The 60,948-nt window shown below is 43.4% G+C and overlaps 1 protein-coding gene across 1 annotated transcript; it reads left to right on the forward strand.

Moving 5' to 3' along the window:
- Positions 1-18,032: 18,032 nt before the first annotated feature.
- LOC120023675 (echinoderm microtubule-associated protein-like 1) lies at positions 18,033-59,788 on the forward strand (the record flags this gene model as incomplete). Its single annotated transcript, XM_038967728.1, has 21 exons — positions 18,033-18,219; positions 27,251-27,383; positions 30,596-30,727; positions 31,014-31,042; positions 34,750-34,879; positions 37,577-37,726; positions 38,674-38,743; positions 38,855-38,965; positions 39,110-39,205; positions 39,409-39,543; positions 39,867-39,966; positions 40,462-40,613; positions 40,999-41,124; positions 41,390-41,521; positions 43,969-44,036; positions 44,237-44,325; positions 45,669-45,766; positions 58,665-58,752; positions 58,882-58,977; positions 59,422-59,552; positions 59,663-59,788. Coding segments are annotated over 21 exons (2,379 nt in total), but the record flags the coding sequence as incomplete, so codon positions are not given.
- Between the last annotated feature and the right edge of the window lie 1,160 nt (positions 59,789-60,948).

Raw genomic sequence — 60,948 nt, forward strand, 5'->3', positions numbered from 1 at the left:
TCAAACACCTGCCTCTAATTGAGAGCCATACCAGGCAACCCCAAAACCAACATAGAAACAGAAAACATAGACTGCCCACCCAAAACTCACGCCCTGACCAATAAACACATACCAAACAACAGAAAACAGGTCAGGAACGTGACATTAAGGGGAAACATTTAAATGTCTTGTAATGGCCTGGTCAAAGTCCAGACCTCAATCTAATTGAGAATCTGTGGTATGACTTAAAGATTGCTGTACACCAGCAGAACTCATCCAACTTGAAGGAGCTGGAGCAGTTTAGCCTTGAAGAATGGGCAAAAATCCCAGTGGCTAGATGTGCCAAGCTTATAGAGACATACCCCAAGAGACGTGTAGCTGTAATTGTTGCAAAAGGTGGCTCTACAAAGTATTGACTTTGGGGGGGTGAATAGTTATGCACGGTCAAGTTTTCTGTTCTTTTTGTCTTATTTCTAGTTTGTTTCACAATAAAAAATATTTTGCATCTTCAAAGTGGTAGGCATGTTGTGTAAATCAAATGATACAAATCCGCAACATATCCATTTTAATTCCAGGTTGTCAGGCAACAAAATAAGAAAAATGCCAAGGGGGTGAATACTTTCGCAAGCCACTGTATATTATCATGTTTGTGGTAGTGTGGGGAATAGGAGTCTGCTGTGGAGGGTTCTGCCTCACACATCTTTTGACTCCTCTGGCTGAGATTGGGGGATTAGCTTAATAGCCTATATACAGTAGCTTTAACAACAGTCTGCCAATCTCCCCTGTGCTTGCTACTGGCTCAGGTTTCTACCGGCTCCTTGTACAGACCTACAGAGTGTTTTGACAGAATGGGGGGGGGGGGGTGGACAATCCATTGTGCTCATGCAAGGTGCACTTTGCATGCTAATAGGGTTTCCTGGCTTTTGGCCTTTTGGCTTTAGCCGCTCTATGGGGGACAGGTGCCAAAATTAAGTGGCTCCAAGGACAGCCTGTCAGCCTCTCTTGGTTTTCATCATCAAACCGATTACCAGTTTGTTGTATCCCTTCAGCCAGACCTTTTAAACACCACATAATGGTTCCCTTATCTATTTCACCTCTCCAGACGCACCAATATTCATCTGTGAGGTAACCTAGCATTGAGTTCCCAGCTTCCTCACGTTGGTCTTGGGAGGTCAAAACCGACCTGTTCCTTATTAAACCCCCAAACCGGCAGGGTGGGAGAGGGGGTGTTCGCTAACGCTTTAACATGTTGACCGCTGTTTGACCTGAGGAAGGATGTGGCAGATGTCAGGAGGATGCTTGGGTAGTCCTCCAAGGACATGTAGTGGGGTCCCAGGAGGGTAGCTGGCCCCTCGATAATCTGGAATCTATACCTCTCTCTCCGTTTTCCTCCTTTCTTCCCTGCTTTCCTCTTTTACACAGGTCATCTCTGATCCACCCTGCACTATTTAAGCCAGGGAATTTGTTAACCAAATGGACAAACTGTATTCTGTCCAGCTCATTGGCTAATACACCTCTATAAGATGACCCACCTCCTCTCAATGACAGCCTGGTTAGTTTAGGTAGGATTTTTTTACCCCTATTATGGTATGGTTTTTTTGGTTGATATTCAATAAACGGAGAGTGTTTGTGCCTAACTTGTAATGGGACAGGGCAGATACAGTGCATTCAGAAAGTATTCAGACCCCTTGACTTTTTCCACATTTTGTTATGTTACTGCCTTATTCTAAAATGTATTAAATCATTTTTTCCCCTCATCAATCTACACATAATACCTCATAATGACAAAGCAAAAACAGATATTTAGACATTTTTGCACATTTAATAAAAATTAAAAACAGAAATACCAACCTGACAAAGCTTGAGAGTATCTGCAGAAAAGAATGGGAGAAACGTTCCAAAAACAGGTTTGCCAAGCTTGTAGTGTCATAGCCAAGAAGACTTGAGGCTGTAATTGCTGCCAAAGGTGCTTCAACAAAGTCACAGATTCTCAATCAGGGAGTGACCATTCAGACACTGAATCTGGAGGTTGCTGAACTTTAGGTGTCATCCTACAAGCCAGTCAATTAATTGTGTCCGTGGCCTTGAGGAAAAAAGGTTAGAGGATAGGTTGAGTGAGTTAAAACCCCTTACACTTGGCCTAAATGGATAGGGCGAAATTCAAATGTTTCTTAAAGAAAAAATATGGAAAGCATAACCATGGTAGCAATTAAAAGAGAACAGTCTGGAGATTATGTGAAAATTATTATTTTTTATTTTATTTTTTTATTTCACCTTTATTTAACCAGGTAGGCTAGTTGAGAACAAGTTCTCATTTGCAACTGCGACCTGGCCAAGATAAAGCATAGCAGTGTGAACAGACAACAACACAGAGTTACACATGGAGTAAACAATAAACAAGTCAATAACATGGTAGAAAAAAAGAGAATCTATATACAATGTGTGCAAAAGGCATGAGGAGGTAGGCAATAAATCGAATAATTACAATTTAGCAGATTAACACTGGAGTGATAAATCATCAGATGATCATGTGCAAGTAGAGCTACTGGTGTGCAAAAGAGCAGAAAAGTAAATAAATAAAAGCAGTATGGGGGGTGAGGTAGGTAAATTGGGTGGGCTATATACCGATGGACTATGTACAGCTGCAGCGATCGGTTAGCTGCTCGGATAGCAGATGTTTAAAGTTGTTGAGGGAGATAAAAGTCTCCAACTTCAGAGATTTTTGCAATTCGTTCTAGTCGCAGGCAGCAGAGAACTGGAAGGAAAGGCGTCCAAATGAGGTTTTGGCTTTAGGGATGATCAGTGAGATACACCTGCTGGAGCGCGTGCTACGGGTGGGTGTAGCCATCGTGACCAGTGAACTGAGATAAGGCGGCACTTTACCTAGCATAGCCTTGTAGATGACCTGGAGCCAGTGGGTCTGACGACGAACATGTAGCGAGGGCCAGCCGACTAGGGCATACAGGTCGCAGTGGTGGGTCGTATAAGGTGCTTTAGTAACAAAACGGATGGCACTGTGATAAACTGCATCCAGTTTGCTGAGTAGAGTATTGGAAGCTATTTTGTAGATGACATCGCCGAAGTCGAGGATCGGTAGCATAGTCAGTTTTACTAGGGTAAGTTTGGCGGCGTGAGTGAAGGAGGCTTTGTTGCAAAATAGAAAGCCGACTCTAGATTTGATTTTGGATTGGAGATGTTTGATATGAGTCTGGAAGGAGAGTTTGCAGTCTAGCCAGACACCTAGGTACTTATAGATGTCCACATATTCTAGGTCGGAACCGTCCAGGGTGGTGATGCTAGTCGGGCGTGCGGGTGCAGGCAGCGAACGGTTGAAAAGCATGCATTTGGTTTTACTAGCATTTAAGAGCAGTTGGAGGCCACGGAAGGAGTGTTGTATGGCATTGAAGCTCGTTTGGAGGTTAGATAGCACAGTGTCCAAGGAAGGGCCAGAAGTATACAGAATGGTGTCGTCTGCGTAGAGGTGGATCAGGGAATCGCCCGCAGCAAGAGCAGCATCATTGATATATACAGAGAAAAGAGTCGGCCCGAGAATTGAACCCTGAGGTACCCCCATAGAGACTGCCAGAGGACCGGACAGCATGCCCTCCGATTTGACACACTGAACTCTGTCTGCAAAGTAGTTGGTGAACCAGGCAAGGCAGTCATTAGAAAAACCGAGGCTACTGAGTCTGCCGATAAGAATATGGTGATTGACAGAGTCGAAAGCCTTGGCCAGGTCGATGAAGACGGCTGCACAGTACTGTCTTTTATCGATGGCGGTTATGATATCGTTTAGTACCTTGAGCGTGGCTGAGGTGCACCCGTGACCGTCTCGGAAACCGGATTGCACAGCGGAGAAGGTACGGTGGGATTCGAGATGGTCAGTGATCTGTTTGTTGACTTGGCTTTCGAAGACCTTAGATAGGCAGGGCAGGATGGATATAGGTCTGTAACAGTTTGGGTCCAGGGTGTCTCCCCCTTTGAAGAGGGGGATGACCGCGGCAGCTTTCCAATCCTTGGGGATCTCAGATGATACGAAGGAGAAGTTGAACAGGCTGGTAATAGGGGGTGCGACAATGGCGGCGGACAGTTTCAGAAATAGGGGGTCCAGATTGTCAAGCCCAGCTGATTTGTATGGGTCCAGGTTTTGCAGCTCTTTCAGAACATCTGCTATCTGGATTTGGGTAAAGGAGAAGCTGGGGAGGCTTGGGCGAGTAGCAGCGGGGGGGGCGGGGCTGTTGGCCAAGGTTGGAGTCGCCAGGAGGAAGGCATGGCCAGCCGTTGAGAAATGCTTGTTGAAGTTTTCGATTATCACGGATTTATCGGTGGTGACCGTGTTACCTAGCCTCAGTGCAGTGGGCAGCTGGGAGGAGGTGCTCTTGTTCTCCATGGACTTTACAGTATCCCAGAACTTTTTGGAGTTAGAGCTACAGGATGCAAATTTCTGCTTGAAAAAGCTGGCCTTTGCTTTCCTGACTGACTGCGTGTATTGGTTCCTGACTTCCCTGAACAGTTGCATATCGCGGGGGCTCTTCGATGCTATTGCAGTTCGCCACAGGATGTTTTTGTGCTGGTCGAGGGCAGTCAGGTCTGGAGTGAACCAAGGGCTATATCTGTTCTTAGTTCTGCATTTTTTGAACGGAGCATGCTTGTCTAATATGGTGAGGCAGTAACTTCAAAGAATGACCAGGCATCCTCAACTGACGGGATGAGGTCAATATCCTTCCAGGGTACCCGGGCCAGGTCGATTAGAAAGGCCTGCTCGCAGAAGTGTTTTAGGGAGCGTTTGACAGTGATGAGGGGTGGTCGTTTGACCGCGGACCCGTAGCGGATACAGGCAATGAGGCAGTGATCGCTGAGATCTTGATTGAAGACAGCAGAGGTGTATTTGGAGGGCAAGTTGGTCAGGATAATGTCTATTAGGGTGCCCATGTTTACGGATTTAGGGTTGTACCTGGTGGGTTCCTTGATGATTTGTGTGAGATTGAGGGCATCTAGCTTAGATTGTAGGACTGCCGGGGATTTAAGCATATCCCAGTTTAGGTCACCTAACAGAACAAACTCTGAAGCTAGATGGGGAGCGATCAATTCACAGATGGTGTCCAGGGCACAGCTGGGAGCTGAGGGGGTCGGTAGCAGGCGGCAACAGTGAGAGACTTATTTCTGGAGAGATTCATTTTTAAAATTAGAAGTTCGAACTGTTTGGGCATAGACCTGGAAAGTATGACAGAACTTTGCAGGCTATCTCTGCAGTAGATTGCAACTCCTCCCCCTTTGGCAGTTCTATCTTGATGGAAAGTGTTATAGTTGGGTATGGAAATCTCAGAATTTTTGGTGGCCTTCCTAAGCCAGGATTCAGACACGGCAAGGACATCAGGGTTGGCAGAGTGTGCTAAAGCGGTGAGTAAGACAAACTTAGGGAGGAGGCTTCTGATGTTGACATGCATGAGGCCAAGGCTTTTTCGATCACAGAAGTCAACAAATGAGGGTGCCTGGGGACATGCAGGGCCTGGGTTTACCTCCACATCACCCGAGGAACAGAGGAGTAGTAGGATGAGGGTGCGGCTAAAGGCTATCAAAACTGGTCGCCTAGAGCGTTGGGGACAAGGAATAAAAGGAGCAGATTTATGGGCATGGTAGAATAGATTCTGGGCATAATGTGCAGACAGGGGTATGGTGGGGCACGGGTACAGCGGAGGCAAGCCCAGGCACTGGGTGATGATAAGAGAGGTTGTATCTCTGGACATGCTGGTCTCAATGGGTGAGGTCACCGCATGTGTGGGAGGTGGGACAAAGGAGGTATCAGAGGTACGGAGAGTGGAACTACGGGGTCCATTGCAAACCAGAACAATGATAACTAGCCTGAACAACAGTATACAAGGCATATTGATATTTGAGAGAGACATACAGTAAGGCATAAAGTGATTGCAGGTCTTGATTGGGAGAGCTAGCTAAAACAACAGGTGAGATAACAGCAGCTAGTCAGCTAACACAGCATCAGCAGGTAAAAATGGCGACGACTAGACAGAGAGGGTCGGATTAACTACACACAGAGCCTGAGTTAAAACACAGAGCCGACAGATAAAACTATCTAAAGGTGAGGACATAACAATTCATCTGACGCAAGATTGAAACAAAATTTTACACTGTTTATTTTATGCGCATTTTACATTTACTGTACTTTGATGCATTTGTTGATAACCTCAAGGGAGGTGATGGTAGTGAATTGGATAATTATCGGCCCATCTCTAAGCTCTCCTGTTTGGCTAAAATTCTAGAGTCATTGGAGAATAGGCAACTACAATCTTTTTTACCTGTTAACAATACTCTTTCTAGTAATCAATCTGGCTTCAGACCTAAACACAATACTATTACGGCCACTGTAAGTGTTGTAAAGGATATTACTAATGCCCTAGATAATAGAAAGTACTGTCCTGCCTTGTTCATAGATTTGTCTAAAGCTTTTGACACTGTAGACCATGCAATACTTTTGGGTAAACTGTCGTCAATAGGACTGGGATTGGATGCCTGTAGTTGGTTTCATGACTATCTAAAGGATAGAAGTCAGGCTGTTAGAGTCGACGGCATCCAGTCGGAGGCATTGGAGTTGGTTAAAGGGGTCCCACAAGGTTCTATACTTGGTCCATTACTGTTCACTCTCTACATAAACAATATTGGTGATGAGATAAGAAAGTGTCAAATTAATTTATATGCTGATGACACTGTCATGAACTCTATCGCTTCAACGGCTGACCAAGCATTATCACTATTGGAGACAAATTTTAAGATATTACAAGGGTCTTTTATACAGCTGAAACTTGTTTTAATGCAAAGAAAACACATTTTATGATTTTTAATAGGTTTAAAAAGTTGGTTGAAAATACACTTGCACTTACGAGCTTAGATGGTTCTCGAATTAATCAGGTCTCTGCATATAAATACTTAGGGATATGGTTGGATGATAAACTGTCTTTTTAAATGCATATTGACGAACTTTGTAAACGGCTAAAAATCAAGCTAGGCTTCCTCTATATAAAAAGGACATGTTTGTCCTCTAAAAATAGAAGACAAATTGTGCAAGCTACTTTTATGTGTGTTATAGATTATGGGGATATTATCTACATGCGTACTACGGCATCAACACTTAAATCGCTGGATGCTACTTATCATTGCACACTTAGCTTTATTACGGGTGCTAGCTACAGAGCTCACCACTGTGTTTTATATCAAAATGTGGGTTGGACTTCGCTGTCTGTGAGATGAGAACAACATGCTCTCGTGTTTGTCTATAAAGCACTTCTGAATAAGCTACCTTCTTATTTATCATCACTCATCAATATTAGAATTAGAATTCCTAAAACCAGGTCTCAAGCATGGATTACACTTGAGGCCCATGCGATTTCCACAGAGTTGGTTATGGCTGCCTTTTCCTGTTACACTCCTTGCCTATGGAATAGCCTGCAGACTAAACTTAAACTTGAGACTCTTGTCCCCCTTGCCCATTTTAAATATTTATTAGAGGATTTTTATTTTTGTATTGCTTGTAACTGATACGGGTAATGCAAGTTCTTGTGCTGTTAGGGGAATAACTTATGTGTAAATGTAATAATCTGCTGCTGTATTTTTTTGTGTTATCTGTGATTGTTTTGTTTGTCTTGTTTAGTTTCTTAATCATTGTACCTAAACTGTATGTGTAAACATGTATACGCAGGGCCCAGCTGTAAAAGAGACCTTGGTCTCAGTCTGTGTTCCTTGTTGAAATAAAGGTATAATAATAATAATAACGAAATCGGAAAATCTCTGTGTACATTCAGTAACATAAGACTATTCTTTCAAAATTTGGGGTAGGTGCAACATACGACAAAATAATGACAAAGGTTTGAGTGAGAGTTTGATGTTTCCAAGTGGTCACACACCTCTCCAAAGTGTGCACAGTTCCTAAGTAATTTCAATGCACTTTTATGACTCAAAGAAGAGTCTTCAACTATAAGATGCTCTTTTGAACTCTCCTAGCTGTGCCGTTGAGGAACTAGAGCAAGCACACTTGTAGTCGTTTTGTTTGGAACACAGCCCTGCTTCCCCTCCTTTACCCAAAAACGGTCCACTATAGATCGCAATCTGTGTCAGGTGGCAATAATTTGAAAGCTTGTTCTATTGCCAACATGACTAGCTAAATTCAAAAATATGATCATACAGTGTTAGGCTTTCACAAGGCAATTCAGAGAAGCGGATCGACATTTGGTGCGCATAGAATGGAGTCATAAGTCCATTCAGATGCGTTGTCTGCGGCCAAGTTTCTTCACAATACAACAGACATAGGCTCTGTATATTACTTGAGTTTATGATATGGAAATGTGAAGTGCGCATTTTGCTTGCTTGTATGTCATCAAAGCGGTATTTATTTGAATCCTCAATGTCTCATCTTTCAAAATACATAGAGTCCTCGTAATTTACAGCATTTCCCTCACTGAGACAACAAAACATTTGCTAAAGTTGCCCACTTATTGGGAGAGATGGGGTCAACTTCTTCTCGCTTGCAGTGCTCAAGTTGTCGTCAGTCAAAACCAATACAAGGCTGTGAAGCGAAGACCCTGAGCTCTGACATCATGTATAGCATGTTACTGTACAGCCACTGCATTCCAATTTAGGCGCATGTCAGTGTCCACATCTGCCATTTCAACCCATATACGGGTACCAGTGTAAACAGTTCCAATTGTAGTCCTCAACACGAGGAGACTTGTGTCAGGGCCCAATTTGACTATTTTACATATGAGATCAAGAGTCTTAAGTTAAACGTACATTTAGAACGCACTTTGTGCTAATCTACTGGGTGTTGCTTCAGTGAAGCCAGGCCTCCAGATGGATTTTGTGTGGAAATGGTGTCTATATTGTGACTCACTGGTCCAGAGAGATGTGATAGTATAAAACCCCTGCTGGATGTCAGTGTTTACAGTCCGGTTTTCTTAGGTCAATTGAGCTGTATTGTTTGGCCTCTCCAGCCTGTTAAAGGGAAATGCAATGAACATCCATCACACAACTAGGATAATAATATTTTCGCCGAGAGAGGCAGCTGCCTAGAAATATAAGAACATTCGGAGACAGGGTTAAAATATAATCTTAGAAAGCAACACAGATGGGTCCTCTGTGGCAATTTAACTTTAATTTCCCTTGCAGTTCTCTCTCAGTTCTCGTTCATTTATCGTTCATTTCTCATCTCAACCTCACCTCAGATGCTGGGGAATAAAATGATAAGCAAAGTGAGTCAGCGAGATGGTGAGAGCATGCAGCCTAGCAGGCAGAGTAAGTGTATTATTAATGAGGTTACACTGGGATACAAAGAGAGTCCCCTTCTGCTTTCATCCACAGCCCTTTTTTATTCCTGTCTCCTCTGCTATACCATTGACAGAAGCTGTGAATTGGACAGGGGGGAGCGGTTAAGGTGCTATGTTGTTGATCATTAATGGCCTCGGGGTCTGGCATTTAAAGAAGCAGGCCGGTGGCCTTTGTCACCCATCACGACATTGGTTATTTTTGGAGAAAGGTAATCAGGGTGAGGAATATAGAGGGAATGTAGAGGATGGTGATGGATGTGTTCTGTAATGGACTCTGACACTTCTTGGGACTGCATCTATCCTTAATGGATTGATATTGACACAGGCACTGAGGGTTAAAACTTCTTATGGCTGCGGGGCAGTATTGAGTAGCTTGGATGAAAAGGTGCCCAGAGTAAACTGCCTGCTCCTCAGTCCCAGTTGCTAATATATGCATATTATTATTCGTATTGGATAGAAAACACTCTGAAGTTTCTAAAACTGGTTGAATGATGTCTGTGAGTATAACAGAACTCATATGGCAGGCAAAAACCTGAGAAAAAATCCAACCAGGAAGTGGGAAATCTGAGGTTTGTAGTTTTTCAACTCATCGCCTATCGAATACACAGTGGGATATGGGTCATTTTGCACTTCCTAAGGCTTCCACTAGATGTCAACAGTCTTTAGAACCTTGTCTGATGCTTCTACTGTGAAGTGGGGCCGAATGAGAGGGGATTGAGTAAGGTCTACCATGACCTGAACATGCGCGTTCATGTGAGAGCGAGCTCTGTTCTATCGCATTTCTGAAGACAAAGGAATTCTCCGGTTGGAACATTATTGAAGATTTATGTTAAAAACATCCTAAAGATTGATTCAATACATCGTTTGACCAGTCAAAAGTTTGGAAATTCAAGGGTTTTTCTTAATTTTTACTATTTTCTAGAATAATAGTGAAGACATCAAAACTATGAAATAACACACATGGAATCATGTAGTAAGCAGTTTATTTATTTAGAATTCAAGGCACACTTAACCAGCATGGCTACCACAGCATTCTGCAGCAATACGCCATCCCATCTGGTTTGCGCTTAGTGGGAATATCATTTGCTTTTCAACAGGACAATGACCCAAAACACACCTCCAGGCTGTGTAAGGGCTATTTGACCAAGAAGGAGAGTGATGGAATGCTGCGTCAGATGACCTGGCCTCCACAATCACCAGACCTCAAACCAATTGAGATGGTTTGGGATGAGTTGGACTGCAGAGTGAAGGAAAAGCAGCTAACAAGTTCTCAGTATATGTGGGAACTCCTTCAAGACTGTTGTAAAAGCATTCCAGGTGAAGCTGGTTGAGAGAATGCCAAGAGTGTGCAAAGCAGTCATCAAGGATAAGAATCTGAAATATAAAATATATTTTGATTTGTTTAACACTTTTGGTTACTACATAATTCCATATGTGTTATTTCATAGTGTTGATGTCTTCACTATTATTCTACAATGTAGAAAATATACAAAATAAAGAAAAACCGTTGAATGAGTAGGTGTGTCCAAACTTTTGACTGGTACTGTATATATATTTTGTATTCATATAAAAAATAAAAAAATCCTACTTCCTGCAGCTATGGCTACAGCGGTGTTTGTCAGACCAGGAGACATCCCGAAAAATCGGTCTTCTCAGGAGAATGTCTGTAGTGTCCGAATGGTTTGGCCTGCAAACTAACATGACCCCTCTATGGAAAGATGAGACTCTCACGAACACTATGGTGTTATTTTGCTCTACGACCCACACAAGCACCACAGGAGTTGTTGCAAGTCGGTACCGCTGATCTGCCAACTTCTGTCTGTAGTGTCCAAACAGTTTCGGCTACACACTAATATGACCCTGCCAACGAAAGGTGAGACTCTCACAAAAACATACATCTCGGTTGTTTTGCTCAAGGACACCCACAAGCTTCACAAGACTCTGAAGACTCTGAAGGTAGCCCGGTGTCAGTTAAAACAAATTATGAAAGTACAGTGGGGCAAAAAAGTATTTAATCAGCCACCAATTGTGCAAGTTCTCCCACTTAAAAAGATGAGAGAGGCCTGTAATTTTTATCATAGGTACACTTCAACTATGACAGACAAAATGAGAAAAAAAATTCCAGAAATTCACATTGTAGGATTTTTTATGAATTTATTTTCAAAATATGGTGGAAAATAAGTATTTGGTCAATAACAAAAGTTTATCTCAATACTTTGTTATATACCCTTTGTTGGCAATGACAGAGGTCAAACGTTTTCTGTAAGTCTTCACAAGGTTTTCACACACTGTTGCTGGTATTTTGGCCCATTCCTCCACGCAGATCTCCTCTAGAGCAGTAATGTTTTGGGGCTGTTGCTGGGCAACACGGACTTTCAACTCCCTCCAAAGATTTTCTATGGGGTTGAGATCTGGAGACTGGCTAGGCCACTCCAGGACCTTGAAATGCTTCTTACGAAGCCACTCCTTCGTTGCCCGGGCGGTGTGTTTGGGATCATTGTCATGCTGAAAGACCCAGCCACGTTTCATCTTCAATGCCCTTGCTGATGGTAGGCTTTTTTACTTTGGTCCCAGCTCTCTGCAGGTCATTCACTAGGTCCCCCCGTGTGGTTCTGGGATTTTTGCTCACCGTTCTTGTGATCATTTTGACCCCACGGGGTGAGATCTTGCGTAGAGCCCCAGATCGAGGGAGATTATCTGTGGTCTTGTATGTCTTCCATTTCCTAATAATTGCTCCCACAGTTGACTTCTTCAAACCAAGCTGCTTACCTATTGCAGATTCAGTCTTCCCAGCCTGGTGCAGTTTTGGTGCAGTTGCTACAATTTTGTTTCTGGTGTCCTTTGACAGCTCTTTGGTCTTGGCCATAGTGGAGTTTAAAGTGTGACTGTTTGAGGTTGTGGACAGGTGTCTTTTATACTAAAAACAAGTTCAAACAGGTGCCATTAATACAAGTAACGAGTGGAGGACAGAGGAGCCTCTTAAAGAAGAAGTTACAGGTCTGTGAGAGCCAGAAATCTTGCTTGTTTGTAGGTGACCAAATACTTATTTTCCACCATATTTTGAAAATAAATTCATAAAAAATCCTACAATGTGAATTTCTGGATTTTTTTTTCTCATTTTGTCTGTCATAGTTGAAGTGTACCTATGATGAAAATTACAGGCCTCTCTCATCTTTTTAAGTGGGAGAACTTGCACAATTGGTGGCTGACTAAATACTTTTTTGCCCCACTGTATATACTGTATAGAAGTACTTTAGTGACAAAAAAGGGTTAAATACGGGTAAACAATTATACAAATTATTTCCTGATGTTTCTTATATCTCTCAGACATAGGACAGACACTTAAAAACATACTTCCTTTTCATTTATTTTTTGACTACCTGTTGCCATAAATGAATATGTTATTCAATGCATTTCTATGATCTAATAGCAGCAAGGCCAAATTCAATGTTTCATCAAATAATACAAAAATCTTTACTTGGGTCTTTACTTGGCTCATCCCTCTCGAGCGACTCCTTGTGGCGGGCCGGGTGCCTGCAGGCTGACCTCGGTCGTCAGGAGAACGGTGTTTCCTCTGACACATTGGGTTGGCTGGCTTCTGGGTCAAGCAGACGGATGTTACGAAGCGCGGTTTGGAGGGTCATGTTTTGGAGGACGCATGACTCGACCTTCGCCTCCCGAGCCCGTTGGGGAGTTGCAGCGATAAAACAAGATCGAAATTGGGGAGAAAAAGGGGGTAACATTTTTGGGGGGTGATAATTTGTGATATTGAATTGTGTTGGTTGTCAACGCAACCAAATGTCAACATTTGAAGGAGATGTTGGATTCACGTCTCCTTCTCAGCAAAAAATGTAAGTTAAAGAATAGGACTAAATCAAATAAAACTTTATTTCAAGTGCATTTAAAGTTCGTTTTTATTTAATTTCAGCCTTTTCTTTAACTTAGATTTTTGTGTTGAGATGGAGACGTGAATCCAACACCTCAATTATTAATTTGAAGACGAACTGACTTAGTCAATGGCACAGATGGAACTCTCCAAGCAGAAGATAAATCTCCTTCAAATGTTGATATTTGGTTGTAATGACAACCAAACACAATTCAATATCACTTTTGAAATAGCCCAATAAATAGCCTATAAACTTGTCATAACAAATGATATGTTGGATTCACATCTCCAACTCTCCATCTCCAACCAAATATTAAAGAATGGTATTAAGCCAGTTGCTACATCTCCTTTAAATGTGGATATTTGGTTGTGTTGTCAACCAAACACCATTCAATATTACTTTTGTAAGACAGTAAATAGCCTAAAATTAAGGCTATTTTACAAAATAATGTAACATTCAACCTTAAAATGAGTAACACAGCCATGGCCACATTGAGGTTACTGTAACTAAACATGTATTCTTATGTAGAGCATCTATAGGTTTACTTAGACATTTTGTGCATTCTTTTCTCATGGGCTGTCTGCTTAATACCTTTTCTCAATAGGGGGGGCGCTGTTTTCACTTTGTAAAAAATCGTTCCCAAATTAAACTGCCTCGTACTCAATTCTTGCTCGTACAATATGCATATTATTATTACTATTGGATAGAAAACACTCTCTAGTTTCTAAAACCGTTTGAATTATATCTGTGAGTAAAACAGAACTCATTTTGCAGCAAACTTCCTGTCAGGAAGTGAGAAATCTGAAATCGGGGGCTCTGTTCCAGGGTCAGCCTATTAATTTGCATGGAATCTATGGGTCTACATGCACTGCGTACACCTTCCCCTAGATGTCAGTAGGCAGTGAGAGTTGGAATGGGGTGTACAGCTCTATCTGAGGCCGAACAAGACCTGTTGGAATGACGTGACCACTCTTTCTTTTATTCTGCATGGCGCGAAAGGGTCACCTGGATTGCGTTCTGAAAAGCTTTCGTTATCGACGTTAGATATCTCCGGCTCTGATTTTATTTGATATATGTGTTAAAAACATCATAAACTAGTTATATTAAACCGACTTATATCAGTTTATATCAGTTTATTCCGATTTTCGGTATTTTCTTTGTTATGCGTTCTGGTGAGTTGGACACTTCTGTGCCGCATGGCCAGCTTTGTTAGCTAAATCGACAGATGAAGACGACATTCTACAACCGAACAACGATTATTCTGGAAAAAGGACACCTTGTACAAGATTCTGATGGAAGCTCATCAAATAGTAGGAACCATTTATGATATTATTTAGTATTTCTGTCGAAAATGTTTAGACTATATTCCGCCCAGATTTCGGGCGCTGTCTCGCTATAACGTAAGCTGTATGTCGTACTAAGGTTATTTTTAAAAATCTAACACAGCGGTTGCATTAAGAACTAGTGTATCTTTCATTTGCTGTCCAACCTGTATTTTTTAGTAAAGTATATGATTAGTTATTTGATTAGATGATGTGAGTGTCAGAAATATATCCGGATAATTTTGGGCAGTTTGGCTACGTATTCACATTGTTCAACCACGAATTGTACCGCTAAATATGCACATTTTCGAACAAACCATATATGTATTGTGTAATATGATGTTATAGGACTGTCATCTGATGAAGTTTGAGAAGGTTAGTGAAAAAATGTATATCTTTTGCTGGTTTATTCGCTATCGCTAACGTGCCTTGAATGAATGCGGTTGTGTGGTAGGCTATTGTAGTAAGCTAATATAATGCTATATTGTGTTTTCGCTGTAAAACACTTAAAAAATCTGAAATACTGGCTGGATTCACAAGATGTTTGTCTTTCATTTGCTGTACACCGTGTATTTTTCATAAATGTTTTATGATGAGTATTTAGGTATTTCACGTTGGTTTCTGTAGTTATTCTAGCTGCTTTGGTGAGACTTGTGATGGTGGCTGCAATGTTAAACTATGATTTATACCTGAAATATGCACATTTTTCAAACAAAACATATGCTATACAATAAATCTGTTATAAGACTGTCATCTGATGAAGTTGTTTCTTGGTTAGTGACTATTTATATCTTTATTTGGTCGAATTTGTGATAGCTACCTATGCAGTAAAAAAATTGTGAAAATATGCGGTTGGGTCTTTTGCTATCGTGGTTAGCTAATAGAAATACATATTGTGTTTTCCCTGTAAAACATTTTAAAAATCGGAAATGATGGCTGGATTCACAAGATCACATTTTGGCTGTAGTGTTTACAAGCGCGTGGAAGAGAGCGCGTTCTTTGGTATTTTTCTCCGGTAAAGACAATAACGATTCTCCATCTTAAATTGTATAATTTATTTACGTATTAGGGTACCTAAGGTTTGATTATAAACGTTGTTTGACTTGTTTGGGATTCATTTTGTATGCATTTTGATGGAGGGAAACTGGGTGGATTATTGACTGGAGCGCGCCAGCTAAACTGAGTTTTTATCGATATAAAGAAGGACATTATCGAACAAAAGGACCATTTGTGATGTATCTGGGACCTTTTGGAGTGCCAACAGAAGAAGATCATCAAAGGTAAGGCATTTATTATATCGCTATTTCTAACTTTCGTGGTGCACCTGCCTGGTTGAAATATGTTTTTCATGCTTTTGTATGCGAGGCACTGTCCTCAGATAATCTCATGGTGTGCTTTCGCCGTAAAGCCTTTTTGAAATCTGACACAGCGGCTGGATTAACAAAAAGTTAAGCCTTATTTTGATGTATTACACTTGTGATTTTCTGAAAGTTAAATATTTATAATTCTGTAGTTTGAATTTCGCACTCTGCATATTTCACCGGATGTTGGCCAGGTGGGACGCTACCGTCCCACCTGCCCATAAGAAGCACTGGCAAGCTATAGTCTTTCTAGTAGCAGGAATTTACAAGCAATGGTCCTTCCTCCTTGGGGACAGCTTACATTACAAATATCACTTGAGAACAGCCTAAATCAGTGTCAGCTAACCTTCTCAGGAACTGGTCAGCATCATCACAGGGAACGGTATCGGTCCATGGGCTGGATATTGAGAAACAATGAATGTACTGTCATCTTTCACGGAGAACACTATGAGGTATATCACCAAGGTGTGTTTACTCTGATTCAATTGCCTGACTTATTCTCTCTGTTATTCAGCAGCCTGTTGTGTGTATAAGGAATTGTCAATTCCAGTGAGAGCCCAGGTGACATGAGTGAGCGGTACAATCGGCTAACCAATCGCAGTGGTATCAGGGCAGGCAGTCATTATATCCATGCTCGTACCAAGCCCTAAGCAGCTGCTAGCACTGAGACTAGGGCTTTGTACTCCTTAGAGAACATCGCCGTCGTAGCAGCTCCGGCTTTACAGATTAATCTAAAAAAGGTCTATCAAATGAATCATTTATAACCTTAACAAAAAGCCTTCACATTGCGTTAGGCGACCATTTGTTTGAGTACTGTATGTTTAAAGGCCCAGTAAGTAAGATAGGCTTCTTCCTCTGTAAATAGTTGTCATTGTGATTGATTCAGCATGCAGAATCTAACCTAGCTACTCAGTGGATGACAGTAGTACAAATCCAATTGAAATGGACAAGCCATGAAAGAAGACCACACCATCTTGATCTTGATGTTAATTCCCAGATCTATCTATCTAACCATGTAGTCAAGGCTATCTGTCAGAATGGGCCAGTATGAAGTGGTATTGCATTAAGTGGTTTAGCCTGGCCTATCTCTCCAATGGAGCATTAATCAAGAGGGTACAGTAATGGCTGCAATCATTACTGTAGGGATGCCAAGTGAATTTAAAGTGGGGTGGCTGGAGGCCACGGGAGGGCATTGGTGCGGGGTTGGGAGGATGGGGGGGTGACTTTGTGTGTGGAGGGGGGGGTGACTGTGTGTGTGTGTGCGCAGGAAAAGTGCTGGAGTATTTGGTCATTAGCAACCCGCTCATTTAGGTATATTGAGTCCAGATTAAAAATGCACAAAACCGTATGACCGAACATATATCTCTACACTGTCTATATGCTTAACTGGTAATGCTGTCCTTGATGCATGCACCTATTCTATTTACCATTACATTACCAGCCATATTAGATTGAGACTGAGATTTAACATGTTTCCATATTTTGTTTATTTATAAGAATCTATGCCTCTGTCTCGACTTAATTCAACACAGATAAAAACACTGTTTTGATTGCCTTATTACCAGCTGCTTCCTCCCTCTGCATAATTCATAGGGCGGTTGTTATCAATCTCCAGGGGAACACAACACTGATGCCCATTAATATTTCATCTCACTGACTTCAAAGTCTCAGCAGAGCAGACCCCTGGACTAGGCCAATATATTGGACATGGTTACTATGGTGGTGTTAAGCTCATTTGAACAGACAGATGGACAGACAGACAGACAAACGGGCCGGGAGGATAATAGATGGACTTACAGAGGTACGGACATGTACTGTAGGCAGAAAGACAGACAGACATGACAGAGAGCTCATGAATAAAAATGTCTTGTACAAAAAAAGCCTTTGCCCATTGTGTTTGAGGAGCGACGCTAAAACCAAAACCATTCAAGGACACAGAGAGAAAGCCATAATCAATATTTCTACAGATACCACTGCAAATTGTACATATTGCAACACTGTAGGTTTTCCACATCCATTGAGCCTGTGAGATACATGAGAGCTCAGGCGAGACCACCAGTGTATTTGTGTGTGTTCAACCCATGCTATGTGTGCTCATTCCATGCGGCATTTGTGTCCAACCCATATTAATTGTGTCTTTCTCTACCATCCCCAGATGACAGTGCGTCGGCAGCCAGCAGCATGGAGGTCATGGACCGCATTGCCTCCCTGGAGCAGCGTGTCCAGATGCAGGAGGACGAGATCCAGCTGCTCAAGTCAGCGCTGGCCGACGTGGTGCGCCGCCTCAACATCTCGGAGGAGCAAAACGCCATGATTAACAGGAGGGGACCCACTAAAGGTAACTGATGTGTCACACAAACAGGCACAGACAGATACACACACACATGTACATGTGTATGCGCATACACACATCCCAGGGAGGTTTAATTAACGTTTTGAGAATGGAAATTATCGTTTATTTGAAAGTAATTAAATCATGTTCTGAGAACGTTTCAATAAAACACTGCTGGCTTAGGTTAACTTTTGAAAAACTCCAAGCACAGATAGGACACATGGAAATTAATTTGCTTAGGCATTAATCATGCAAACACATTTCTTTTTTTTGTGGCACAGCATCCGTGCGATCCAAACCTATGATCTTCTATCCATGGAATTATTCCACTGGCCACCAGGATGGAGCTAGCATGCCATTTTTTTTTACTCATACAAAGCTGTTCATTTTAGTGTATTCAATTAGTGGGTGTGGCCAACACACCTGAACACACTTAACAAGATAGACAGTAGAGAGAGTTTAGTTGACGCTTTTTTTGTGTTCTATGTTTTTAAATAACATTTTTAGAAGGTTCTTTAAACGTTACTAATGTTTTCTTAATGTTCTGATAACATGACGTTTAAACAACCCAGAGAAAACCTGCAGTACTGAACTTCCCACAGAAGAACATTCATTCTTAACATTCTCTGAACTATTTGAGAACATTCCCAATGTCAAACCAGTTGGAGAATGCTCATAGGATATTACCAATAATTTTATTAAACGTAACCATGTCTGAACTTTTAGGAAACGTTCTTTTAAAGTAATGAAATACCAAGAAAATATGTTTTTTTGTCAAGTTCCTTAAATGTGCTGAGAATGTTCCAAAGTTAAGCAACTATTCTGCACCATTCCCAGAATGCTGTGGGAAGGTTGTATGCAAAAATAACCATAGTACAACCACACTCTCACCAAGCTCTAAGAAACATGTGGTTCTCAGAACGTTATGTGCTAGCTGGGATAGAACATATGGATCTCACACAGCCACACACACGTGTAACCTTTTGGTTCCCTCCCATTCCAGTCCCATCTTCTCCTATTGTGTTTCTCCACCTATGGTATCTCACTTTTTACGCTACTTTCATCTTCCTGTCATCCTTTCCTGGACTATATTGTTGTGGTATGTGTATGTACGGCTGTAGACCCAGCTTTGATGAAAAGGTCCCCATCGAAAGACAGCAATGATGGAAAGCCAGGTAGGCTCTGTCCCTTCTAACATGGCCTGTCAGGTAGGCTCTGTCCCTTCTAACATGGCCTGTCAGGTAGGCTCTGTCCCTTCTAACATGGCCTGTCAGGTAGGCTCTGTCCCTTCTAACATGGCCTGCTTTGTGCAACTCTATTGAGCGCTACTGTGTCTACTGTGTCTTTTTAGTACGGTTTACATTTTAGGACATCCCTACTCCCTATGGCAAAATTCCATAGTCTCTATGACAAAAGTCCATAGTCCCTATGACAAAAGTCCATAGTCTCTATGACAAAAGGGAGTAGGGATGTCCTAAAATGTACATTGTACTACTGTGCACTAGTGTCTACTAAGCACTACTGTGTATACTGTCTGAGCACTAGCGTCCACTGAGTCTACTGACATTGAGCACATTGTCAATGAAGGACATTCTGATGTTGTTGCACTAGACTGCATGCCACTCAAGTCCCCTTAACTCAGAGTGGGTGAGAGGTGGTATGCTGTGGAAACACTTGCATGGTTTTTCCTTAATTCTAGCATGTCCTGACACCCACACTAAATATCACATTATGTGTCTACAATTCACAGACAAACTTTGAGATGCCAGTTACTTAGGTCAATTTTGTCACACAATGTATATTTTGACTGTATCTCAGTGAGATACAGGGTAAGTAATCGCTCCTCTGCTCTACACAGAGCCGAGCCATGGCACGCAACACAGTGGTTCGTTTGAAATACACAGTCCCCACTCACTCTCTGACTGGTGCCCCTGTTTGATCTAATTCTGCTGTATCACACACACATACACACCACACGCCAGCTGGCAAAGCAAGCATAACAAACCTCACCAGCTTCTCTGCAGTGATATATATTTCAAAGCCACTGTTCTGCAGTCCATACAAATACAGGCTTTGCTACCCTTCTCAGTGCTGTTAGCAATTATGCTGAGGAGGTAAAGTAGGCCCCTAATGGCATTAGAATGGAGCGCAGGGAGTCACTCGAGGTGTGAGTGATGGTGTAGCAGTGTGACTGCGCATATAGAGGCATGTGTCTATTGAACTGTTGTTTCGATGAATCTCAAATCAATGTTATCCTTTTGTCAATAGGGGGAGCAGTTAGCATTTTTTTTTTCTGGGTGTTGCCAAATTAAACTGCCTCGTACTCAATTCTTGCTCGTACAATATGCATATTATTAATTCTATTGGATAGAAAACACTCTCTAGTTTCATAAACCGTTGGAATTATGTCTGTGGGTGACCCAGAACTCTTTCTACAGCGAAATCCATGACAGGTACTGCGAAGGTCTGAGAGCGAAGCTCTGGTCTCAGATCAGTTTTAAAGGTCTGTGTGTATCCTATCGAACGACATGAACTGCACCCGCCTTCCCCTGGATGTCAGTAACCAATGAGAAGTGGAATGGGCTTTTTACGTAGCTCTCAGAGGTTATAAAAGGCCAAGGAGTGAGGTGCGCCTTCTTTTCGACGCTGACCATTACGCAGAGAGGGACCTCAGGATGCCATTTTCAAACGCTCAGTTATCAACGTTAGATGTATCCGTCTGTAATTTAATTCGATATAGGTGTTAGAAACATCATAACGAAGCTATTTTAAACCGAGTTATATCAGATTATGCGAGTATATTGCTATTTTTCGGAATTTCCTCAGTATTGCGTCTTGAGGATTTGGACACGTTGGGGCAAAATAGCTATTGTTAGCTATTGTTAGCTGCTATATCAGAAGTTGAATGCAACGTTTTACAACCAAGCAACGATTCTTTTGGACAAAGGACCACTTGGCCAAGATTCTGATGGAAGCTCGTCGAAAAGTAAGAGCTATTTATGATGTTATTCCGTTTTTATGTGGAAAAATGTAAACTCAATAATGGCGACTAGTGACGCCATTATTGCGGCACTAGTCTGGCTGTAACGCACACTGTATGTCTAGTAACGTTAATTTTAAAAATCTAACTCAGCGGTTGCATTAATAACTAATGCATCTTTCATTTCATGTCCAACCTGTATTTTTTTAGTCAAGTTTATGAATAGTTATCCATGAGACAAGATCACTGTGAAAGATGGCGCCCGACATTTTCAGGCTAGTTTTGCTAGTATTGTCATTGTATAACCACGTTTTTTTGTGGCTAAATATGCACATTTTCGAACAAACTCTATATGTGTAACGGTTGTTCTCCTCCTTTTCAACCGAAAAGGAGGAGTAGTGATTGAACCAAGGCGCAGCGTTTTGGAATGACATGATTTAATAAAGACACGACAAAACAACTAAGACGAAAAACACGAACTTCACTATAAACTAACAAAACAACAAAACGGAGTAGACAAACCTGGACATGCAAACTTACATAAAATGCAGAACTCACGAACAGGAAAATGACTACACAAAAGACCGAACTTACAAACAAACCGAACAGTCCCGTATGGTGCGACAAACACTGACACAGGAGACAACCACCCACAACGAACACTGTGAAACAACCTACCTAAATATGACTCTCAATTAGAGGAAACGCCAAACACCTGCCTCTAATTGAGAGCCATACCAGGCAACCCTTAAACCAACATAGAAACAGAAAACATAGAATGCCCACCCAAACTCACGTCCTGACCAACTAACACATACAACAAACTAACAGAAATAGGTCAGGAACGTGACATAACCCCCCCCCTTAAGGTGCGAACTCCGGGCGCACCAGCACAAAGTCTAGGGGAGGGTCTGGGTGGGCATCTGACCACGGTGGTGGCTCAGGCTCAGGGCGAGGTCCCCACCCCACCATAGTCAATCCCAGCTTACATCTCCCCCTACAAATGACCACCCTCATATTACACCCACTTAACATCGAGACAAGGGGCAGCCCCGGGATAGAGGGATAGCTCAGGACAGAGGGATAGCTCAGGACAGAGGGATAGCTCAGGATAGAGAGGTAGCTCAGGATAGAGAGGTAGCTCAGGATAGAGAGGTAGCTCAGGATAGAGGGGCAACTCCGGACTGAAAGGCAGCTCCGGACAGAGAGACAGCTCTGGACTGAGGGGCAGTTCTGGATAAATAGCCGCTCTGGGCTGAGGGACAGCTCATGACTGGCTGACGGCTCTGGACGCTCATGGCTGGCTGACGGCTCTGGACGCTCATGGCTGGCTGACGGCTCTGGACGCTCATGGCTGGCTGACGGCTCTGGCAGATCCTGTCTGGTTGGCGGCCCTGGCAGATCCTGTCCGGTTGGCGGCTCTGGCAGATCCTGTCTGGTTGGCGGCTCTGGCAGATCCTGTCTGGTTGGCGGCTCTGGCAGATCCTGACTGACGACTGGCTCTAGCGGCTCCTGACTGACTATCGGCTCTGACGGCTCGGGACAGATGGGCGGCTCTAATGGCTCGGGACAGACGGATGGCTCAGACGGCGCTGGGGAGACGGATGGCTCAGACGGCGCTCGGGAGACGGATGGCTCAGACGGCGCTGGGGAGACGGATGGCTCAGACGGCGCTGGGGAGACGGATGGCTCAGACGGCGCTGAGGAGACGGATGGCTCAGAGGAGACGGATGGCTCAGATGGCGCTGCGGAGACGGATGGCTCAGACTGATCCTGTCTAGCGGAAGGCTTTGGCTGCTCCTGTCTGGTGGAAGGCTCTAGCGGCTCCTGTCTGGCGGAAGGCTCTGTAGGCTCATGGCAGACGGGCGGCTTTGCAGGCTCAATACAGACGAGCAGTTCATGCAGCGCTTGGCAGACGGACAGTTCAGGCGCCATTGGGCAGACGGCAGACTCTGGCCGGCTGAGACGCACTGTAGGCCTGGTGCGTGGTGCCGGAACTGGAGGCACCGGACTGGAGACACGCACTTCAAGCCTAGTGCGGGGAGCAGGGACAGGGCACACTGGACTCTCAAAACGTACTATATGCCTGGTGCGTGGTACCGGCACTGGTGGCACCGGGCTGAGTGCACGCACCTCAGGACGAGTACGGGGAGAAGGAACAGTGTGTACAGGGCTCTGGAGACGCACAGGTGGCTTAGTGCGTGGTGCCGGAACTGGAGGCACCGGGCTGGAGACACGCACCATAGAGAGAGTGCGTGGAGGAGGAACAGGGCTCTGGAAACGCACTGGAAGCCTGGTGCGTGGTGTAGGCACTGGTGGTACTGGGCTGGGGCGGGGAGGTAGCGCCGGAAATACCGGACCGTGCAGGCGTATTGGCTCCCTTGAGCACTGAGCCTGCCCAACCTTACCTGGCTGAATGCTCCCCGTCGCCCGACCAGTGCGGGGAGGTGGAATAACCCGCACCGGGCTATGTAGGCGAACCGGGGACACCATGCGTAAGGCTGGTGCCATGTAAGCCGGCCCAAGGAGACGTACTGGTGGCCAGATATGTAGAGCCGGCTTCATGGCGCTTGGCTCAATGCTCCATCTAGCCCTACCAGTGCGGGGAGGTGGAATAACCCGCACTGGGCTATGCACACGTACAGGAGACACCGTGCGCTCTACTGCGTAACACGGTGTCTGCCCGTACTCCCGCTCTCCACGGTTAGCCTGGGAAGTGGGCGCAGGTCTCCTACCTGCCCTTGGCCCACTACCTCTTAGCCCCCCCCCCAAGAAATTTTTGGGTAGTACTCACGGGCTCTTCGGGCTTCCGTGCAAGACGCGTCCCCTCATAACGCCGGTTCCCTTCTCCGATTGCCTCTGCTCTCCTCAGTGCCTCCAGCTGTTCCCATGGGCGGCGATTCACCTCCACTTTAGCCCATGGTCCTTTTCCTTCCATGATCTCCTCCCAAGACCATAAATCCTGCTTCGTGCGCTGTCCGTTCCTCCCGTTACACCGCTGCTTGGTTCTGGTTATTTGGTGGGTGGTTCTGTAACGGTTGTTCTCCTCCTTTTCAACCGAAAAGGAGGAGTAGTGATTGAACCAAGGCGCAGCGTTTTGGAATGACATGATTTAATAAAGACACGACAAAACAACTAAGACGAAAAAACACGAACTTCACTATAAACTAACAAAACAACAAAACGGAGTAGACAAACCTGGACATGCGAACTTACATAAAACGCAGAACTCACGAACAGGAAAATGACTACACAAAAGACCGAACTTACAAACAAACCGAACAGTCCCGTATGGTGCGACAAACACTGACACAGGAGACAACCACCCACAACGAACACTGTGAAACAACCTACCTAAATATGACTCTCAATTAGAGGAAACGCCAAACACCTGCCTCTAATTGAGAGCCATACCAGGCAACCCTTAAACCAACATAGAAACAGAAAACATAGAATGCCCACCCAAACTCACGTCCTGACCAACTAACACATACAACAAACTAACAGAAATAGGTCAGGAACGTGACAATATGTATGTTGTAATATGATGTTACAGGAGTGTCATCGGAAGAATTCTGAGAAGGTTAGTGAAAAAATTTATATATTTTGGCGATGATTACGTTATCGCTCTCTTTGGCTTGAATCAATGCTCTGGTAACGTTTGCACATGTGGTATGCTAATATAATGATTTATTGTGTTTTCGCTGTAAAACACTTAGAACATCTGAAATATTGTCTGAATTCACAAGATCTGTGTCTTTCCATTGCTGTGAGCTGTGTATTTTTAAGAAATGTTTTATGATTAGTAATTAGGTAATACACGTTGCTCGCTGTATTTATTCTAGTCGAGTTGTGATGGTGGGTGCAATTGTAAACTATGATTTCTACCTGAAATATGCACATTTTTCTAACAAAACCTATCCTATACAATAAATATGTTATCAGACTGTCATCTGATGAGGTTTTTTCTTGGTTAGTGGCTATCAATATCTTTATTTGGCCGAATTGGTGATAGCTACTGGTGGAGAGAAAAAATGGTGGACAAAGAAAAATGGTGTCTTTTGCTAACGTGGTTAGCTAATAGATTTACATATTTTGTCTTCCCTGTAAAACATTTTAAAAATCTGAAATGGTGGCTTTATTCACAAGATCTGTATCTTTCATTTGGTGTCTTGGACTTGTGATTTAATGATATTTAGATGCTACTATTTAATTGTGACGCTATGCTAGCGATGCTAATCAGTGTGGGGGGGGTGGGGGGTGATCCCGGATCCGGGTTTCTGAGGCGGTAAAAGTTATACCAAATAAAATACAATTGTATTTGTCACATGCTTCATAAAAACAACAGGTGTAGACAGTGAAATGCTTACTTAGGGGCCCTTCCCAACAATGCAGAGAGAAAATAAAGATAAATAATAGAAAAAGAATAACACAAGGGATAAATGGTTCCAGACTTGGTGCATCGGCACCGCTTGAACAGTCTATGACCTGGGTGGCTGGAGTTGTAAAAAAATGTTTAGGGCCTTCCTCTGACACCGCCTGGTATAGAGGTTCTGGATGGCTGGGAGCTCGGCCCCAGTTACATACTGGGCTGTACGCACTACCATCTGTAGCGGCTTGCTGTCAGAGGCCAAGCAGTTGACATACCAAGCGGTGATGCAGCCAGTCAAGATGGTCTCAATGGTGCAGCTATAGAACTTTTTGACAATCCGAGGGCCCATGCCGAATCTTTTCTGCCTCCTGAGGGGGATGAGACGTTGTCATGCCTTCTTCACGACTTTGTTGGTGTGTGTGGACCATGATAAATCTTCAGTGATGTGGACACCGAGGACTATGAAGCTCTCGACCTGCTCCACTACAGCCCCGTTGATGTGGTTGGGGGAGTGCTTGGCCCTCCATTTCCTTTAGTCAGCTCCTTTGTCTTGCTGACATTGAGGGAGAGATTGTTGTCCTGGCACCACACTCCCAGGTCACTGACCTCCTCCCTGTCTCATCGTCGTCGGTGATCAGGCCTACCACCGTCCAGTCGTCGGCAAACTTAATGATGGTGTTTGAGTCATGCGCGTCCACGCAGTCGAGGGTGAACAGGGAGTACAGGAGGGGACTAAGCACACAGCCCTGAGGGGCCCCCGTGTTGAGGGTCAGCGTGGCGGCCGTCAAGAACTCCAGGATTCATTTGCAGAGGGAAGTGTTGATTCCTAAGGTCTTTAGTTTAGTGATTAGCTTGGAGGGCACTATGGTGTTGAACGCTGAGCTGTAGTCAATAAACAGAATTATCACGTAGGTGTTCCTTTTGTCCCGATGGAATAGGGCAGTGTGGAGTGCAATAGAGATTGCGTCATCTGTGGATCTGTTGGGGCGGTATGCGAATTGGAGTAGGTCCAGGTGTTTGGGATGATGGTGTTGATGTGAGCCATGACCAGCCTTTCAAGGAATTTCATGGCTACAGATGTGAGTGCTACGGGGCGATAGTCATTTAGACATGTTACCTTGGCATTCTTGGACACAGGGACTATGGTGGTTTGTTTGGAACATGTATGTATTACAGACGGGTTCAGGGAAAACCTATGTGGTCTCTTAAGTTCTAATCAAGAAACAAAAGCCTTCACACGGTATATGCAGCTCGAAGGGTAACGAACACCATAGCAGCTGAAAAGTTGTATATGTGGGTGCAGTTATGAATTGACCATTTCTGAAGGCGATGTTCAATACAGTTCGTCGAATGCTTCAGCTCAGTCCCATGAATGTTCCATCAGTCTAATACTCATACACCTCTTGTGGAGGGCAGATTTACATATATTTTCAAGATTATAGAGGGCGTCTGAAGAGTTTCAAAATGTTGGACACTTTTCCAAAGTTCCCAGGTTTTTCAGAAGAACCCAGGATTTCAGAAAAACCCAGGAACTTTGGGAAAGTTTCTAGCATTTTGCAACCCTATATCTGAACTTGAAAATTCCCAATAGCTGACCACTGTGAAAAGTGTATTTTCTGCATGTTCCAGCTAGTTCAATGCAAAGCACCATTCACCCTGTGGTACTGTGTGTGTTTGTCTTACAGCCAGACCCATGATGGCTGCCCTGCCTCTAAGACACACTGTCAGCAACGGCACTGTCCTGCCCAAGAAAAGCTGTGGCACGCTACCGTCCCCCACCGGCTCCAGGAAGGATGCTGCTGCACCAGCAACCAAAAGGTAAACACAGCTCAAATGCTCCCCATTACCTTCCCTTACGAAAAAAGATTGCAGTCAGAGAGCAGTATAACTCCAGTACAGTGCAGTATAAATACAGCATGCTGCAAATAGTGCGACCAAAATAACAGTTTTTTTACGACAGTAATTTTGCAGTGTAACTGCAGTTTTGTAAGGGTTATGGTAGAGGCCTAAGGCCAGGAGTTTTCCTGACCATGTGACCTGACCAGTAGGGCCAGTTTATGAGATATCTCTCAACAGTATTTTTATGTTCTGAATAAAACCAACTCTGTTTTAGTTTGGGCTTATTAAACCTAGGGACTTTAAATAACTGGAGCAGTAATGACTGTGTTTTCTAGATTTTGGGTATTAATATTGTAATATAGTCCGAGTAAATTGTACCCTAAAGCTCAATAAGTGCACACTATTTAAATACACATTTCTTCCTCAAATAAAAATTCATACAACATAGGAAATCATTGCACCGTTGGTGTGTTTATTTTTTTAGTCCGAACAAACACATTATCAACACATTATTTGATTCCTGCAAACAGGAATCTGTGTGTCTTTCACTGTATTACTACTATCTCCTCTGTGGCCTGTCTGCCTGTGCTCATTTTCCCCTCGCATAAGTGTACCCTCCTCTGAAGGGAGAGCCATTGACATGTCACATGAATAATAAACACAGGTACAGTGCTGTCACAGGCATCCCCATTTACACCACGGTGGCATTCAGAGACGCCATTGATTTACTGATTGGGGCTGACTGGGGCCAAGGGAGTGCAGGTAATAAATCACAACTGGCAAGGGAACAATAGGCACTCCTCCAATGATGTTCATGCCTGGAGTCGAATTATCATAATCCAGAACTGAGGAATGGATAGTATATAGATGAGACTATAGAGTAAATAGGTATGAAGGGGAGGAGAGGGAGGGTGGGAGGGATGGAGTTCCTAACATGGATGCAGTATAGGTGAACCTTCTCGAGACTGAAGCAATAGATATAGAGTGATATGGAGCCGACCAGGCTAGACTCGGTAACGCACTAAGGCACAGGGGAAATGTCAAAGGTCTGTTGTGTATTAATAGGACTCGAAGTGTAAATGGTTTGTCCATGCATGAAAGATAACAATGAATCCCTGCACATAGAGGGCCACGTTGATTCGGCCTCCTTCAGCTCCTGAACTTTAAGTCTTTGCACAAAGGATAGCTCACCCACCCACACTTCCTAACTCTGTGTTATTTTAGGATGAGAAGGAAGGAAGTCTGCAGGAAGCAGAATTGTTTACATTGGAGACTATTATTTGTATTTGTGCTGTGTTTCCCGATGTTTCCACAAGAGATCCCTTCATACAGGTAGACACACGCATATACTCATATTTGATCATAGACATACGGTATGTTTTCCTATTTGTCACAAAACCGTTTTCACCATACCTCCATTCATGCCAGTTGATCTCTATCTCATTTATATGGCACTTTTGCAGTCTTAACCACAGCTCTGTTCTGTAAAGATAATATCTATCAAACTGACAATTTGGTCCAAAACCAGACATGAGACATCCTCTTTGAACAAACTGGTATTGGCAGTTGGTATCCACTTGCCACAATACTGAACTTGATTCAAATGGATGCAAATGTTATAGTCAACTACTTTATTTACACATCAATTCTCTTAAAAATCACAGAGCGTGATACTGTAAATCACCAGTCTTTTTTTTGTCTTACCACCGTTCACTGTCTCCTTTTCCACTTCCCTGTTTCCCTTCTCGGTCATGCATGCCCCCTGTCTGTCCAGTCTCTCCAGTCTGTCTGGCATACCCACCAGACTTATCTACATCACTTCTCCTTACAGGTGAGAGTGTGGCCAAACTGTGACACCGTGACCATCCTCAAAGCTCATAATGTTACCTCAATGTTACCCATCCGTCATAGATCCATGAGTCATTGAATTAACAGATCATTTCTATGAACAATGAATAACAACATTCATCACAAAAACATCTCTCTCTACCAGGAAAGCAGTGGCAATTGTTATTGTTACTGAGTGGACTATCCTGGTTAAATATTGACTACTGCGTTGTTGGGTTTAGAGCTTGGAAGACGTGAAACATGAAACTTAAATGAAATGAATGAATATCTCTCTCTCTCTCTCTCTCTCTCTCTGTCTTTTCTCTCTCTCTTTCTCTGTGTGTGTGTGGTGGGATTTAGATCAAATACAGAAGGTGCTGCTCCCATGCCAACCAAAGTTGGCAAAAAGACCAAAGGTTTCAATAAATCCCCCATGGCCTAATTAACTCCATTCCTGATCTAGGTATGCCTGCTGCCTGGCATATATCAACTAACAAAGGTCCCCTCACAAACACACGCAAGCACACACGCACACACACACAAACACACGTAAGCACGCACACACACACACACACACACACACACACACACACACACACACACACACACACACACAAAGATACACATCCCGAACCCTGTTTCAGGGGGATAACATCAGCTACAAACGGGAGGATTGAATGGACTTTGGTCTCGCAGGCTGGATTAGACCTGGTAGGCCATTAGGCCATTCCAGCCAATGAACTGCTGATTGGGACGTTCTTTTGTGAAGGCATTTTAATGGCCCGCTTTTTAACATGTTTCAACCATCTCCTCTAATACCATCATAAATGTGGCCATGAACTAGTCACAGGGAAGAGAGAGGGAAAAATCTCTCTCTGTCATGGATCAGTAATCTGGTTTCCTAGTATAGGGCCTTCTTTGGTGTATTATGATGGTCTGTACTTCCAGGGTCATATGAGGACTTGTAGTAGATAGTGTTATTTATAGGTTGCTGGTCTGATCTTTGCTTGACCTTACCCCTATACTCAAAATCAAGTTTGAAGTCTTTGATAGTTCCGATGATAGATGATATTTATTATAAGGATTTGCAACTGAAAATTCTCTGAGGGGATACAGCTAAATAACAGCCTATTTTAACACTATTCCCCGGACAATTAAGGCTATACTTCTTTCTTTCACCATTAGGTAATTGCATCATCCATTTTACTATCTCTCCCACAGAGAGATACATATTGGGTACTTATTTTATGAGATTACAAGTAAAATAATCAGAATTCCTCAGACAATTTCTTTTAAGCACCTTTATTTATTCAAAATACACCATTAGGTAGATTTACCATCCATTTTACCATCTATTCCTCCAGCACTGTGAGGAGAACCAACTCCAACGAAACGATGGGTACACTGACGCGTAAAGACAGCGGCGACTCCAAGAGCAACCGCACCCGCACCGGCTCTACCGGGAGCAACTCCAGCGGCAAGAGAGCCAGCGAAAGGTACAGCCAGCCTAATGACAATAACTTATCCTCAACACCCAGACTTGGGTAGTGTTCACTAGGCCACACCGTAGCAAAATGTTTTAAAACAGAAAACGAAAACAAGCATTTCTTATTGGAAACCTACCGGTTATAGTCAGTTCCATAATGATTCACCCTAATGCACATGACCCTGGGATCAAGTAGTGTTTGTTTTATTTCAAATACTTTATCTGCACTTGATTAAACCTATCTGGCACATTGCCTGGTTTAGTGTTGACATTTTTTTTTTTTACTCACTCCACAGCAAACTTAAGGAGCCTGTTTTCAATGCAGGTAAGAGCCGACTATATCAGTGATGCCATGCACTCAGTGGCTCCCTGTAAATTTGAGATTTCAAGCTTTTGAGAGACATACCGTAACACAACCCTTGAAAATGTCCTTGCTTTTGTTTTGCATGATCTATAGACACATGATAGATGCTATCAACTGACCATTTGAGCCATTGTTCTGTTAAATGGTTGGATTCGTACAATTTGTCAGCATTGTTTGTCCGACGTGCAAAATAAATGCAAGGTATGTTACAGGTTAAATCCAGGCTAAAGCCAGGGCCTGTGTCCCAGCAGGCAAAACTGGTTGCAATGATGTCTTAGTCACATCATTTTTGGTTATAATGATGCGGAAATGAAATCATTTAAACCACTTTTGCCCACTTGGTCAATTCCCAGCTCACGGAGTGCCACTCAAGGATGTTCCGTGATGTGCTGTGATGTATAGTGGTGACGTTTGTCTTGTAACGTGTTAAAAACGTTCATCCTTCAACCAATAATCATCCATCCCTCCATAATCACTTCCATCCTCCCATAGGTTCTTATGAAGTATTTCAACCTCCGTTGTCATCTATGATTTCCTTACGAGTCATGCACATGTGCTATTTATTTATTTTACTGTATGAGTTTGTATACTGCAGTAGCAACAATAAACACCACGAGATAAGATTAATTGTGATGAGAAAGAATCGTCTCCGGAATGGTATTGATTGCTGAGCAAATTAGACTGCTGTAACCCATTAGGCTGATTTACCTGGTGTAATTCTCCCTGATCGATCATCACCCCTCTGAACCTTACTTTGGCTGGGGGTTACTTTGGCTTGAGTGCTGATGAGCAGAGAAGATGTACCGGAACCACGATTAACGTAGTCTTGTTGAAGATTTTAATTCATTATTGTCCTATAATAACCCGATCAAACCAGCATAGTCCCAGGGTAGTGTCATGAACGTTCAACCCGAAAGAGAAGTCATTCAGTCAATGTAAATAACTGATTAGACATAACAGCTATTGAGATGATACCTAAACAGTACTCACATATAATACGTGAAATTGTTGACTGTTTTTTAGAATCTCTCTATAGCCCATCATAAGCTAATCTTCCAATAATCCTTAAAGAAACAAACAAGGGACACAAACAGTACATGCTTAGCCTATGGGAAATCATTAGCTGCTCCTGTTCAGACTGGTAGATCAGATAGATAGATAGATAGATAGATAGATAGATAGATAGATAGATAGATAGATAGATAGATAGATAGATAGATAGATAGATAGATAGATAGATAGATAGATAGATAGATAGATAGATAGATACAGAAATAGATAGATACAGAAAAGACCTTAAGCACAATAGCCTAAGTATTGCCAAGAAGAGGCTGAGACAAGGCGCTTGCATAAAACGGAGGCGACATGAAAAATTTAATGGAAAAAGTCACAATGCTGAGTAAGTCCAGGTCAGGAACCAATGCAAAACCTCACCTGGTCCTTCTGTCCCCTTCTCTGTGAACTCACAAGGGATGCGACGAGTGACACACTGCAAAGGTAGGCCTTGGTCCTCAAGCCCCCTTACCTTAGCAGCTCTCTGGACATTGTGTTCTCCTAAGGCCTTAGAAGAAAGCGTTAATATACACATAAATTAGCCATATGTGGTATGGAGGGGTTTTAGCCGACAGACTATCCCACCATCATGGGAATTGCGCCCAAGGATATTGTCTGGTAGCTAAAATCTCACCATGCCACAATGTGGCGTAGTCGGCCAGATATTACGTTGCACATATCTGCTGCTATTAGAGTTAGACTACCAGCTATTGTTCTTTTCTCATGCAGGAACGTATAGTAAAGGCTACTGACTCCTTTTGCCTTAGTGATTCATAGGCCCAATTCACAGAGAGCTGCCCCATGGTAGGGGTGGGGTTGGGTTGACAGTGAGTAACACTGATAGTTTGAACTGTGTGTGGTTGATTGCAGTGCTGCTGTTACACTAGCTGTCAACCGTATTGTGGAATTTTGTCCTTGTCATCATAGAAACCCCACCAAATATTTCCTGCAGTGCACACTAATCTTCTAAGAGGCCCTTTTCAGAGCACAAAGAGACGATTTTATTGTGCTTGTATTATGTATCTTCAAAAGGGCTGTTTGCATTACCAGCCGATGCAATGTCTTTACTTTATAGCTTTTGAAATCTTTAGCCATCTCTTGCATGGCCTTCAGTATGGGGTTTTGATGCATAGCTTGCGGATAATTTCCATAAGCCTGGCTAAAGAAAGATGAATTGAGAAAGAGACACGTTTGGAAGCAGTGTTGTGAAACTCATGGTCCTTTAGCCAGGCGGTGGAAAAAGAAAGAGAAAAAGAAAAGAAATGGCAGGTCCATGGTAAATGCTGGGTCAAGTGAAGTGAACATGTTTAAATAATTCATGCTGTTCACCTTGACGCCAGCAAAAGTAGAGCAAAAAGAGTCACTTCATTATGTCAGATTTATCATAGACAATAGTTATATGTTGAGCTGATGATGCACTCTTTTAGTAAAAGTCTGAAACGTGACTTGAAGAGTGAGAGCCCCAGTAGTTTAGCCCACCTGCGGTTGTTACCCAGTAGATACTGAAGCTTGTCTCGTACCAGTCCCGTGTTTTGTGGTCGTCCATTGTAGCATAGCAGCCAGTTGTCGATTACATCTAACTTGGATATATTCTACCAACCCCTCCTACCCATTCCTTCTGGCCCCTCTCCAATTCTACCACCTCACCTACCTAGTAACCGTGCAGATATATCTGGCCCATCCGTCAAAAAGGACTGGAACCGCTGAGGCGCCCAAATCCACCTCAGCAGCCGTGTCTGGCCGCTCCTCCGCTCCCCCCGCTGCGCCTGACTCGAGGAGCGCGTCTGACAAGTCTGTCAAGTCCAATGGAGTCAGGAAGACCCCGACGTTTGCTCTCCCCCTGAGAAAGTCAGTCAGCCAGTCGTCCTACACCCCCTACTCCCCCTTAGACAAGCCAAGCTACAGGAGCCCCGTCAAATCCCCCAGCCAGTACTTCCAAATCTGTTACTAAGCTAGACCTATACCAGCTTTTGGAATTAGGTTGGAAGAGGTAACCGTGGATGTAAAAATGGATTTCAAAAAACATTCCTCTCATGACTGTCATGTTTCAGGGTTTTTTGTGTGTTTTGGGGATCTTTTTTGTTGTTTTTGGTCACACATTGACATGGTTTTAACTCTTATTTGTGTGTCCTCTGGTTGGTTTGTTCAGATTCTGTTTCTCATTCCCCTGCTGTGGCACCATAAGCCTATGTTTTTGCTTGTTTTGTCTTCTCGTGTTTACTTGCGTGTTGTACTGTACGTTAAACAAATGCTATGATGCTACGTAACAATGCAAACTGCCTGCTTTTCATTTTGCACCATTCATTGTTATTATCTGAATGTATTTGAAATTACTAATAAAAGGGAATCAAAAGCCTATCCATCTCTGTGTTTGCTAATCTATACTTTTCCTTACTAAATTAATTTACTCCTTTGCAACAACAAAATGGGTTGCACATCAACATAACTGTTGATACTTCCTTTCTCGTTGCATCCTCCTCTCACGCATGAGTCTCCAAACCAAACGTTCATTTTCACTCCTCTCACACACTGTTCGCCACCATCACAAACACTCCTCCTCGTTACCAATGAGTCATAACAAATTGTCCACTGAAAATGTCTGTTGCTTTTTTTAGAGGAAGGGTATGTGAAAATGTATTTGAAGGGACGACCCATCACCATGTACATGCCCAAAGACCTTGTGGAGACCTACTGCCTGGAAGCCAAATCGGACCTGCCAAACAAAAAGCTCAAACTGGACTGGGTGTATCCTTTTTCACTGTTGTAGGTTCAGACAGCTAGGTGTATTTCAATAGATAAGAAACTGTTTGTTACGTGGTATTACAACATTTGAGTTATGTTTATAACAATAGGCTTGAAAGTCCATGCTTTCAGGACAGAGATGTATTGTGACTCGCAAGATGTATCCCCCTATGTATTGTGAGGTTACACATTCGACAAAGTTATATTCTTACTGCGTTCTATTGCACAGGTGTGAAAGTCACATCTGGATGTTCCAATAAATCTTTTTCCCTAATCATGTCACGCCCTGACCATAGAGAGCCCTTGGGGTTCTCTATGGTGCAGTAGGTCAGAGCGTGACTAGGGGGTGTTCTAGTATTATATTTCTATGTTGGTGTGAGTATGGTTCCCAATTGGAGGCAACTGATTATCGTTGCCTCGAATTGGGGATCATATTTAATGTGGTCCTTTTCTCACCTGCGTTTGTGGGATATTGTTTTGTGTGAGTGCATTCAGCACCACGTAGTTCACGTTCGTTGTATGTTTATTGTTTTTGTGCATATAAATATGTGGAACCCAACTCACGCTGCGCCTTGGTCCGTCAATTATCACGACCATGACAAATCAATAAAATTGAATCAATCAAATGTATTTATAAAGCCATTCTTACATAAGCAGATGTCACCATGTGTTTATACAGAAACCCAGCCTAAAACCCTAAACAGCAAGCAATGCAGATGTAGAAGTACGGTGGCTAGGAAAAACTCTCTAGAAAGGCAGGAACCTAGGAAGAAACCTAGAGAGAAACCAGTGGCCCTGTGGCCCTGTCCGACGAAACCCACAGACAGTGCCAACCAGGCAGGATATAACCCCACCCACTTTGCAAAGCACAGCCCCCACACCACTAGAGGGATATCAACAGATCACCAACTTACTACCCTGAGACAAGGCTGAGTATAGCCCACGATGATCTTCTCCACCGCACGTAAGTGACTCAACCCACTCAAGTCGAGTATAGCGGGAAAAAAAAAAAGCCTGGCACAAAGTGATGCACACCTCCTAGGGACAGCATGGGAGAGCACTAGTAAGCCAGTGACTCAGCCCCCGTAATAGGGTCAGAGGCAGAGAATCCCAGTGGAGAGAGGTGAGCCGGCCAGGTAGAGATCGCAAGGGCAGTTCATCACTCCAGTGCCTTGCCGTTCACCTTCGCATCCCTGGGCCAGACTACACTCAATCATAGGACCTACTGAAGAGATGAGTCTTCAGTAAAGACTTAAAGGTCGAGACTGAGTTGGCGTCTCACATGGTTAGGCAGACCATTCCATAAAAATTCAGCTCTAAAGGAGAAAGCCCTGCTTGTGACCGTAGCGTACGTGTAGGTATGTACGGCAGGACCAAATCGGAAAGATAAGTAGGAGCAAGTCCATGTAATGCTTTGTGGGTTAGCAGTAAAACCTTGAAATCAGCCCTAGCCTTAACAGAAAGCCGGTGTAGAGAGACTAGCACTGGAGTAAAATGATCACATTTTTGGGTTCTAGTCAAGATTCTAGCAGCCGTATTTAGCACTAACTGAAGTTTATTTAGTGCTTTATTCAGGTAGCCGGAGAGTAGAGCATTGCAGTTGTCTAATCTAGAAGTGACAAAAGCATTGATTAGCTTTACTGGATAATTTTTGTACAGAAAGTTTCAGATTTTTGCAATGTTTCTAGGATGGAAGAAAGCTGCCCTTGAAATATACTTGATATGTTCGTCAAAAGAGAGATCAGGGTCCAGAGTAACGCCAAGGTCCTTCACAGTTTTATTTGAGACGACTGTACAACCTTCAAAATTAATTGTCAGATCAAACAGCAGATCTCTTAGTTTCTTAGGACCTAGAACTAGCATCTCTGTTTTTTCCGAGTTTAAAAGGAAGAAATGGGCCGCCATCATCTCCTTATGTCTGAAACACAGGCTTCCAAGGTAGGCAATTTTTGGGGCTTCACCATGTTTCATCGAAATGTAGATCTGTGTGTCGTCCGCATAGCAGTGAAAGTTGTCATTGTGTTTCCGAATGACATCACCAAGAAGTAGAATATATAGTGAAAACAATAGTGGTCCTAAAACGGAACCTTAAGGAACACCGAAACTTACCATTGATATGTCAGAGGGCAAACCATCCACTGAAACCATCCTAATCATTCCTAATGCACACTACAGTACCAACCCAACTCCCTGCATACAGCAATTGCTCAAGTCCAGAAGCCAGCAGGCTGAGCTGAAAATGTAGTCAGCTCCCTCTTTTCTCCTCTCTTTCCCTGATGGAATCAACCCCCATTTCAGCAAACAGAGGAGATTTTAATGGGTATAAAAAAAAAAAAATTGAATCACCAGGATCAGGATGAAATTATGAGTTTTCTGTGCTGTCTAGTGTTTCACTTGAGTTGACTGTGGATTTTCCAACAAAGGACAGATAGATAGAACTGACTTTCAAATGACGCCACCGTAGTCTATATTTACAACCTATCATACAGGCAAACGATACGATTGGTATCTTACTGAATTTTCCATTTGGAACTCAGAAAGATCTGTATGATAGGTTGTAAATATAGACTACGGTGACGTGAGGGGCCAAGCAGCTTTTATTTAAGTGCCTCATTGAATTCAATCAAACTATATTGGTTAATATGTAAGCTAAAGTTGATGTCCTATTGAAGTTATGTGGATCTTGACCTAGATGCCCAGTTATGGGTACAGGGGACGTGACTGTCGCTCTAACCTGTACCTGTTACCCACGGGAGAGACGGTGTACTTCATTGCATCAGTTGTGGTGCTGTACAACGTGGACGAGCAGCTCCAGAGACACTACACCGGGCACACTGATGACATCAAGTGGTGAGAAGAAACAGAATGTGACAACACTTTATTTCTCCTGTACTGTACAACCTTTATCTGTGAAAGAATTTTGACCTGAGCTGGACGTGTGATGCTGTCCTAAGATGGACACTGTACTCATCAAACACTGCTCTATTTCACCTAGCTACAGTATAAATCATTTTCACCATCATCCATGTATCGAGAAATGTATTAAGCAATTTAAAAAAAAAAATGGATCTACAGTATGTTTCTAGTATCCAAAGTTTGAAGGGCTTTGCAACCCACCTTGTTGCACAACTGTGTCACGCTACCTTTGATATAAAATACTCCCTATTTCGGTACAGCCAGAGCTACCGTGACACCACTGCTTTAATCAGTATTCTCGTATAGTCCCACGGAATAACCCCTTCATCACAAGGCAGGCTAGGATAAACAGTTGGCTGGTCTGCGGCTGCTTTGTCCTCAGTGATAGCGTTGGCCAGGTAATTATCTCAGACAGAAAAGGGGTGGTCCGTGATATAATAAGCTGAAACTGGAGGGGTCGCCCTGGGGTCATGCTCATAATGAATAATTAGAGTTGAGTCAAGACTGGGCATAGAAAGATGTTAGCTTCCTTTTCACTGTAGTACTGATATTCTTGACTTTCATTTAGGCATAGTGCCCTTCTGTTGTGCCCTTCTATCGGAAGCTGTCAGTAACAGAAGGGGAAGAAGGGGATAGTCTTGTCAACATCAGTAAGAATCAATCACACATGACTTAGGCTACTGTAACTGAATCCCATAAGCTTCAGTCTGACAGACTAGAACAACATCGATGCTATACTAGCAACTCATAGATTCATACTACACAAAACACTTCTCTTTGATATGCTTTGAGGTCTCTGTGGGTTTTCATCATCGTTCAAACCGGCCTTCAGATGTTCAAAGTGTTTGCCGTCTCTCTGTTCCTCTGTTTGTGTTCTATAGTCTGGCTGTCCATCCTGATAAAATCACCATAGCAACGGGACAGGTGGCAGGCACCTCTTCTGAAGGCAAAGTAAGTGACCTCTCACCCTCACATAACTTTGAACCTATGAACAGTTCACTTATTTAATAATACGAAATAATGTGTGTGTACGTGTATGTGTGTGTGTGTGTGTACTGACAGCAGTTGGCTCCTCATGTGCGGGTCTGGGACTCTGTGAGCCTCAACACCCTCCACATTCTGGGGACAGGTTTCTTTGACCGCGCCCTGGTTTGTCTTGCCTTCTCCAAGTCGGTAAGCAATGGACCTTGGCAAAAAAACATGAAATACATATCATATCTCATATGTGAACCAGATTTTGAGTATGCCTTTGCTGGTCAGAAAAGCTTTGCTAACTAACTGAGGACAGGGCTGATCCATATCTGTTGGTCTGTGCAGAACGGAGGCAACACTCTGTGTGTAGTAGACGACTCCAACGACCATGTGCTCTCTGTGTGGGACTGGCAGAGAGAGGAGAGACTGGCTGACGTCAAGGTGAGTGTCCACGTGTCCAACTGGGGTTTGAACCTGTGTGCATCAAGACTTTGTTAGCCCTCTAAACTGAAGCCTAGGCATTAGCTCGGTGATTCAACGCGAGTCTTCAGGTCCCGGGAAAGCTTACCTGGCTTTGGAGTTGCTCTATTGATCCTCATAAACGTTTGACACGTGTAACGATGATTGTTTCTGTCCCATTACAGTGTTCCAACGAGGCAGTGTTCGCTGCCGACTTCCACCCCACTGACACCAACATTATAGTCACGTGTGGGAAGTCACACCTCTACTTCTGGACACTGGAGAGGGGTACCCTTACCAAGAAGCAAGGCTTGTTTGAGGTATGACATGAGATTTCTCATTTATACTGCCTCATGTTCGCTTGCTTGATTATCTGAGTTTTTAGAGGAAATGTATTTGCCAAAATCAATATAATTTATGCCATTTTGCAGAATGTTTTATCTAAATTCAAGGTAGCTTGAACAGGCTGTGTTGCTTTTGCTCTTTAGTTCTTCAGCCAATGTTAGAGAATGTCATATTTTCAGGTTTTCAGTAGTTAGTTTCTCTGTAGTGTTATTGAAGCTGCATGTCTGTTTTCTGACAATACAACTCTGTTTTATCTCTGCCCCCCAAGTAAATAAAGCCATATTTATGTTCCTTGCAGAAACAAGAGAAGCCCAAGTTTGTCTTGTGTGTGACTTTTTCAGAAAATGGAGACACTATAACTGGAGACTCAAGTGGAAATATACTGGTGTGGGGAAAAGGTAAAACTGTCATTCGATAGAATGAGCCATCAAACTCAAAAGGGTTCTACCTGGAACCAAAAAGGCTTCTTCAAAGGGTGGGGGACAGCCAAAGAACCCCTTTGGGGGACAGCCAAAGAATCCAGTTGTGTTTATTACATTTACATTTTAGTCATTTAGCAGACACTCTTATCCAGATAGACTTACAGGAGCAATTAGGGTTAAGTGCCTTGCTCAACGGGGCACATGGACAGATTTTTCAGCTAGTTGGCTTGGTCATTCAAACTAGCGACCTTTCGGTTACTGGCCCATTGTTTTCCCCCATTTTGGCTCATCAAAAGACTCTTTATTATGAGAGAGTTGTCAGGTGGCTGGGGTCAGAATATGGTCATGCCTAGGATAGAACAACAAGGCCTGTCTTGTGAGTGAACCGCTCCTGACCATGTGTTGTAGAACAAACAGCTAGCTATCTTCTGCCTTCTCCAATGGTGTTTTGTCTTTCTCTCTGTTTTACAGGCACTAATCGAATTAGCCACGCTATTCAGGGTGCACACGAGGGGAGCATCTTTGCACTGTGTATGTTGAGGAACAGCACACTGGTGTCAGGGGGAAAAGATCGGAAACTCCTCTCTTGGGATGGGAGCTACCAGCAGATCCAATCGGTTGAGGTGAGACACATGCGGATTCGTGTACATACACCCAAAAAAGTAGTCCCATGATATAGGCCATTTCCATAGTAGAATTTTATTAATGCATCTACAGTATAAGTGCTTTCGAAGGAGACTGATTCTGCATACTGCAGCCCTGGCAAAAGATGATGCTAGCTTTTTCAGAAATATGTGGGTTTTGGTTGATGCGTGTACACAGTAAGTATTTATGTAAACAGTAATACCAATGATTTGTACAAGGAAAACAATGTTCTCTTTTACAATTTCCCTTCTCCGTACCCCCCACTCAGCCATCTGTAAAGATCAAACATGGATAAAATAAAGAAAAAACAACCCTCACATTTACGGCTTACCACAATAATATTTATTTCCCCACCTTTCCCAGGTTCCTGAGTTATTTGGCCCCGTCCGCACTGTTGCCGAGGGCAAAAGGGAGAGTGTGCTTATTGGGACCACCAGGAACTATGTTCTACAAGGCAGTTTATATGGCGAATTTACCCCCATCACACAAGTGGGTAAAATCAGAGCCATATATATATATATATGGCTGCTGGTATAATTATCTGACATTCTAGTTCATGCAGACCTAGGGTGTTTGGTTATTTAGTAATGTCCAGCATCTCCTGGATAGCGTGTTTGGTGCATGTATCAATGCTAATGGAAACAGATGGACCCAATTAGAGGAAAGTACAGAATGGGACTACATTAAGCAAGAATTTGACTCTTTCTAGCAACTGATTGCCAACGATGCTAACTATGCTCCCTAACTCTTCCAGGGTCACACCGATGAGCTGTGGGGTTTGGCCGTGCACCCTTGGAAACCCCACTTCCTCACCTGTGGCCACGACAAGCATGTCAGCCTGTGGGACGCCTCCTCGCACCAGCCTGTCTGGACCAAGACTATGGAGGTAGACAGGCAGGCAGTGCTCCCTGGGGACAACTCTGAGCCTCAAACGTTATACTCAGTTAACATGAAATGTATGAGTAGAAGGGCTACAAGCTCAGCTTGTTCCCTGATATGTTTGTGCTGTACAGCCAACAACTGTCACTGTATATGCATTCGTAAATCAAGTCCTTTCAACCATCGAGCATCTGAGCTTATGATTGATTGTGGGGGAAAGGGATTGGGTGAGTGAGTGAGTGAGTGTGTGTGTGTGTGTGTGTGTGTATCCCACATCTATTGCTAGGGGGTAAGGATGTTAGCGACAATATAGGATGAATCCCAAGTGTTTGCAAAAATAATAATTGCTTCACAAAAATGTTATGCAATGGCAATCCAGGTTATAGGTAACAATCCTTTAAACTGTCAAAATGATTGCGCATATTAATTGTTAAAGATGGTAATTAAGATACGCAAAACTTTAGAATATACTGTAGTTTTTTAGTAGTTATATACAGTTGAAGTCGGAAGTTTACATACACTTAGGTTGGAGTCATTAAAACTCGTTTTTCAACCACTCCACAAATGTCTTGTTAAGAAACTATAGTTTTGACAAGTCGGTTAGGACATCTACTTTGTGCATGACACAAGTCATTTTTCCAAAAATTGTTTACAGACAGATTATTTCACTATAATTCACTGTATCACAATTCCAGTGGGTCAGGAGTTTACAAGTTTACACCCTGGAGTTGGCTGTGCCTTTAAACAGCTTGGAGAATTCCAGAAAACTATGTCATGGCTTTAGAAGCTTCTGATAGGCTGGTGTACCTGTGGATGTATTTCAAGTCCTAACTTCAAACTCAGTGCCTCTTTGCTTGACATCATGGGAAAATCAAAAGATTCAGCCAAGACCACAGAAAAAAAATTGTAGACCTCCACAAGTCCGGTTCATCCTTGGGAGCAAATTTCCAAAAGCCTGAAGGTACAACGTTCATCTGTACAAACAATAGTATGCAAGCATAAACACCACTGGACAACGCAGCTGTCATACCACTCAGGAAGGAGACGTACTTTGGTGCGAAAAATGCAAATCAATCCCAGAACAACAGCAAAGGACCTTGTGAAGATTCTGGAGGAAACAGGTACAAAAGTATCTAGGAAGAAGCCACTGCTCCAAAACCGCCATAAAAAAGCCAGACTATGGTTTGCAACTGCACATGGGGACAAAGAGTGTACTTTTTGGTCTGATGAAACAAAAATAGAACTGTTTGGCCATAATGACCATCGTTATGTTTGGAGGAAAAAGGCGGAGGCTTGCAAGCTGAAAAACACCATCCCTACCGTGAAGCACGGGGGTGGCAGCATCGTGTTGTGGGGGTGCTTTGCTGCATGAGGGACTGGTGCACTTCACAAAATAGAGGGCATCATGAGAACGGAAAATTCTGTGGATATATTGAAGCAACACCTCAAGACATCAGTCAAGAAGTTAAAGCTTGGTCGCAAATGGGTCTTCCAAATGGACAATGACCCCAAGCATACTTCCAAAGTTGTGGCAAAATGGCTTAAGGACAACAAAGTCAAGGTATTGGAGTGGCCATCACAAAGCCCTGACCTCAATCCTATAGAAAATGTGTGGGCAGAACTGAAAAAGCGTGTGCGAGCAAGGAGGCCTACAAACCTGACTCAGTTACACCAGCTTTGTCAGGAGGAGTGGGCCAAAATTGACCCAACTTATAAGGGGAAGCTTGTGGAAGGCAACCCGAAACGTTTGACCCAAGTTAAACAATTTACAGGCAATGCTACCAAATACTAATTGAGTGTATGTAAACTTCTGACCCACTGGGAATGTGATGAAAGAAATAAAAGCTGAAATAAATCATTCTCTCTTCTATTATTCTGACATTTCATATTCTTAAAATAAGGTGATGATCCTTACTGACCTAAGACAGGGAATTTTTACTAGGATTAAATGTCAGGAATTGTGAAAAACGGAGTTTAAATGTATTTGGCTAACGTGTATGTAAACTTCTGACTTCAACTGTATATATATATATATAATTGCAAAGAAATATATGGGGGACTGGAAGTGATGCAGACAATTACATCCATGGAAGCTACAATCTATCTGCAATATTAAAGCCGATCTACCCCCTAAATAAAAAAAAATAAAAAAAATAAAAAAAACTGTCATGCCATGTATGTTGGCTATACAGCACAAACATATCTGGGACCAGGCTACCACAAGCTTTTGCTGACCACATGATCTGATTCAGAACAACTCTGTTTTTGCCCTAGTTATAATAGTGGAGAAATGCGTAGGGTACTATCTAAACCCTTTGTGTTAATAAATCTCTCAAAAAGCTTCAGTCTCTCTGTGTTGTAATAGATCTTCACTGAGGCTGGTTATTTGGGTGCGGTAAAATGTATTAGGATGCAGTACTGAAATTAGACATCCTTTGTTTCTTTCATTTACAGGACGCAGCTCAGTCTGCTGGATTCCATCCCTCTGGAGCAGTGGTTGCTATAGGAACGCAGACCGGCAGGTGAGAAAGTACTGCTCGAGGAGAATATTGTTATGACAATTAAATCACAAAAGCTATAGAGATCTCCCAGTAATAATAATAACACATGTAATTTGTATAGTGCTTTTCATTACAATATGAATCTCAAAGGGGTGTTGTGAAACTACAGGAGAGATGTGATGTGGATAATCATGAGAGGATGGATAACTTTCATCATACAGGTGGCTGGTGCTGGATACGGAATCTAAGGATCTAGTCACAGTGCACACAGATGGGAATGAACAGCTGTCTGTTATACGCTTTGCACCGGGTAAGTGTTCTTAAGGCTCTTATATTGCTTTATTACTTGTTCTAAGCATTCATGAGGCTTTATTATGACTTATAAAAATTATTATAATAGGTTACGTCTCTCTATGTAGCAAATCTTGTAAATGAAAATAGCTGTAATTTAGTCAGAATCAGATGATAGTTTAAATTAACGTGTTGTGAAATTTATGAAGACGTTAATCTCATCTCTATTTCTTCACCGCATAGACCCTTTTTAAGCGCATGTGTTTCCGCATGGAACCTTTTCCTGGGGGGGAGGGGGGGGGGGGGGGGGGGGTTCTACTAAGCTAACGTATGGAATTGTTTTAAGATGCTCGTACCAACAATAATTTAGCTATTTGATTTTGAATTTTAGGACCCGTTTGGGTATCAAAATATACATATTTTTTTTTTTGCTAAAACATTTAATTTTACGTTAGCCCATAGAAACACATTGAATAACAGATTCATACAGTAAAAAACTAGTCTAAATTAAGTTTGTTTTGAAGTGTCTGTCCTATATCTGAAAGATCAGGGGGAATTTTGTTGTTTTTTTACACATATTTAACATATTTAACACATATTTTAGGCACTAAACTACTTCCATATGAACTGAGTGTATAAAATACATAAAACACTTTTTCCATGACCAGGTGAATCCAGTAAAAAAAAAATAGGGAAGTATACTCTAGAAAACTTTAGGCACACCTTCCTAATATTGAGTTGAACCTCCTTTTGCCCTCAGAACAGCTTCAATTCATCAGGGCATGGAAGTGTTCCACAGGGATGCTGGCCCATGTTGACTCCAATTTTATTTTACCTTTATTTAACTAGGCAAGTCAGTTAAGAACAAATTCTTATTTTCAATAATGGCCTAGGAACAGTGGGTTAACTGCCTGTTCAAGTGCAGAACGACAGATTGTACCTTGTCAGCTCGGGGATTCGAACTTGCAGCCTTTCAGTTACTAGTCCGACGCTCTAACCACTAGGCTACCCTGCCACCCCAATGCTCCCCACAGTTGAGCCAGCAACTTCCCACAGTTGTGCCAGCAACATTCACCCTCGGAATGGCACACAATCACAATCCATGTCTCATCTGTCTCAAGGTTTAAACATCCTTCTTTAACTCGTCTCCTCCCCTTCATCTACACCGATTGAAGTGGATTCAACAAGTGACATCAATAAAGGATCATAGCTTTCACCTGGATTCACCTGTTCATGGAAAGAGCAGGTGTTCTTAATGTTTTGTATACTCAGTGTAGATTGACTGTGATACGGATACATGCAGTTTTATTTATGTCGGGGACATTATCTGTTCTAACCTACATCTCCTGTCCCTATTCCTAGATGGCCATTTCCTGGCGATCGGCTCTCATGACAACTACATCTATATCTACGCAGTGGGGGAGAGCGGCAGGAAGTACAGTCGAGTGGGGAAGTGCTCGGTGAGCACCTTTTTATTTTTAGTACACCCCTCTTCTCCTCAGAGGGCGTGCTAAATTATGAGCATTCACAGCATAGTGTATTATGGTTTAAATAGGCATTCAATGTCAGGGTCGAGGGGGAATTGCAGTGAGATTGCCAAAATATATATTTTTTTTTAAGTTCATCCCCAAAAATGTTTTGGGGGAACAAAACATGTATTATTCTATAATAATATTAATTATTGTATGGGACAATTGTTACGCACGCCTCTGAGAAGAGGGGACGCAACTCCCTGCTACAACTCAACTCCCCGTGAAGTGAAAGAGGTATGGACTGTAGGTGCGAGTAAGGATGACAAAAGTCAGAATTTACCGTTTATTAGGATTTATTTCCTTAAAACGGTAATATGGGGAAAAGGGGCTGGACGGAACCAAAGCAAAGAAAGTAAATATCAAAGCTTCCCCCTCTCCTATCTAACCTGCCTACCCACTACTTACCTATCTTAGCACCACCTGGTGCCCTAACCAAAATACAGGGGGTGGTCCGCCCAGGTCTTACCTAGTGTGCCTAGACAGTGAATATACTACAGGTATATGTATGCCCGCGGGCCTCTTGCCTAAGCACTCCCAAAGTGCCTTCTCCTTCCCCCCTGGGAACAAATGAAACAGAACAACAAACAATTTCAATAATCAAAACAGTGCGTCCTATAACACATAACAGACATAACCAATCAGCTCCCTCAGCAACAACTTACATAGTACATACCAAATCTCTTTGAGAAACAACCAACACTTTATCACAATCAAATTCTCCAGAAAAGAATCTCTCTCTCTCTAATCTCTCCAAAATATTCAATCTCCTCTCTCTCTAATCTCTTTCTAATGATTTCTCTCCTCCTGAACAGAACACTGGCTTTTATATAGCTTCAGGAGTCTAATTGGATACAGCTGCATCTTGACGAGGGGGCGGGGTCAGCTCTCTAATCATCCATTGAGTCGACCAATCAGCTGGTTGGGGAGGCTTCCAGGAAGCCATCTCCTGAAACACACACACTCAAATACAACACAGAAACTGGGGGACGTAACAACAATATACAACGTTTTTGAGAAAGATCATTTTAGTAAATTGAGTAAATGTATTTATTGGTTCTCTTCATTTTTATGAGAGATGAAAATGTAATGGATGATTATTTGTTGATATTATTACGTTTATTTGAACAAGGACAATGTACAACAGAACATACTTCTTAGTACACTTGAGAAAAGATGCATTGTACCCAGTGGCAATTTTAGCATGTAAGTCTTGGTGGGGCAAACTCCACAAAACATTGTAGATGCATGCCAGGAAAGCCACTACACAACACAACACAACAATAAACAATACATGAATTGGACTATACCGGTGACTAACGGTGCCAACAAACTATTATGGCGGGGGGGGGTCAATGTAAATAATCCGGCTGGCCATTTGATTAATTGTTCAGCAGTCTTATGGCTTGGGGGTAGAAGCTGTTAAGGAGCCTTTTGGACCTAGACTTGGCACTCCGGTACCGCTTGCCTAGTATATAGTTCCTGGATGGCAGGAAGCTTGGCCCCAGTGATGTCCTGGGCTGTATGTACTACCCTCTGTAGAGACTTACGGTCGGATGCCGAGCAGTTGCAAAACCAGGTGGCGATGCAACCGATCAGGATGCTCTTGATGGTGCAGCTGTAGAAATGTTTGAGCATCTGGGGACCCATGCCAAATCTTGAGGGGGTCTCCTGAGGGGGAAAAGGGGTTGTCGTGCCCACTTCATAACTTTCTTGGTGTGTTTGGACCATGATAGTTTGTTGGTGATGTGGACACCAAGGAACTTGAAACTCTCGACCCGCTCCACTACAGCCCTGACGTTGTGAATGGGGGTGAGTTCGGCCCTCCTTTTCCGATCAACTCCTTTGTCTTGCACACATTGAGGCAGAGGTTGTTGTCCTGGCAACACACTGCCAGGTCTCTAACCTCCTACCTATAGGCTGTCTCATCGTTGTCGGTGATCAGGCCTACCACTGTTGTGTCGTCAGCAAACTTAATGATAGTGTTGGAGTCTTGCTTGGCCACGCAGTTGTGGGTAAACAGGGAGTACAGGAGGGGACTAAGCATGCACCCCTGAGGGGCCCCTGTGTTGATGATCAGCGTGGCAGATGTGTTGTGGCCTACCTTTGCCACCTGGGGGCGGCCCGTCAGGAAGTCCAGGATCCAGTTGTTGAGGGAGGTGTTTAGTCCCAGGGTCCTTAGCTTAGTGATGAGCTTTGTGTGCACTATGGTGTTGAACGCTGAGCTGTAGTCAATGAACAGCATTTTTACACAGGTGTTCATTTTGTCCAGGTGGAGAAGGGCAGTGTGGAGTGCGATTGAGATTGCATCATCTGTGGATCTGTTGGGGCGGTATGCGAATTGGAGTGTGTCTAGGGTTTCCCGGGATGATGGTGTTGATGTGAGCCATGAACAGCCTTCATAAAGCTGTCCCAACAGCGGAGTCCCAATAGCAGTCCCTACACCTTACCACTGTTACACATGGCTATCAGCAGAGCCTTGTCTGGCAGTGAAACAGTTCATTCAGCCTCATTTACTGCCTTTTAAAAAAACATAGCTGATATGGCTGACTTGCTTACACAAATGTGGTTTCAACTATTGAGATGTACAAACTATGGCATAAGGGAACGATGAGTGGATAAAAGGCAATCCGTAATTTCGATTAAGACATTAATGAGCGAGCTAGGACGGACGTAGTCAATGAAATGTACAGCGACAGAATTCAGGCTAAATTATGAGGGGAAAAGGGACCACATTGTTAGGGTGAGGCACATGGGCTACTAACAGCTTACTACAAAACATACACTTAGTATTACTTTCTTAGCTACAGTATACATATCTCCCTGGCATATTACGTAATTTATGCTGCAGCATACAATACATTTTTGGACTCACCTTGTTGTGTTGTGCTCACTTAGACAGGAAGGTGGAGCGGCGGTCCTTCGTGGGCAAATTTTGTCATCACACTTTGTTATCAAAGACTGGCATTCTCTGGATTTATGGTGCTTTCAAGACAACTGGGAACTTGAATCATAACCTCAGTGAACTTCAGGTCGGAACTCTAGAAAGTGGCCCGAGTTCCTGACTTGGATTTCCGAGTTGGATGACCGTTCAAAATGTATTGAGGAGCAATTTTTTTCCAGAGTTCCCAGTTGTCTTGAACTCACTGAAGTCTGAGATTTACTAGTTCTGAGTTTCCAGAGGGACGGATCCTGGCTGGATGGCGGATCCTGGCTGGCTGGCTCTGGCGGATCCTGGCTGGCTGGCGGATCCTGGCTGGCTGGCTCTGGCGGATCCTGGCTGGATGACGGCTCTGGCGGATCCTGGCTGGACGGCTCTGGCGGATCCTGGCTGGACGGCTCATGGCTGGCTGACGGATCTGGCTGCTCATGGCTGGCTGACGGATCTGGCTGCTCATGGCTGGCTGACGGATCTGGCTGCTCATGGCTGGCTGACGGATCTGGCTGCTCATGGCTGGCTGACGGATCTGGCTGCTCCTGGCTGGCTGACGGATCTAGCTGCTCATGGCTGGCGGAAGGCTCTGGCTGCTCATGGCTGGCGGAAGGCTCTGGCTGATCCTGTCTGGCGGAAGGCTCTGGCTGATCCTGTCTGGCGGAAGGCTCTGGCGGATCCTGGCTGGCGGAAGGCTCTGGCGGATCCTGGCTGGCGGAAGGCTCTGGCGGATCCTGGCTGGCGGAAGGCTCTGGCGGATCCTGGCTGGCGGAAGGCTCTGGCGGATCCTGGCTGGCGGAAGGCTCTGGCGGATCCTGGCCGGCTGGCTCTGGCGGATCCTGGCCGGCTGGCTCCGGCAGCTCCTGGCTGGCTGGCAGCTCCTGGCTGGACGGCTCTGGCTGGTCCTGGCTGGACGGCTCTGGCTGGTCCTGGCTGGACGGCTCTGGCTGGTCCTGGCTGGACGGCTCTGGCTGGTCCTGGCTGGACGGCTCTGGCTGGTCCTGGCTGGACGGCTCTGGCAGGTCCTGGCTGGACGGCTCTGGCTGGTCCTGGCTGGACGGCTCTGGCAGGTCCTGGCTGGACGGCTCTGGCTGGTCCTGGCTGGACGGCTCTGGCTGGTCCTGGCTGGACGGCTCTGGCTGGTCCTGGCTGGACGGCTCTGAAGGCTCGGGACAGACGGGCAGCGCTGGGCAGGCAGACAGTTCAGACCACGCTGGGCAGGCAGACAGTTCAGGCAACGCTGAGCAGGCAAGCAGCGCAGGCGGCGTTGGGCAGACGGCCGACTCTGACCTGCTGAGGCGCACAGTAGGCCTGGTGCGTGGTGCCGGAACTGGAGGCACTGGGCTGGAGACACGCACCACAGGGAGAGTGCGTGGAGGAGGAACAGGGCTCTGGAAACGCACTGGAAGCCTGGTGCGTGGTGTCGGCACTGATGGTACAGGGCTGGGGTGGGAAGGTGGCGCCGGATATACCGGACCGTGAAGGAGGACACGCGCTCTTGAGCACCGAGCCTCCCCAACCTTACCAGGTTGAATGGTCCCCGTAGCCCTGCCAGTGCGGCGAGGTGGAATAGCCCGCACTGGGCTATGCAGGCGAACCGGGGACACCACCTGTAAGGCTGGTGCCATGTACGCCGGCCCGAGGAGACGTACTGGAGGCCAGATACGTTGGGCCGGCTTCATGGCACCCGGCTCGATGCCCTACCTAGCCCTCCCAGTGCGGCAAGGTGGAATAGCCCGCACTGGGCTAAGCACGCGTACTGGGGACACCGTGCGCTCCACCGCATAACACGGTGTCTGACCAGTACGACGCCCTCTCACTCCACGGTTAGCCTGGGAAGTGGGCGCAGGTCTCCTACCTGCCCTCGGCCCACTACCTCTTAGCCCCCCCCCCCCCAAGAAATTTTTGGGTGAGCCTCTCGGGCTTCCAGCCGCTCTGCCTTGCTTTCGCCTCGTAATACCTCCTCTCCGCTTTCGCTGCCTCCAGCTCCGCTTTGGGGCGGCGACACTCCACTGGCTCTGCCCAGGGTCCTTTCCCGTCTAGGATTTCCTCCCAAGTCCATTCCTCTTTTCCCCATTGCTGTTGTTCTTGCCTTCCTTCTCCATTCTGCTTGATCCTGTTTTGGTGGGTGTTTCTGTAACGGCTGTCGTAGTCGTTCTCCTCCTCAGACGAGGAGGAGCATGGATCGGACCAAGATGCGGAGTGGTAAGTATTCATGTTTTAATGGAAAAACCACAAACACTACAAATTACAAAACCCAACAAACGTGACTAACCTGAAACAGTCCTGTGTGGCCCAAACACTGACACAGGAACAAACACCCACAAAAACACAAGTGAAACCCTGGCTGCCTTAGTATGACTCTCAATCAGGGACAACGATTCACAGCTGTCTCTGATTGAGAATCATACCAGGCCGAACACAAAATCCCAACATAGAAAATCAAACCTAGACCAACCCACCCAACTCACGCCCTGACCAACTAAAACAAATACATGACAAAGGAAAACAGGTCAGGAACGTGACACCACATTTATTTATTATCACTCATGCCCTGTGGATGGGGGCATTGTCATCAAATGGGGCATAGCCATGGTAGCCAAAATAATAGCCAAAATAATGCATTTTTATACATGACCCTAAGCATGATGGGATGTTAATTGCTTAATTAACTCAGGAACCACACCGGTGTGGAAGCACCTGCTTTCATTAAACTTTGTATCCCTGATTTACTCAAGTGTTTCCATTGTTTTAGCAGTTTCCTGCACTGTATATTCAGGTCAGGAATGGTGACATGCTTTTTCCTTATGGAAAAATGCATACCAACAGTTTTGTTCACATTTAAACTAAGACATAACTGCTCAAACCACTGTGATACATGAGCCAAAGCTTCAGTTAGCTTAGATGCAACTTCTTCTGCAGTTGTGGCATGTGTGTATATAACAGTATAATCTGCATATATGTGTATATCAACACCATGACACACATGAGGCATGTCATTTATATATAAACTAAAGCGTAAAGGCCAGTTGCCAGACAATGAGACGTTCTGTTTGATTCTAACACACTATTCTGTCAGATAAATAATAATCTATCCATTTTAAAGCATTGGGGGAGAAATTACATTCAGCTAGTTTAGAGAGTAGAATTCTGTGATTTACAGTATCAAATGCTTTTTGCAAATCTAAAAACACAGATCCTACCACTCCCTCTTTGTCAAGTTTAACCTTCTCCCAAAAATAACAGTTTTCTGACTATAATGAGAAATCACTAGTATTCAAGTGATCAGTCAATTACTCAGTAACTACCCTCTTTCCAGCCTTTGAAGTGATTGGCAAAATACTTATAGGTCTATAATTATTGACCATAAAACAATCAGCAGACTTGAATACAGCTGACTTCCATTCCCTTGGGAATTTATGGGAAATGAATCAAATCTGTTATTGGCAGGGGCGCAACATTCTGAAATTGCATTCTGAATCCCCCCCCCCCCCCCCCCCCCCACCCCCGCCCACACACACAGTTTTATAATTGGAATGTGATACAAACGAGGAAACGGAGTGCTTTAGGACCATGCGGGTGTCTCAGAGCGGTCGGGTAGGCTGTTTGGAGTGTTTATCCGACTGGAGAGAAAAAAGAAACAAAAAATATATATCAAAAATATGCCCCTCCACTTCTAAAACCAATGATGTGCCCCTTGTTATTGATGATGTTAAAATATCTTTATGAGTTTTAAAGAACGCATTATCAAAACCATAGACATCTTTGGCTTTAGAGGTTTTCAAGCTGCTTAAGAGTTTGTTTACTTTCACCTCAATAGTTGGAATCGTATCAAACATTTTGAGGGAGTCATCACACCGGGTGATACATAACTCGCTCACTGTAAACTTTTGCCCCAGATCTTGTACAGACTGAATAAAGAAATTGTTAAAAGTAGTGGCTATAGAGTAGCTATCCTCGATTAATCTTCCATTAACTTTCAGTTTTATACCTCCTTTAATTTGTCTCGCCTCTTGCCTGTTAAACTGTCTATTTTTTTCAAAATTTGTTTACAATCACCTTTCGCCTCATTTATGATGTTAATGAAAAAGTTGGCTTTGAATTTCTTAACTCGGAGATTAACTTGTTCCTCAGCACTCTGAATATTATTCTGTCGCCATCTAGTCCAGTTTTGGGCTTTCTTTAGTGCAGCATACATTTTTTGAGTTAACTGCCACAGGGTGTCATTTAACCAAGGCTATTATTTATATTTTTCTTTCATGTAATTGTCTTAGTATAATATGTTTTCAAATTAGTGAGCGTTATTTTATTATATCACAATTCTTTTCTAGGTCCTTGGATGTCAAGACATCATCCCACTTGATTCTCTTTAAGTCATTTTGGAAATGGACCGAGTCTCTTTTTGGTGTACAGTAGACAGAGGTTTGCCTTCTTGAGGGGTTTAAATTGAATCTCTGTTTTGAAAGCTTTCTTGCAATCAAAGTTAAATTATGATCTGATAGCCTAGTTATCAAATTGTATTTAGAGTAGCTGCTCTTAGCAACATCAATGTATTTACATACACTAGTGTTGCTTTCAATTGTATTCGGTTGCACAAAAACAGTCTGCGGGAAGCCAGAAGTTGAATACAATTCCATTTCAACTTACTGTGCCAGTCTGCAGGAAGCCAGAAGTTAAATACAATTCCATTTGAACTTACTGTGCCAGTGGGCAGGAAGGTTGGTCATTATGACGAAGGTAATTTTAGACAAAATATCTAAAGGATTGTATTGTTAAACTGACTTTCCAAACGTGGGTCTGTAGTAGACCTACTTCCTCTCTGCTTACCTCATGTCAATATAGAGGGACGTACATTTTCTCCTTTCCTTCACTCTTGATTGCATGTGCTGCCAAAGAAAAAGAATGATTGAGCTATATCTATCTTAATCCACTAAATCCTGGCATTGTAGATAGTTTTTTCAGAAAGAAAAAGAAAATTCAGATTGGAATCTACCAGAAGTTGTTCGAATTGGCCACGTTATGGTGTAAGACTTCTGATGTTCAGGTGCCCTCCAAAAATGCCATTAGGTTTTAATTTAGGGTCCCACAGGACCTTAGCATGGTTCACTGTTTGAAAGGTCTTAAAGGGCGACTGCACCTCCTGATTTGGCATTGTTTTGAAGATTGCTCATTAAGAAAAGCTAGTGGCCATGACTGAAGTCAAACAAGTCGTCTTAGGGTGTGGTTTGGTGTGGGTGTGATATGTTCGCATATCGTACCCTGGCAGGCACTGTTGTTTGTCCCTCCAGAGTCACTGTAGCAACAACATAGCCACTTCCTCAAAATAGTAATTTCTTTAAAATAGTCAGAATTAATGTAATACAAATCAAGAAATCTGTAATTCATTTTAAATGTTTTTTCAGAGTAGGTTTTAGTAGTGCAATTTTACATCTAGCTAAGGTGTTTGGGGCAGTATTTCTCAAGTAAAAAAATGTGCTTGAAAAATGAGTCAGTGCACTGCATACAGTCTATCGAGTCGGCAAAGTCTGGCTGCGTGCTCTGGACTGATTTCTGAGAACAATAACATGCCTACAACTTCATCGTCTGCAAGCTGTCAAACTATCGTGAATAAAACACAAACTACACGCTGTTTATCAGTGCCCGAAATCAGTAAGTTCCAACTCTGTGTTTTTCAATGAAGCTAGGAAGTAGTAGCTGGCAGGCACATTGAGCAGCCAGGCCACAATCAGCTTATCAAGTCACTGAGTGGCTACGTGTGTGCTTCAGTGTCGTTTAGACTACATCGGAGAGTGGATAAACCGCCTCTGCCCTCCGTTCTATTGGCGAAAGTGCAATCACTGGAGAATAAACTGGAAGAGCTCCGTTTGAGACTATCCTATCAATGTGATCTGAAGAAGTGTAATATCCTATGTTTCTCCTATGTTTCTCTGAGTTGTGGCTGAACAACGACATGGAAAATATACAGTTGAAGTGGGAAGTTTACATACACTTAGGTTGAATTTCTTGTTAACAATCTATAGCTTTGGCAAGTCGGTTAGGACATCTACTTTGTGCATGACACAAGTAATTTTTCCATCAATTGTTTACAGACAGATTATTTCACTTATAATTCGCTGGATCACAATTCCAGTGGGTCAGAAGTTCACATACACTAAGTTGGCTGTGCCTTTAAACAGCTTGGAAAATTCCCAAAAATTATGTCATGGCTTTAGAAGCTTCTGATCGACTAATTGACATAATTTGAGTCAATTGGAGGTGTACCTGTGGATGTAGTTCAAGGCCTACCTTCAAACTCAGTACCTATTTGCTTGACATCGTGGGAAAATCAAAAGAAATCAGCCAAGACCTCATAAAAAAATTGTAGACCTCCACAAGTCTGGTTCATCCTTGAGAGCAATTTCCAAACACCTGAAGGTACCACGTTCATCTGTACAAACAATAGTACACTATTATAAACACCATGGGACCACGCAGCCGTTATACCGCTCAGGAAGGAGACGTGTTCTGTTTCCTAGAGATGAACGTACTTTGGTGCGAAAAGTGCAAATCAATCCCAGAACAACAGCAAAGGACCATGTGAAGATGCTGGAGGAAACAGGGACAAAAGTATCTATATCCATAGTAAAACGAGTCCTATATCGACATAACCTGAAAGGCCGCTCTTTGCCTCTCCTGAGTCCGTATGGGAGATACAGCGACAAGACTGTAACTACCAATTGGATACCATGAAATTGGGGAGAAAAAGGGGTAAAAAAACAACAACAAAAAACATAGAGATCCATACAAAGCTCTCCCTCCCTCTCCCTTCATTTGGCAAATATGACCATAACTCTATCCTCCTGATTCCTGCTTACAAGCAAAAACTCTAACAGGAAGTACCAATAAGGAAGTGGTCTGAGGAAGCAGATGGTAAGCTACAGGACTGTTTCAGTAGCTCAGACTGGAATAGGTTCCGGTATTCATCCGATGACATTGAGGAATTTGCATCAGTCACCGGCTTTATTAATAAGTGTGTGTGCAGTGTCCGTACGTACATATCCCAACCAGAAGCCATGGATTACAGGAAACATCCTAACCTATCCTAAAGGAGTGAAACACTAATCCGGACTAAACAAACAGGCTAAACGAGTGAAACACCAAACAAACAGGCAAAACATCAATGCAGGACCAAGATCGAATCTTATTACACCAGCTCTGACGCTCTTCGGATGTGGCAGGACTTGCAAACTATCACGGATTACAAAGGGACACCCAGCCGCGAGCTGTCCAGTGATGCGAGCCATGTGGACAAGGAAAGCAACACTGAACCATGAATGAGAGCACCAGTTGTTCCGGACGACTGTGTGATCACGCTCTCTGTAGCTGATAAGACCTTTAAACAGGTACTCAGAGCATGAAAGCACGCCCCCATTCATATCGACGGGGGTTTTGGTGGAGCGAGTTGAGAGCTTCAAGTTTCTCTGTGTCTACATCACTAAGGACCCATCATGGTCCAAACACAATCGTAAAAAGGGCACGACAATGCCTCTTTCCCCTCAGGAGGCTGAAAAGATTTGGCATTTCACCTCAGATCTTCAAAAAGTTCTACAGCTGCACCATTTAGAGCATCTTAATTGGCTGCATCACCACTTGGTATAGCAACTGCTTGGCATCTGACTGCAGGCGCCACAGAGGGTAGTGCGTACGGCCCACTATATCACTGGTGCTGAGCTCCCTGCCATCCAGGACCTCTTTACCAGGCGCTGTCAGAGAAAGGCCCTAAAAATTGTTTCCTTACTGTGATTGTTTTCAATAAAAATAGTCAACACCAAAAATTGCTTCTTAGCAAAGAGCAATTTCTCAAACAATAATTTTTATAGTACTGTCAGGGAGTGGGGAGGGGAAAAACTGCAAAGTAGCTGTTATTGGCAGAGGTTTGGAAGTCTCTTTCTTATTTGTCTATTAACACATTTAATAGACCACCCAACCAAAACAGGTTGACATTTCAGCCGGTCTTTTCAAACAGCTCTTACACTCAAAGTGCATTATCATAATTTTCACAATTTCACAGTATTATTCCTACCTCATAGCGTGGAAATATATACAGTACCAGTCAAAAGTTTGGACACACCTACTCATTCCATGTTTTTTCTTTATTTTTACTATTTTCTACATTGTAGAATAATAGTGAAGACATCAAAACTATTAAATAACACATATGGAATCATGTAGTAACCAAACAAGTGTTAAATAAATCAAAACATATTTTATATTTGAGATTCTTCAAAGTAGCCACCCTTTGCCTTGATGACAGCTTTGCATACTCTTGGCATTCTCTCAACCAGCTTCATGAGATAGTCACCTGGAACGCATTTCAATTAACAGGTGTGCCTTGTTAAAAGTTAATACAGTATGTGGAATTTCTTTCCTTCTTAATGCGTTTGAGCCAATCAGTTGTGTTGTGACAAGGTAGGGGTGGTATACAGAAGATAGCCCTATTTGCTAAAAGAACAAGTCCATATTGTGGCAAGAACAGCTCAAATAAGCAAAGTGAAACGACAGTCCATCATTACTTTAAGACATGAAGGTCAGTCATTGCGGAAAATGTCAAGAACTTTGAAAGTTTCTTCAAGTGCAGTCGCAAAAACCATCAAGCGCTATGATGAAACTGGCCCTCATGAGGACCGCCACAGGAAAGGAAGATCCAGAGTGACCTCTGCTGCGGAGGATAAGTTAATTAGAGTTAACTGCACCTCAGATTGCAGCCCACACAAATGCTTCACAGAGTTCAAGTAACAGACACATCTCAACATCAACTGTTCAAAGGAGACTGTGTGATCGATTGCTGCAAAGAAACCACTACTAAAGGACACCAATAATAAGAAGAGACTTGCTTGGGCCAAGAAACATGAGCAATGGACATTAGACCGGTGGAAATCTGTCCTTTGGTCTGATGAGTCCAAATTGGAAAATTTTGGATCCAATCGCCGTGTCTTTGTGAGACACAGAGTAGGTGAACGGATGATCTCTGCATATGTGGTTCCCACCATGAAGTATGGAGGAGGAGGTGTGATGGTGTGGGGGTGCTTTGCTGGTGACACTGTCTGTGATTTATTTAGAATTCAAGGTACACTTAACCAGCATGGCTACCACAGCATTCTGCAGCAATATGCCATCCCATCTGGTTTGCGCTTAGTGGGACTATCATTTGTTTTTCAACAGGACAATGACCCAACACACCTCCAAGCTGTGTAAGGGCTATTTGACCAAGAAGGGGAGTGATGGAGTGCTGCATCAGATGACCTGGCCTCCACATTCACCCGACCTCAACCCATTTGAGATGGTTTGGGATGAGTTGGACCGCAGAGTGAAAGAAAAGCAGCCAACAGATGCTCATTATATGTGGGAACTCCTTCAAGACTGTTGTAAAAGCATTCCAGGTGAAGCTGGTTGAGAGAATGCCAAGAGTGTGCAAAGCTGTCATCAACGCAAATTGTTGCTTTAAAAAAAATGTGTTTACACTTTTTTTGTTTACTACACGATTCCATATGTGTTATTTCATAGTTTGATGTCTTCACTATTATTTTACAATGTAGAAAACATTAAAAATGTAAGAAAATTACTTGAATAAGTAGGTGTGTCCAAACTTTTGACTGGTACTGTATAAAACACAAGAAAATAACTGCTTTGACTGCACTGGTTCTTTAACGGTTCACTGTTTCAAAACTGCAGGGTTTTTTCACATATTTGTTATACTTTTTATGTTCCAAAAATGAAACGTTTTCACGTTTTGAACAAATAATGTTCAGCAAATGTCTTATCTAGTGAAGTTCTGCTGCAGCAGGGTTCTCTTGCCTTTGTACTACAGCTGCATACTATCTCTCTCTGTCTCTCACTCTCTCTTTTTCTGTCTCTCAGGGCCACTCCAGCTTCATCACCCATCTGGACTGGTCAGTGGACTCTCAGTACCTGGTGTCCAACTCAGGAGACTATGAGATACTCTATTGTAAGTATGGTCATGTTCAGTAAAGCAAACTGTAGCAAACTGTTTTGCAACTGAAAATGAAAATCTGTGTTCTTATTGGAAAAGTTCAGATAGCACCTCCACATATCAATCCACTGTGTGTCGTTCCAGGGATCCCATTAGTGTGTAAACAGGTGGTGAGTGTGGAGACCACACGGGACATCCCCTGGGCCACATCCAACTGCACTCTGGGCTTCCAAGTCTTTGGTGAGCAATGCAGCTGGATTTGTATTTGCTGGACACATACTATATAATGTCTCGTGGACAGATGGACGTAACATAGGATGGTATCGTAGCGTCTGTCAACAGACTGTGGGATGTGACAACTAATGAGGAACTTCAACGTGCACATATTTTTTTGTCACTGGTCATTTGGACTAATCACGATTTTGCATCTTTCAAATTTCTGAAGGGAAGGGGCCATTTGACCCATACTTTGGCTGAGAGATTCATTTATGGGGGTGGAGACTTTGTTTGTCTTGTCAGTACTTCTCCCCCCAGAACCTAATCGAGCATATGATGCAATTACAGTACGCAACATTTTTGTTCTGGGTTTCCAAGATTACATACTGTATGACCATTCACTTTGAACATTTTGTGTAGGGTATAACATAATGAGATAGATACTGTAACTCTGGTCCTGATCCACAGGGTTATGGCCTGACGGCTCCGACGGGACTGACATCAACGCCGTCTCCAGATCCAATGACAAAAGGCTGCTCGTCACAGGAGACGACTTCGGAAAAGTCCACCTTTTCTCATTCCCCTGCTCTCAATTCCGGGTAAGATTGAAAATCTATTGGATATTTTGATGAGAAGAGCCTGTGAAGATGATGTGAGGCCATTGATTGCAGTTTGATTGATTGATTGATTGATTCTCTTCTTCTTCCAGGCTCCCAGTCATGTTTATGGCGGACACAGCAGTCATGTGACCAACGTGAAATTCCTGTTTGACGATAGTTGCCTGATTTCCACTGGGGGCAAGGACATGAGCGTCATGCAGTGGCGGGTAGTGTGAGGCGGCCATTTTGGGGCAACAGACAGTTTCTTTATGGATCAGGGTAGGGTGGGTAGGGGAAGGGTTGTACTCCTAGAGGCTTCCCTGTACAATGAGCTTATGAGGAAGTTGCCCCTAGAAGCTGATCTTGGATCAGTTTTGTATTTACCCCATTAATGGGTTAGGATTTGGGGAGGGCTGATTCTAGATCTGTTCCTAGGGTTGACTTCACTACAGAGTTGAGATTTTTGGTGGGTAGGATGGGTCGTGGGTGGGTTGGGGACGAAGAGCATCGCAACAAAAGGATGATACAACAGGGAGTACCTATTGTTTCGTTTTTTATCGTTCCGTCTGTCTCCTTTATTTTGTATATTTCACACCTCAGGAAACCAATAGAAAATTAGGAGTTGAATTTTTTCCCTTTGCCATATCAATGGTAGCCTCTCTGGCCTGGTAGACATAGCACTCCACATTGGAAAGTGGGTGGCAGGTAGCCTAGTGCTTAAGAGTGTTGAGCCAGTGAGCAAAAGGTTGCTGGTTTGAATCCTCAAGCTGATTAGGTGAAAAATCTGTTGAGCAAGGCACTTTAGCCAAATTGCTCTGGGTAAGAGTGGCTGCATAATGGAAGTTTTAATTTGTACTATGTGCATTTGATCTACACTGAAAGCACATACATTTGGTTCAAACTGACGCTGACAGAGAGTAAATGACCAATATCCCAATGATTACACTTTTTCATCATATGATGTGTGTTTTATAATGAATACATCAGCTTTACCCCCAGGCAGTTTGTTACTAGGCCAAGTGTGCGGTTGAATAGATGTGAATTCTGTGAGGCTACATGGGAATATGAAGATATTATCTCTCTGCTGCCACTGTCTGGCTTCCTGAGGTATTGAATGGTGTCATAATGACTACTTCACTAATGCTCTGCAAACTATAATACTTGATAAAGTATAACACTGGCATTTCAAAGAGCCCTTTGAAAACAAATGAATAATTATTTAAATGAATAATCAATGATTATTTACACCTGTTGAAAAGCATCATTTTGGGACCCAAATGACTGAAGTTGAACTACATTTCAAACATATTTGGATTACACTGTTATATATCTGCTGCCGATGTCACTTCCTTCCTGTGCCTCCCTTATCTTCCTGTATAGTCCTCAAACTAGTTCT

The sequence above is a fragment of the Salvelinus namaycush genome, chromosome 28 (assembly GCF_016432855.1).
Source record: "Salvelinus namaycush isolate Seneca chromosome 28, SaNama_1.0, whole genome shotgun sequence".
Taxonomy (NCBI): Eukaryota; Metazoa; Chordata; class Actinopteri; order Salmoniformes; family Salmonidae; genus Salvelinus; species Salvelinus namaycush.